At 45.0% G+C, this 72089-nt stretch overlaps 1 long non-coding RNA gene across 1 annotated transcript; it reads left to right on the forward strand.

Moving 5' to 3' along the window:
* The first annotated feature begins 8237 nt into the window (after positions 1 to 8237).
* Positions 8238 to 31366, forward strand: LOC116869485. Its single transcript, XR_004383045.1, has 3 exons — positions 8238 to 8351; positions 12094 to 12206; positions 31334 to 31366. It is a non-coding gene; the product is annotated as an uncharacterized LOC116869485 (long non-coding RNA).
* The last annotated feature ends 40723 nt before the right edge of the window (positions 31367 to 72089 follow it).

Raw genomic sequence — 72089 nt, forward strand, 5'->3', positions numbered from 1 at the left:
TTCATGTGCTTATTGGCTACTTCAGAGAAATGTCTATTCAGGTCACTTGCTCATTTTTAAATTGGGCTGTCATTTTATTATTGAGTTGTAAGAGTTCTTCATATATTCTGGATACAAGTCCCTTGTCAGATCCATGAATTGTAAATATGTTCTCCTTAGCTGTGGGGTACTTTTTCACTTTCTTCATAGTGTTCTTTGAAGTACAAAAGTTTTAAATTTTGAGCAAGTCCAATTTATCTGTATTTTCTTCTGTTACTTGTGCTTTTGGCATCATAGATAAGACTCTGTGTAACCCATGATAATTCAAATTTATTATCATAATTTCTTCCAAGAGTTATACAGTTATAGCTTTTATGTTTAAGTGTATGCAAATACGGAGCTTTTTTTTTGTATATGGTATTATTAACTTTATCTTTAGACTGTTTACATCATTTGATTTATAAAATGATTTTCTTCTATTAATATTTTAATTTCTTTTTTCCTTTTAATATTTCAGTGACCTACAGCAGTTATTTAGAGAAGTTGTTGATTTTTATATATTTATTTGCAACCAGTAAGCATTCTAAACTCTATTAAGTGTTTATTTTTTTCTTTTGGGGTTAAGAACAGAAAATTAGAACTCATTTTCAAATATCTTTGTTAATATCTATCTCTCTAACTTTATTTCACAGACCTGAACTTCCGAACAGTGTTAAATAATAACATATGATAGTGATGTCTGTGCTTTGTTCTTGAATTTAATGATAATGCACCTGGTGTTTAACTACTAATTTCTAAATTGACTTCTCACATTCTACTTTTTTAAAAAAATTTTTTTAAGTAGCCTTCTCACCCAGCATGTGGGGCTTGAACTCATGACACTGAGATCAAGACCCAAGCTGACATCAAGAGTCCAATGCTTAACCAACTGAGCCCCAATTTCTCACATTCTTTACTATTCCTTCTGTACTATTTCTAGTTTAATCAGGACAGTTTGGTAAATTTCATCAACATGATCATCTTTTTTTTCTCCTTTAATCTGATGTAATGATGTAATGCAGTTACCAACATTTTTAATATTAAACCATCCTTGCATTTCTGGATTGAATCCTCCTTGGCCACATGTCTTATTCTTCGAAGATACTGCTGGTTTGGATCTGCTCACATTTTAGTTATTTCATTTGCACAGATGATATTGCCCAACATTAATCCATACCAAATTCCCTTTCCTGAGCCAAGCCAAACAACATGAAGAAAGTAAGGGGGAGGTTAGCAAGAGAAGGCCTAGATGGGATTTCAAGATTTCATTTCTGTTCATTTTGGATGACCCGGTCACTGCCCATTTGACAAAGTATTTGTTCTATATCACAGTTTTCTCACTCCAAGATCCTGCTCCTATTTTCACAAAGCAGGGAAAGAAAGTGCTGAAGCATCCAGGACAGTTTCAGTAACGTAAAGCTGTAATAGCCCAAGAGTTATACCACCATTTATTGTTCTCAACATGTCATACTGTACTTGACACAGCATTTACCATTTCTTCCTCTCCTCTTCCTCTTCCTTTGCCTCTGCTTCTTCTTCTCCTTCCCTCTCTCCTCCTTTTCCTCCTTCTCCACTTCCTCTGCCTCTTCCTATTCTTATTCTTAGCAGGAAAACAGACTGTCATATTAACTTGCATTTTCTATTTGGCAGGAGACTGGACGATTGTCTAGAGCACATGTTCCCTCACCTCGGTGAGTTTATCAAAAGCTTTTGTGCTGCAGCCCTACAGAGAGAAAGCATCTAAAAGACACCCTCACAGGTACCTGGGTGGCTCAGTCAGTTAAGTCTCTGCCTTCAGCTCGGGTCATGGTCCCAGTGCCCTGGAATCAAGCCCCACATCAGCCTCCTTGCTCGGCGAGGAGCCTGCTTCTCCCTCCCTCTCTGCCTGCCTGCCTGCCGCTGCCCCTGCTTATGCTCTCTCTCTCTGTGTCAAGTAAATAAATAAAATCTTTAAAAATACATAAATAAATAAATGAAACATAAATAAATGACACCCTCATACCTATTCCCACCCTCAGGCCTTTGTCTGAGATACTTATTGAGGGAAGTCAGTGTTTGGGGTGGAGAAGAAGGCAGAACTGGCCCTACAAGGTAAACAGAGGTTATCATCCCGGAGCATGCTGCAGCAGGTCCCGTAAATGACAGGGACTTGTGCAGCATCCCAAGGAGTGCCAGGATCTATGACAGAGTGGTGCATGGACTGCACAGAATTGACCACAGAGATTCAGCAGTTTGAGACCCTCGTGGAAGAGCCGAGCGCTCACGTTCAGTGTGATGGCAGAGAGTTTCCTGTCTGAGAATGGGAACACTTTCATGTCACCATCTCAGTGAATAGCCATAGAGTTGAGAACAGAGTACATTCTTGCCTTTTTCAAGAACAAAAGAATTTTTCCTCGATCTTTGTACATAGCCCAGAAAGAAGATGAGAGTTTCCCCCCAACTCCACCTTAACAAAGTAGTGGTTTGCTTGCTGCATGTCAGCGTTGGGGAGCAAACTCCTTTCTTCTACTTGTATAGCTCTCACATGAAATCTAAGAAGTTTGGGGGGTTAAAAAAAAGTCACTATTCCCATTTCCAAATAAAGAACCTAATACCCAGAGAGGTTAAGTAACTTGTCAAAGGTCATAGTATTATTATTATTATTATTTAATATTTTATTTATTTATTTAGCAGAGAGAGAGAGAGAGATCACAAGTAGGCAGAGAGAAGGAAGAGAGAGAAGGGTAAGCAGGCTCCCTGCTGAGCAGAGAGCCCTATGCAGGGCTCGATCCAGGACCCTGAGACCATGACCTGAGCTGAAGGCAGAAGCTTAACCCACTGAGCCACCCAGGTGCCCCTCATAGTATTATTTTTTAAAAGAGAAAGAGAGAGAGAGAGTGTGTGCACGCATATGCGCGGGATGGGGGAGAGGCAGAAGGAGAAGGAGAGAGAAACAGGGGGCTCCGTCCCACATCCCTGAGATCATGACCTGAACTGAAACCAAGAGTTCAATGCTCAACCAGTCGTACTCCCCAAGGTGCCCCAGTCATGATATCATTTTAAGTTGTCCTGAGTTCAGAAACCATGGCTCAGTAATTACACTATGTTGCCTTACATAAAGAGAGAGAGAGAGAGAGCAAGAGAGCTATTTCTTACTGGAGGGACTACTTTGTACCAGGCAAAAGGCTAAATGCCACGTATATACATGTACCTACATATATAGATATAAATGGATATATAAGCATATGCATTTTTTTTAGATTTTTATTTATTTATTTGACAGACAGAGATCACAAGTAGGCAGAGAGGCAGGCAGAGAGAGAGAGGAAGGGAAGCAGGCTCCCTGGTGAGCAGAGATCCCGATGTGGGACTCGATCCCAGGACCCTGGGATCATGACTTGAGCCGAAGACAGAGGCTTTAACCCACTGAGCCACCCAGGCGCCCCAGCATATGCATTTATTAATTAGCTTATATAACCTCCATTCCCTATAAGAAACTTCCAAGGAAGGTCTTCTGAATATACTAATCATCTCATCTTATCACAAAGCAAAAGACGGAGAAACAGGCTGGTAGGGTCCAGCCCCAGCTCTGCCGCTAACTCTGCACTTCATTTCCCTTCATTTGTGACATGAGAATAGCAGAACGTGCCTTTCCATATTAATTGTGGGTATCGAGTGAGGTATTGGAAATAGCAGATCTTGTTAACTGTAAAAAGATGTGCACACGTGGACCCCGCCTTCTGTTGAGATGTGCAGGCTGTGCTGGTCATCTCGACTGAGGGCCTCTCTCTCGGCAGTTACCAGGATACTGAGACATACATTACAATGCAGAGGGGACCGAGACACCAGGAGTTGGACGCCGGCCTTGGAAACGGATTGTTTACATTTGTTTGTAGTCTCCTTGAAGCAGAGGTTAGGTCATAGTTCCTCGGACCTGGCAAAGGCAGCTGGAAACTGCTCGTGGCCACGCACCCCATCTGATTGCTTCTTTCCAGTCCTTCCCAGTGTCAGGGAAGACAGATAAGATGCTCTCTCATCCCCACATCAAGGACTCTCCCTCTGGCGGCTCTTCCAGGCAGCAGAAATGTTGAAGGTTTATTTGTGTGTGTGCGGTCCATCCACGGTGCCCAGAAGGTTCTCTTCTGGGAGAAATGAAGCCATCACGAGGAAGGTCCAAAGAGACTTGCTGGGCAGGTGTCTGCACTCAGGATGCCTTTAAGGCACATGTCCGGGGTCTGAGGCTTGCTGCTTGGTGTTGGCGATGGAGAGTCGCTCAGGACAAACTCTTAATCCGGGCTAGGGAGGAAGAGGGTCTAAAATATTTGTGGAGGAGTTACTTCAGTCCTCCTCATTGGGGTCACAGCTCTGAGGCACCCCAAAAAGGCAGCCATACAATGCCGCAGGCAATGGGAGGTCCCAGGGGAAAAGCAGTAAGAAACCGCTAAGATTTACAGATGGACTTCTTTTTCATCAATACCGGGAAACTGGGCCTGGGAAAGAAGGTGTTCTTTCTTCCTTCTTCATGGTGATAGAATCACCATGAGGATAGAGACCGGGCTTTCACTCTCCTCCCGCTGCTCTCCCAGGCACCTGACAGTGCCCGGGGCATACTTGATATGCTGCAAATATCTGTTGGTACCTGAGTGAACGAGTCCTTTGGCAGTGAGTGGAGGTGGGCCTACCTGCTGTCAGTCTTTGTATAACTTAGCAATTTCTTCTTGTGGAGGAATAAAGACTGCGCTAACCCAGGGTTTTTTCTCATCAAGAACTATGATGTGAGGTACGAAAGGAGAAACAGTGCGAGGCACAGAATCTGAAGTCCTGGGTCTGAATCTCGACTCCTTCCTCTGACCAGTGAGGCAGCCGCGGAGAAGGCACAGAAAGAATCTGAACTTCGATTTCCTCATCTAAGAACTGAGAGTCGTCATTCCTAGCTCAGGTGGCTTTGTGTTTTTGTTTTGTTTTGTTTTGAGAATTCAGTGAAAAACAATGTGTGTGATCTGCCAGTAGAGTTTCTGGGAGGCGGCGGTTCAGGGTAAGAGCTACGCTCTGACACCAGCATTGTATCTGTGTTCTGGTTCCCCCGCTTACCAGCCGGGCTTCCTTGGGCTGCCTGCTCCACTCTTCTGTCTCCTCTTCTTCATCTTGGTGGGGGGGAAGGATAGTAACATCTGTTGCATGGGGGGGGGATCACTGATGTAAAGTAGTTAACCTGTTGCCTCGAATAGCACAAGCGCTTTATTATGATTATTATTACTAATAGAGAAGCATTTTCCATTTGCATATCAGCTTTTGATAAGATAAAGATTCTTCCTGTATCTTCAGGATTTTTTTTTTAACTATCCTTTGAAGAAACATAGCCACCCCATGCCATCAGTATTCATTACAGAATTTCAATGCAGCATGGCATTTTTCTTTTTTTCTTTTCTCTTTCCTTCTTTCTTCCCCCCCCCCCCACTTTTCCTCTTTTGGAATAGAACCATGAAAACACGGAAGGACTTTATAAAGTGGACAACATCCTTTCCTCTTCCCCAGGTCTTCAGGATACAATCCAAATTCATGATGTATTTAAGAAAGAAGTGTAAACCAGAGGACACCTATCACACGGAGATACCACGGGCCATCTTTCCAGTGCGAGCTCACAGAGAATTCCTGGGTCATACAAGGTTGCTGTGTTTGAGTGTCCAATCTCTCAAAAGGGGATTCCTGATTCTTAGTGTTAGGGGGAGGCTCAAGATACATTGTCTGGGGGCACCTGGGTGGCTCAGTGGGTTAAAGCCTCTGCCTTCAGCTCAGGTCATGATCTTAGGGTCCTGGGATCAAGCCCCCCATCGGGCTCTCTGCTCAGCAGGGAGCCTGCTTCTTCCTCTCTCTCTCTGCCTGCCTCTCTGCCTACTTGTGATCTCTATCAAATAAATAAATAAAATCTTAAAAAAAAAAGATACATGGTCTGTATGGAAAACTTTTTTTTTTAAGTTCAATGCCATACTGCTTTTATTATTATTTTTTAAAGATTTTATTTATGTATTTGACAGAGAGAGAGAGCACAAGCAGAGAGAGTGGCAAGCAGAGGGAGCGGGAGAAGCAGACTTCCTGCTGAGCAGGGAGCCTGATGTGGGGCTCGATCCCAAGACCCTGGGATCAAGATCTGAGCCGAAGGTAGATGTTTATTGGACTAAGCCACCCACATGCCCTGGAAAAGCTTTTAAACTGGAAGAAGACTGGTATCAATACAGTGATGTGGTTTTCAGGGCAGATCCCTCATGCTCCCTCCTTCTGGGTCCCTGGTGGTTGAAAATACCCTCTTTCCTGCTCCCCGAATCTTCCACAGCCCTCAGAAAACAGGATTTCTCTCTCTACCTTGGTCTTTGCCCATAGGAAACTGCAGCATTTTCATGATCTGTTGCCTGTTAGCAGACATCTCCCTTCTTATTCTAACGCAAAGAGGCTGCTCACAGAAATTCTGAAGGTTAGAATTCTCAATCACATACTGTTGCTGTTTTGCAACCTTAAGGACTTACAAACGGCATTCCCCATTCCCATAGGAAAGACTGTTCACCAGAGCTGGCTCAAATCCCAGGGCCACCTCCCTTCCCTACCTTTCTCTCCTTTTCCTCTTGCTTCCTGTGAGGCCCTGGGTGTTTGAATCAATCCCCCAGATTAGGGGGTTGGGGAGAGGAGCACAACCTAGAGGACCCAGAACTGGAGCAAGTTCCTGTCTCGGCCCCACAGGGCTCAAGACCCAGAGACTTAGACCCAAGCTTGGAGCCAAATACCTGACTGTCTGCATTATAACCTATTGTTTTACCCGAATGCTATTCTCTGGCTCACTTTATTCTCACAACACTGTAAGGCAGGAATAATTCGCCAGTTTTCCAGATTAGAGAATGGGGAGACAGAGAGGTTAAGCGACCTATCTGAAATCACACAGCTGGTAAGTGACAGAGCTGGAATTCAAATGCGAATCTGCCAGACACTCAAGCTTGAGTTCTTCGCTCCATCACAAACGACCTCCGGAAAGTAAGATGAGATAAGTTTGTGAGCCGAATCCCAGAAATACTTTGCCTTGGTAGTGAAGACGTTTTCCGAACGAGAGTAGAATATTGATGATTAATTTCCCAAGGAGATTTGAATGCTGGGAATGCCAGTGAGAGCACTAAATGGAAATTAGCAGCTGCATCAGCTGGGCAAGTCTTCCTCCTGAATCTTCTCGTCTCCAAGACCCAGAGGTTATTTCTGATTACATCAGCAGCTGCATAGATCCAGCTCAGGAATCCTGAAACCACATACGTGACTCACATGTCATTGTTATAACAGTAGGAAACACATTAACTTGGCTTTAAAGGGCGTTCATTGAAAAGCTGGGCTTCCAGAAACCAGTTTCTTGGTCTGTGAAGCACACAATCTAAGCCTTTCTCCTGATGACAGTGTCATAGTGGGAGGCTGTACATTATGGGACCTGACAGTTTAACAAGACTCTCTTTGCATTTGCAGACTCTGTGTTCTAGCACATTCCACTGAACTTATAGCAGGTGACTAATGAGTATTTCACCACTGTGACATTTTGAGTTGCAAGCCATAGGGATGGTCATTTGATTGAATAACACACTAAAAATGTCTTTTAAAGACTTGTATTACAAAATCATCCTGTGGAAATCATAAACAAAAGTTCTTTCAGTCCGGTTGGGGACCAACGATACTGTTGGTCTGTTACAGACATTTCTGAATGAAGGAAGGTGTCACTTCTCTTTTCCAAGTACATGCTGTTGATTCTTTTTATAGATTTTATGTGCTTTAAATCAGGGTTTTTCCACAGTTGCCTCACTGAGGTGGGTGGGGTCTCAGAAATATTCTGCGGTGTTCACATGGGAGTTGAAGACCCAGAGCATATTGGAGGGGACAGGAACTAGGGCAGGGCAGAAATGATTAGATACAATGAAACATGAGTTCATTTTCAAGTCCTACTCCTGTCCTGGCTGTATGTTCTTTGAAGAGTCACTGAGCTTCCTGGTACCTCAGTTTCCTTGTATCTAAAAGGGGGAAAACAATTTTTCTCACAGGGAGCACTGTGAGGATTAAAATAAGATGATGGATGGAAGGTGCCTGGTACATGGTAAGTGCTCAGATACGTGGATGTATTCACTTCTTTGTCTCTGTGGGAGTAGAGGACAACAGGATAAATAATGAAACAAGTTCTCCAGTCAAGACTCCAGGGGACTGCCCCGGAGCCTGGAGGAAGAAATCTGGTGGGGCCAGAGTTCCTGGAGGGGAGGGAGGGAGGAACCAGCAGCACTCCCTTGCTGAATGCTTGCCACCATGTGCCAGGGATTAGAGTGGGTGTCAGACGAAACAGGGTAAGTTCTGTTAAAAGACATGACAGTCTAACTTGCGTGGACTGGTTTGACTTAAGAGCTTTGCTCTCTGGGGCTTTTGTTCTCCTGCTTTTTTAGGTGATATTGGGAGAAGGAGAAAGAACACATGCTTTTATTCACTTGAGAAAGCGAGAGAAAACAGAAACTAACGTCGGACCCTTAAAACTCTGGTAAAAACTGAAATGGCGGCGCCTTGAGATTTTCTTGTCATGTTACTAGGTTCTTGGGTATGAAATGAGGAAGCATCAGAGGTCTAGTAGTTATTACTGGAAAATTAACTAAGAATATACCCACAAAGATAAAGACCTGATTCGATAGTTCTCTAGATTTGGGTTTGTTTACTGTAAGGAAAGTAAAAGCAGCTTGATCTCGGTATGTATTTGGTTTTGTGAGGAGCTTTATGTGAGTGATTTTGCATAAACACACACACACCGCCTTCCGAGAAGTATCAGCATCTGCACACCTGGGAGACACACTCTGCTTTGTTCATGAAAGTTCTTTATTGTCTTATAGAAAGCGATTCGACTGGTCTTGATGGACAGCTGGATAGAGAACTCTAGTGAAAGAGGGGACATGACCAAGTTCATATGCACACAGAGGGTCAGCAAACATGGCTTCGCAACAGCCTCTATAAAGCAGCTTCAAAAGATTCACTTGAACAGTGTCCATCGCAGTGTGGATGCGTGCCAAAGAGCCTGTGTGGACCTACACAGCGTTCTCTCCACTCAGAGGCCCACCCGACCCTGAGAAATCCATGAAAAGCGTGTTGACCATTTCTCACTGTGGAGACAGTACCTTAGAGGTCCAGAAAGCCTAGGGGCCAATCAGACTCCCTGGGAGGGGCAGGGGTGAATGAGTGGACATATTGATGCTCTGGCGAGACTCCCTCAGATCCCTTCTACATTTCTAGGCACTCCTTCTCTGGCTTCCGTTGCCTTCGTTTCTAACCGTTGGCTCCCTTGGGATACCGGAGCCATTATGCCCAATAGCTCAGATACAGGGTTTTTTTTAAATGTTCTGGGTGGCCCTTGGCCCATGACGAACTGTAGCGAAGAACCTGAGCCCTCAGCTCCCTTGTCTTGAACCTGGATGAACTCAGGTGTTATTTCTACTTCAGAGCCTCCTGTGCGATCAAGCCGAGGCTGGACTTTCCCTGGAACTGTACCCTTGTGTGCCTTCCTTCCCTTCCTCCTCTCCTTTCTCTTTAGCTTCTTCTGGGGACATTTGCCTAATAAATCACTTGCATTTGAATTATCATCTTAAGGTCTGCTTCTGGGGAAACTGCCTTAAGGCAATGCATTAATCCGAATGCTTCATATTGGAATGGTGTATGTATATGTGTCTGTGTGTATAATTTAAACTATTCTAAAACTCTTCTCCTGGCATAAAAGGGGCCTGTTTGGTAGGGAGATCTTAAGACTCTCCTAGGAAGGAAAAAGTTGATTCTTGCCACCCCTGTGTTGGGAGTGAGGCAGGGATCCCTGAACGGGACGACAGACTGTGGGTGGTAAGAGCGATGGCTACGAGGAGATAGGAAGAAGGTGGTGCTTTGACTCCTAGTGAATCAGGAGTGAGAAGGAGAGAGAGAGGGAAGAGAGAGAGAGACAGAGGTAGAGAAAACAAGAACACCGGCAGCCTGGACTAGTACGGGTGACGTAAAGTGTCCTGAGACCCCCTGAGCAGCTACCGTGTCAAGCATTGGCAGATGGAAGATGTCACAAGTGTCTACCTTTACAGAAGGGTGCAGCCTACAAATTTCCTTCGGAATTCCTAGGAAGTAATGGGGACCATGAGATCCTGATATTTTTCAAGAGATAGCTACTAATTTAGGAGGCATTCAGACCATATCGTGACAGGTTTCTAATAATACCAACAGTCCAAAGCAATAGTATGTTTACAGATGGAGCCGCCTCTGGGAGTCAGGGGCTCACCATCCACGGAAACACCCAGAGAGAGGAGGAGCAGCTGCCTGGCACCCGGTAGCTGAGATTCCAGCGTCAACCGGGTGGCAGAGGGAATCAGCGACGTGGTCCAGTGGCCTCCGCCTCTTTAACTTCCAGATTTATGACCGAGCCTTTGAAAGAATAAAGTTGATTTGGGCCCAGATCTTATTCATGAGAATTAAACTTCAAATATAGGACACATTTTCTTTTCAATGTGAATGCTCCCTCTGGGCTCTGAGCTGAGGTATCCAGGGCCTCGTTATGGCACGGTGACTTGAGCCCATTCTTCCTCTTGGAAAGTGTCAAAGGAGCTAAAAACTCTGGGAGATGTGGGAGGTAGGGAAGAGATCTCTCTTCACTTGGCTAGTATTATCGAAGTCGAGAAAAGGATAACTGTTGATGGAGGTTGCCAAATAGTCCAGAAGAGAAGAAGCACATAGTTTCATGGAAAATGCCTAGCTCTAAGCTCCTCTGTAGCTTTTCACAAAGCAGGGTGGCTGTGGGTCGATATCCTTGACCTTCCCTCGTAGACACGGCGGTCTGGATAAGAGAGGGTTACACGGTGTGCCAAGGACTCAATCCTTTCCCTCTCCTTTCACCCAAAATCCCACCGGGATATTCTAATCTCCTTGGAACATGCTGCATTATCTGTACTTCTAGCACAGCTCACGTTTCAAATGGCAGGGAGCGGGGCCGTCGCATTGTTTTATAGGCACAGCCAGGAGAGGAGCTCCGATTCCTTTCTCTTGGCCAGGTGCCCTCTTTGAGGGAGAAGACCTGTGGTGTATCGAGACCAGCCAAGTGCTTAAAGATTTCAGAAACTTCAAAGACAGGGGAGGGGCCAGAAACAATAAAATGGAAAATGATAAACATTCAGCTTAAAGACAAGCCGAGTTAAAATCCCTGAGAAATTACTCCGAGCAGAGTGAGGGGCTGATTCTCAGAGGCCTGTGGCAGCATTCCATGGCATTACACAACATTCCAAGAAGCAATTATTAGCTTTGTTTTAGTTGTGATTAGCACAGTTAATGACTCGTAGAGGCGGAAAGACAATGCAAGTGGGAAGGTGAGCCCACAGAAAGGGGTTGCTGCTCCAGCCCCAAACTCACCAAGGTAGGGGAACTCACCTCACCTTTCAGGGGCCTCCACCCATTTAGAAATTTCAGTTTTGAAACTATGGTATAAGGAGAGACCCGATTATTTTTAAAAGGTAAAAGCCATTCCTATGGAATGATGAGATCTGTATTATCAGAGAACTCATCACTTCCCATGGGTAAAGCTATGCCATGGGACTCTATGTCATTAGGGTGACATTTGCACAAAGACCAGGGGAGAATCAAAGTCATCAGCTGGAATGTTTAAGTGCAAAATACTGAAAGAGCTCAGCCTGACTGTCCTGAGGGACTTACATAGCTCAAGAAGCAGGAAAAAAAAGAAAAGAAATAGACAGATTTAATTCAATTCAACAACTGTACGTGAGCAGTTACTCTGTGCCTCACACTTTCCGAGGGATGTGAGGTATACCAGTGACCAGAACATAGAGCCCTTCCCTCATGCGGCTTCTGTTCTAGAGAAGGAGACAGACAAGAAATGAAAATCACAGCCATAGACAGAATGCTCTAAGTTGATAGCACTGTGGGACAGAAGAGACAGTGAGCACAGGAAGGAGTGTCAGGGGGCTTTGGAAGTGGGCTGGAGAATTAAGCAGGCGGTCCGTCTGGAGTCATTAAGATGGTGAGATCGCGCAAAGACATGAAGGAAGTGATGATGTTGGCCTACAGGTTTCGGCAGGAGTGGCAGTGCAGAAAGTGAGAAGAGTTCCTCAAAGGGCAAGGAAGCCCATGGGGGCTATGGTGGAATGAGTGATGTGGAGAGAGGATGGAGACTCAGAGAGGTAAGGGGTAGGGGACGTCCCGTCGGGTCTCTGAGGCCATTGTGAAGATACTGTTAGGGTATAATGTCGCAAACACTAAATCTCAATGCCTATGGGTCTTGAATAGCTCAGACAGGAAAAAAAAAAAAATATATATATATATATATACACACACTCACCCTGAGAGAGAGAAAAAATATCATATAGTCCCTACTACCTTCAAGAGGTCAAGTAGGAGAGATAGATAAGTGAGCATATAATAATAATAATAATAATAATAATAATAATAATATAAGAGGTAAGTAGGTAGTATAGTCATCAAAGTCTATGATATAGGGATAGAGAGCAAGGACCATGGTCCTTTCTGGAAGAGGCAGGGCAGATTTCTTAGAAGAAAAGACAGACTCACTGACTGATTAAAGTCAAGGGTAAGTCTGTCAGGCCTTACTTGACAGAGGTGTCTGTGGGGGTCACTGAGACCCTGAGGGCATAGGTAGCTTGCCCTGAGTGCTCAGCTAAACTTGGCCTCCGGTCCAGGAAACCTTCTACTAAAGCAGGTGCTTCGCCCATGCATGGAGCCAGTGGGAGTTCTGTTGAAGTGACCCTCCCCCAGCTTCCTGCTGAGGTCGTGGGACGGAGAGCTTCTGCTCAGTTTGCTGTGGGTGACATTTCCAGCTGCGCTCTGGAAGAGTGTCTCTCTCTTCCCCTTCAGTAAAATCTAGACTGGGGACATTGTTAAGATGACCCTGTGCAAATGGATTTTCCCTGCTGGTAAATCCTCAAGCAGAACAGGGAAGAGCTCATCAAACAGAATATATGTGGGTAATTTAATTAAAGATTCACTGGAAACTTAAAGTCTTCAAGGTTGGCAAACAGATTACTTAAATGTATTCTTCTTGGGGGAGTAGAAAGTTAGAAAAAGTAGAGATTAAGAAGACCTGGGGTCACATGCAGGTTCACTCACTTACTAGCTATGTGGCCATGGGACCATTTTCCTTCTCTGTTACATGAAATCGTAATCCTGGCTTTCCCGACCTCCCCGGCCTCCCAGGACTCTTCTGAGGGTCGGGGATGAGAAAGATCCAGTAAACTCAGAAGTGCTGTGCTTATGTTGCATGTGTTCCTTTCTAGAGAGGATACTTTAAAAATTTTTATGGACTTATTTGCACAATATGACACACTTCTGCAATCTTTTGAAACCACGGTATTTTGTATTAGAAATTTAAAACCTTACAAAGATTCTCTTCCAAAGCCTACATGTCACAGATGAGCAAACAGGGGGCCCATTTAAACTGTATAGCAAACTAAAGGCAAAGGTAGGCCTGGGTCCCCTGACTCATCTTTCAGATAGGTTACAGAATGTAGCTAGTAGAGCACGAGAATGAACATTCTTCCTGCTTCTGGCTGAGTCAGAGAGACAGGAAGTACCATTTCTGCCTGGGGCTCTTCCACTGGAAGCACCTTGCATTTCCTTCCATAACAAGCACTTTCACTGGTTTTCAAAGCATTTTTAAAAAAAAAATACAAGACTATTTATCAACCATCTACCGAGTATTAAACCGATGTAGATGCTTGTATGAAAATGGTTCTCTTTAAGCCTTCCAGGAACCCAGGGAATTATTTGGAACCAACCCCATTTTGCAGATGAGAAAACTGAGTCTCTGAGCTGGAGTGACTTCCCCAAGGCCACATGGTTGATTGATAACAAAGCTGGGGTTGGAGACCACCTCTGAAGGCACCATGTCCCATATCTTTCCACTTTATCAAAACTGCAGAGCTTCTGGCAGAAGCTAGAAATCTGGATTAGAAAGAACTTACTTAAAGGAAGCAATTGAAAAAATGGAATCAGACTTCATGAACAGACCTGATGAATAGAATTAATCTCACAAATTAGACTTCGGGGATGACCTGAATTTTTTTTTTTTTATGAGATTACAAAAAACAGAGCTAACAATATTTTCCACATACACAGTGAGTTTTATCCAAAGCAGTTTCACAAATATGATGTCGATGAATCATAGGTAGGATTTACGAGTGAGTCTAACATGTAGCAATGTGGGAGGGCCTATTAGAGACAGTGTCTATGTAATAACAGAAGCACAGAAATCACGACTGCTTAAATCACAAGACACTTGGCTGAGAGGATAGATTCACTGCTATTGTAAATATATCAGAGGATAAAGGAAAGAGTGAAAATTACCCAAATTTAGTTAACTAGAAGCAATCACTTGTGACACTGTAGTGTATTTTTTCCTTTCTGTCCCTGAGCGTTGCTTTTTGCAAACATTAGCTGGAATTAGACTGTACATGAATTTCTGTATTTTGATTTTTTCACTTGGTGTTATTAGTATTATTTACTATGATATAAAACATGCTTCAAAGAAGAATATTTAGTGGATAAATCATATTGCATTACTGGAATGAAAGAAAAAAATATTGAAGAAACACCCTAGAGGGGTGAATGAGAATAAAAACCAAATGTGGAAAAAGGAAAGGTGAGATGAGTTCCAGGTTTTTGAAGCAAAAGATAAGGTCTCTGTGAGAGAAGACAGAATGGGCTCTCTCATTTCAGTGATAGCCTGGGCTCCCTAATTCTAGTTAATATTCTTTTGGCCCCATTTTGGCTGGCTGCGTTAAACTGGCTGGGTATCCTAGTGCAGGGGCTGGCAAACATTTTCTGTAAAGGGCCAGAAAGTGAGTAGTTTAGGATCTGAGAGTCATATATTCTGTCTTGCAACTACTCAGCTCTGCCTGTGTAGGAGGAAAGCAGCCATAGATAATACATAAAAAAAATGAGCATGGCTGCATATCAATAAAACTTTACTTACAGAAACAGTGGACAGGATTTGGCCCTCCATAAGGACTTTTTTTTTTAAGATCAGTCTTTGGGCTGGACTTTGTGCTAGACTCTGTATAGATACAGAGAAGAATAAACATTTTGTCTTTGCCTTCAAGGAATGGGGAGAGATAAGAAAAGGAATCGTTACAATGCGGTATACTAAGGGAAGAAAACAAGGTGCATAGGAAATGCTATGAGATCAAAGAGGGGAAGCAAAGTGGCCTTCTCCGAGCAGTAAGGAGGGCTCACAAACAGCGTAATAGGTAGCCTGGATTCCAAAAACAGACTGGGTGCTCACCTATGTGTGCCCGTTCAGTTGGTTGTGTTTTAGGTTTCTTCTCCTATAGGGTTTGGGGGTGTCTCTGTGAAAACACCCAAATCCTGGCGCTGGCCCAGATCAGTAAAGTTTCCCAAGAAACTGGTGGGCCCTTTCCAGAGAAAACTTTTTTAAAACCAAGGCCCTGGCTTATTTTCCACCCTTGTTTGATCAACCTACAAAAAAGCAAACACCAGCGCTTCTTTGAAATCCTTCTGTGTTGTGTTTATTTGGTGTGTATACATGTTGTACAAGGTACTAAAGATTAAATCATGGGGAGTTGTTTTAAGATACAAATTCCACCCCCAGGTATGGGGCAACTACGGCCTCCATTCAATTCCATAATGAGTGCCTACTACGTGCAAAAGGTGGTTTTCCTGGGCTCCTGTCCAAGATAATTATCAGCCCTCAGTTTCCAGCACACCATCCATGAGCAGCTGCAGGACAATTGCCAAGGAGACGAAGGGTCCTGCCATGTTTGAAGAGGGAGCACAAGGAATGAGGAACTGGAAAGGACGGGTAGTGGTGTTGTGGGGGCAGTGACTGTTTCTCTTTTAGCAGAAATCCAGCTGAGGTGAGTGCTAATGATTCCATTTCTAGTCTTGTTAAAAGTAGTCAGTCCCTTCAGAGATTCTTGAAACAACAGTGCTGTCTAAATACCCAGTGTTTTTCACACACTTGCACATTAATTTCCCCCAGCTCTGCCTAAACCAGCTGCTAAAAAAAAAAAAAGTAGAACGATCCTAACGGATTTCTGTGAGAGCACTGATGACAGGAAGATATGAAGTTGGAGAACTGTGTTGGAGTGCTGGAAACCTTTCTCCCCAGGGGTCAGGAAGATTTGGAAATTTTACATATAATTAAAATGTGAGTAAAATACAAAAAAGATTTGGTGTTCACGTCTTCTGCTTTGAAAATTATGAATAGGGAGCATAATGTTAAAAAAAAAAAAGAGTGAATACTAACTATGTAATGAGAAGTTAAGAGACGGATGCAGAGAGGGAGAGAAGAAGTCAATGATACCGAACAGAGGTGAAGGAAAGGGGGGAAGGGAACCCGTAATCAAAATGGTAAATTTCCTGAAGATGGTGAGAGGAAGAGAGTAAAGGTTGAATGACAGAATCAACTCTTAGTAAAAAAAGAAAAAGGAGGCAGAAGGAAGAGGAAGCGATAGAAAAAGAATTACGGTCATAAAACTTCACAGGAAATGACCATCGAGAATCTCCACAGGTAAAATGAAGGTCGACCATTTTCAGCTCTTCACGCTCTCATCCTTGATACTCCAGAGGCTCTAATCTTGATGGAACTGCCCCAGCAGCCCAACCGGGGTGCGGGTTTATGCTGGGTTGCTGTGGCATTTCTCAGAACGACATTACTTCAGATGTTGACACGGAGGCAGCTCTCCCAAGTGGACTGGTGATGGGCCCATACCCCTAGGTTATTGGCTATCGCTTAACATTCTTCATATGCCTTGTATAAAAAAGGAGTGAGACGCTAAAACCCAGAAGTTAGGTTGAGCTGAAGAGTGGGCATTTTAAAGCATTTTTCAACAAAGATAAAAGTCTCCCTTTGTATGGAGAAAAACTACATTGGAGCGAGGAAGATAACTGCCTCTGAGTCAGCACATCCTTATTGAGCAGCTGTAGCGTGCCAAGCACTGCATTTGTCTCTTTGCACACACGTCATCTCATCTAATCTCTAAAACAATGCTGTGAAGTAGTTAGTATTACCTTCATTTTCTTGGCAAGGAGACTGAAACTCAGGGAGCTTGTATGTGATTTGTCCAAGGATCTACAGCTACTAAGCAGCAGGGTTGGGGTGGTGCCCGACACGGAAGTCCAAGTGTTGTCAACCATCTCAGCATCACTAACCTCTTGGGTCTGCTACCAGTTCACCCGGAGAGAACTTGGCTCAAGGGCCCACTGGATGAGGGATTCTCAGGGGACATTTAGTAATACCTGAAGATATTTTTGGTGTCACAACTGGCTGGGGGGGGAGGCGCTACTGGCATCTAGGGGATAGAAGACAGGGATGCTACTGAACATCAGTGCCCAGGACAGCCTCCACAGCAAAGAATTATCTGTTGCCCAGTGTCAGTAGTGCCAAGTCAGAACCCTGAACAAGATAGAGGGTGTGGCCAGAAACGAGGTCCTAAAAGATGGTCTGTTACAAGAACACTCAGACTGCATGAAATGCAGTAACCTTGAAGTAACCTGGAGGCCTTTCAGAGGAGAAAAAAGTGGGAAAGTCACCTCTGTTCTTTGTTTGTTGCATAAATATAAGACTTTTGGTCCTGCAATCCCCAATAAGTTCCCTGTAATAGAGTGTATTAGGAACAAAATAGAAAATGCTGACCAAAATAATGCTGAAATGTTTCTTTGGCTACCACCGTTTTAGGCCTGTTGATCTGCAGAAAATCTCAAATCTCCACAACAGTGACTGGATTATTCTCCCCGTCTCCCTGCCTGGCTTCCTGGAATTAATTCTCCACCCATTATCTTTCTAAAACCCAGGCAAGGTCATGCCAACGCTAACCCCTTTCGGGGCTCGTTCCTGGGCCCAAAATCAAGATGGGGCATCCTGTCTAGCCTTGGAGCTTCTCTGATGATGCCCCAAACCGACTCTCTTGGCTTTATTTCCAACATCTCTCCTTTCCAAACATTCCCTACATTCTGACCAAACTACAATACTTACTCTTATGGCTTGGTGATGGATGGGTCATAACCTATAATTTCTTGCCTATGTCATTGGCTAAAGCAATTCCTTTTTCTTGGAATGCACTTTGATTTGTCAGTCATGATCAGTCCTACTTAGAGTACAGCTCAAAGGCTACCTCCCCATCAAATTGTTCTCTGAATTCTCAAATTACAAATAAATTATTTTACCTCTGAAATCCCATAGACATATTTCTACCTCCAAATTTAACTCTATGTGCCTATATGCAAAATTACATGTGAAATAAATAATATGTAATATATGGGTATTATACAATATGTCATATGTGTTAGAGTAATCAAAATAGTTTTGGTATTGATGCAAAAACATCAATTTAACTCAGTGGAAGAGAACAGAGAACCTAGAAATTAACTCAAGGATATAATTTACTCTGAATTTAGTATATCATAAAAGGGACATGTTAAGTCAGCAACTGACTATTCATTAAATGCATACAGCACTTTATACCACTTCAAAAATAAACTCAGATGGATTAAAAACCTAAATATTTCAAAAACATTATAATACTATTTAAGAAAATATATTCTTGGGATAGGCAAGTCTTAAGCATAAAAAAGGGGGGGAAAGGACAAAAAAACAATAAATATGACAATTTAAATTAGAATTTTTTTCATTGGAAAAAGAATCTGAACAAGATTAAAAGATAGAAAACATACTGGGAAAAAATATTTGTTACATAGGACACAAAGGGTTAGTATAAGTAATATGCAAAGAGCTTCAGCTGTTCAATAAATTACAAATGATCCAAAAAAAAATAGGTAAATGACAAAAGAAGGTAGTTCACAGACTAGAAAATACAAATGGCTATTGAACACAGGAAAAGATGGTGATCTTCACTAGTAATCAGCAAAACAGAAAGCCATCTATCATATCCCTCTTTAAGCCCATATAGTTTGTAAAACATGAAAAATACTAAAAACATCAAGTTATGGTAAGGGTGGGAAGAAGCAACAACTCTTATTATGAATATAATTGATAATGCTTGTTTTCAATAGATAGTAATTTATTAAGATTTACTAAAATGCAAAAGGCGTAGTCTCTTTGGCCTAGCAATATCATTCTAGGAGAGAATCTTTCAGAAGTTTATATACATATATTTAACTGGATAAATTATAACTTTTACAATTTTGTAAATGATAAAATCCATATTTAAAAAGACCATTGTAACAGCTACCATCTGCTAATCATCTACTTTCAAAGTATCATGACAATTTTCCTAAATATTATTCTGTAATATGGATAATATTCATAAACGACCTGCTAACCATAGGCATTGTGTCATATTACAGATCAAGAAACTGAGTTTCAGAAAGCTGAAGCATTTGCTCTCTGGGAATATGAAGAGGAAGACTTGGACCCAGATTGGAACATGATTTACCTCATGGCAAAGCCAACACCTTTGATGCAAGAGAGAATGAGAATATTTGGTGTGAGGAGGGTGCTCTGGCACCAGGTGGGCAGAAGTCCACGAACCAGTCAAGGGTGGCAGAGCTAGGGAGAGGTACAGGTATGATCCTTAGAAAGCACCAAGGCCAAAAGTGGAGTAGTGTGCCATATGAGCCCTCCCTAGTGAGAGACATTGTACCTGTAGTGGCCATGTGGTGGGGAGATATGGGTCATAGAGTTTTAAAGGCACCAAGTCAAGGTTAAGAGATCGCTCTCTGGAAGAAGTAGCTAATTTGTCCTGGGGTGGGGAGAGGGGTTGAAATGGACAGAAGTTTTGGGGAGGCAAAATTCAACTTAATTAAAAAAAAAAAAGATGGATGTATGGATGGACAGTCAGATAGAGCACTAGACAGCTGGATAGGCATTTTTTTCTTAACATCCATACGATTCTGGAAGAAAAATTGAAAGTCTGGACTGACTGGCTAAGAAGGGCAATCCCTGTTACTGGAGAAGTCCTATCTTGTTCGGAGATGCTGTATGAAAAACTGAAAAACTGAAGCATGACCTTGCAGGTAACCCTGTGTCCACAGTCTTAATGAATAGAAGAGTGGGATATTCTTGCTCGTGAAAATAAGCTGGTACAAAATGCTGCTTTGTTTTTTCCTGCCTTGTATTCTTCTCCCCATCTCCCTTCTTCATTTGGGGAACTCCTTTTCCTCCACTGGATACAGTCCTGGTAAACCCATCAAGATGCCCCCATCTCTCCTAAACCTCATGAAGCCAATCCTGGAATTTGAATCTTAAGCAGAGTCACATGAGGACTGAATAAAATGGTTAAGAGTCACCCAAAAGATAGTGACTTGAAAAGTCTGTTTAGTTATCTAGCCTGTTGCCTGGAGTGTTTCAAGAGCATGTCTGATTGTATATCTGAGCAATTCTCTCATTCCAGTAAATTCCATGTTTGACTTACATTGGCCTCAGTTGGTTTCTGTAGCATCTTACCAAAGAACTTAACCAATACAAGAGGATTTACAAGTTAGTAGTGCCCAGAATTGGTCATTCATTCATTCAGAACCTGAGAGATGTTAGGTTCTGTTCTTGTCCCTGGGGATATAGTGCCTAATGATCCTAGGCTTATGAAGAAAAGAAAAGAGAAAAAAAAAACAAAAAAACAAGCCCAAGAAGCTGAAGGAGTCAATCAATGAGGTCCATAACCTACCTTGGAGGGGGGGGTATGAGGAAATACTTCCTAGAGGAATTGACACTTAAATTGTGTCAAGGAATAAGCCTGCTCCATCCCTGCTTCTTTCTCCATCTTACTACTATTTCTACATTCCCAAGTACATTTCCATCAGCTACTCAGTGACACTGAACTTGTATTCATAAAAGCACTGGTGAGGATAAAGGAGTTAAACAGATTTTCATGGGAAAGCTCGGGGAGGTACACGTTCAAAAAGTTTCTTTGGGAAAATGGTTCGAGTTTCAAAAAAGTAACCAAAAAATTAACTCCTGGCATCCAGCCCAATTCTGATTTAGTGAGGCAGGAGTCACTGTGTAATTGCAAACTCTTTTATAACAAAGATAACTGAATCATAAAGTAGAAAGCACACTGGTAAAAAATTACAGCTATGACACAAATATGGCCACGAGGAGTAGCTTTGTCTCAATAATGTGGAGAAGGGTGTGGTTCCTCCTTGACTCCAAGGTTGCCCATCCTGCACGTTTCATACATTGTATATCTGTGTCTCATTAATTATGACTTTCCAGTTTCTGAAATTCCATGACACAGTGGGAGATTTATGCGCGTACTTGTATTTATACACACAGTTATTAAAAGGAAGTGGGGTTCCGGGCAGGCCTTTTGAATGATGATGTTAAACTGTAATACAACTTATTTGAGTGAATATTTATTAAGCACATTCTTTATGTCATGCCCTATTGCTACCATCAGTGGCTACAAAAATGAAAAGGGCATTCAGCCTTTGAGAAACTTGGTCTAGTGGGGAAGAGGAGTTACCGATGGATTGAAATGAACTCAGGACTATGAGAACATGAGAGAGAATACAATTCATTTTGATGAGGATACCAAGAAAGCTTCATGGGGGAAGTGACATTTGAGAAAGATCTTCAAGGGTATGGAGAAGGATAACGAAGGCAAAAGGCAAAGATCCATGGAAGTGAATGAGCTCAGGGGACTAGTCTGAGCCCTGTGTGTGATGCCAAGAGAGAGGGAGTCAGGGGGCTTTCTCTGTACGTGTGACTGGTTCTCTTGCTCTACTCTGTTATGAGATGGTCACCGTCATGCTCAGCATGGTCTGAGAAACGGGCTAATGCTTCACTCCTTTCTTACATAAGAGCACATCTTCACTCGCCAATGGCGATCCATTTGATAAGTTGAAAATGTTTATAGTCTTTCAATAAACATCCTCCAGATACACTGCAACATGAGCTTTCAGAATATTCTTCTCCAGGCCCAGTGACAATTTTACGTTAAGCTCACTTAGGTGATGGCTAGACTTCTACCTGTTTGGGAAAGATAGCTGTCAGACCATGAAGGCAACAGTGTTTGTGACGCCTCCTTCATTTGAGGGCCACTGATTTGGAATTTCAGATTATAGAGAGTGGCTGAAGATTCTATTTTGCTTTATCTATGAGAAAAAAATATTAATAAGCAAATAAATGATAGCGAGCACAATGATTAGGTTGATCTTTTACCTGATTGGGGAAGAAGCTTTTCCAACAGCCGAAGGAACTATTTCCAAACAATTACATAAGAGTCAATGTACTTGTTTTCAATTCTTATCCATCCATTAAGCTGGTGCATGGAGGACTCTTTATAGCATGAACTCTAGTGCCTGTAGCTAACATGTATACTCATCTCGGTCCCCACAGACTTACCTAGGGACTCTCCATGGCATGTCACGCTACCTTGTGCTGGGAACACACAAGAGCATTTCTCTATTCTCTTACGATTTCTATTAGAGTAGAACTTAGGTCTGGTTTGCCTGTGCTAGAACTCTAAGTTATTCTGTAATTTGTTTATGTAGCATTGTGAAATAACTATTTTGATGCATAGAGCTCTCTGAAATAGACCCATTTCGTAATCATTGTAAGTTTGTACTCCTTCAGTTAACTTTTTAAATGAAGATTTTATTTATTTATTTAGAGGGAGCACAAGTGGGAGGGGGGCAAGCAGAGGGAGACAGAGAGAAAGAATCTCCAGCACATTCGGAGCTGAGCACAGAGCCCCAGGGGGGGCTCAATCTCAAGACCCTGAGATCACGACCTGAGCAGAAACCAAGAGTTGGATGCTTAATTGACTGAGTCATCCAAGCACCCCTTTTAATTTTTTTTTCCTACCCCACCATCCAATTGCTCCAAATTAATGGCCCCCCTTCAGCCGTTAAGAGGTTCCGAGTTGAAAGTGTTTCCCAGGATGAATCCCTCATCATCATAATACTGCTTTTCTGGCTAAAAACATTTTTTTGAAAAAAATTGATGTGGTTTATAATTGAGATTTGAAGATTCTCCACTTTGCCAACAAGGAGCTGCATGAATGACTTTGGACAAGGTATTTATCCTCTTTGAGTTTCATTCTTCTCAGTTGCTAAGTGGCAACCGGTTTGCCTTCACTGTAGGATTGTAATAAAGATGAAGACGACAGAGATGACTGTGAAACGTCAGATACAGGAAAGTTATTAGTTACTATCATTAGACATTAAACCAGATCTTGGGCCTTGAGTCTCAGGTAGTGTTCCATTGGAAGAAAAGCACTGGGTCTTAAGATGTTAGTTTCATTTATTTAGCAAGCATAACCGAGGCTCATATCAGGCCCTGGGAACAGAAAAAAATGTGAACAAACCCAGTCTCTTAAAACTCTGTGGGATCAGCAATTATCTAAGCCAATTACTGCAAAATATTGTGGTAAAGCATGCAAAAGCGGTGTATTTTCAAAGTACTGGGAGCACAAACAAACCCCTTGTTCTGGCAAAGGAACTGGAAAATGCTAGAGGAATGATGTCTGAGATGAGTCTTGAAAATGCAAGAATTTCCTAGGTGTAGGAGGCAGAATAATGTTCTCCTCCCCCAGAAGATGTCTATGTCCTGATCCCTAGCCTCACAGAGAAGAAAAGGGACTTTGTGCATGTGACTAAGATTAAGGACCTCAGGTGGGGAGATTGGTCTGGATTTTGCACATGAGCCCCGTCTTGTCACAGGAGTCCTTAAAAATGGAGAATCTTCCTTTCCTTACTATGGTCCAAGGGAGAAGTGGAGACAAAGATATGGTCAGAGAAATATGGTGGGAGGACCCAAAGTTACTGTTGCTGTCTTTGAAGATGTAGGAAGGGGCCGTGAGCCAAGGGATGCTGACGGCTTCGGAAAGGTGAGGAAAGGGATCCTACCCTAGATGCCCCCCATGGAGGCATGCAGCCTTGTGCTGGACTTCTGACCTCCAAAACAGTAAGGTAATAAATGTGTGTTTTTTTTTTTCCACTTGCTAAGCTTGTGGTAATTTGTTGCAACAATAGCAAACTTGCAACATGGGAAAGGTTTACCAAAATGGAAGCCTGAGCAAAGGCCCCAAGGCATAGGAGAGTCTGGAGTTCCTGGTAACTTCCAGTAACGGCAAGTGGGTCCACATGGCTCGAATGCAAATTGTATTCCAGATGGGAGAAGGGCTGGAGAGAAGCGGGCGCTGGGTGAGAGCACCCATGGTGACAGAAGGCAGCAACCTCGTAATTACAGTCAGGTTGGCTGGGCACCCAGTGTGCGCCCGTTCACAGCTCAGTGTTTTACGTGTATTAACTCTAAAACTTGAAACCATCCTACAAGAGAGTGACCATCATGATCTCAGAAACCAGGTCCTCTAGAATTCTAATAACTCACCAATGCCAATGCGAAAGCTTAGGGGCAAGGTAGCATTCAAACCCACGCCCCCACCGCTGTCCCGAACACCACATCCTAAAGGGCAGGTCCGAGGCCCGCTAGAGTGTAGATCGCAGAAGAGCATCAGAGCCAGGGCTGGGGGAACACGGGGGCCAGAAACAGGACTTCACTTCCCTATTATGTGTCCGCACTCTCTCTGCCCACTTACGGTTTATTGTGGAGATTCAGCAACATGGGAGCAGAGCAGAAACTGGAAAAGGCCACAGGGAAAGAAGGGAGTGGAGGAAAAGGAAAGCGGGCCAGAGAGAGATTTCTCAAGGATGGGCAAATCTGCACATGTTTCCAGTGAAATTTGCTGTCCTTATTTCACAACTCCTGGCACCTCTGTCCTTTCTGCATTTTGACAAGAATCAGGAACTCCTGCTTTTGTCCACACTTCCTGTCGGTCAGTCAGTTGGCCTGTGCCTGTGTGTGTGTGTGTGTGTGTGTGGGCCTGTGCACTTAATTCTTAAAGACCAAAATGTTTGCAGATATATACTGCAACAGGGTTAGATCATTTTGAAAGAAGCAGTGTCATTTTGTCTTCCCCTGGACCCCATGAGAGGTCCCATTCGGACGCCCACCACACCACACGCGCAGACGAATTCCCACAGGGCAACGGTCTTCTCCATGCTCCTCGCACCTGTCTGCTCAGTGCTCTCCTCAGTGAGCAAGCGGATACATGAATGAATAAACGAATCCTTCTAGAAGCCCACTTCTGGAGCTGCCGATGAACCTGGAGCTCTATAGTAACACTGAAACCGCCTCTCCAAGCCCGGGAGCGCTCTTTCACCTTCACAAAGAAAAATCGTGCTTCTGGAGTCAGAGAGTCGGGTCAGACTGCTCTCTGTCCTTCAGCAATTTGTGGAAGTTGTTCAGCCTTTCTGAGCTTCAGTCCTCCATCTCCAGCCTGTACCCAGGGACGCTCCCTGGCATTTGCCAGAACCTTTTACTAAATACCATCTCTCCAAGAGCTTGCCAGAGAGCACTGTTTGAATATCTCTGCTACAAGGACGAGTTGGAAAGCTCTCCCTATTCCAGGCTCCCGTGGGCATCAAGCCTCTGGTATTCTGCCACATACCCTAGATGCAGAAACTGCTTGAGATGCTCTCCTCCTCCTCCCAGTCCCAGTGTGTGGGTTGCTTTCCATGCTAAGCGATTCTCCAACACCAGTTTGCAGTCTTGTAATTCAACTCAGTTCTCACACCGTTTACCTGGAAATGGCACCAGACCCCACAGGCAAAGGGCTTGGTCCTACAAGAGTGCTCCTCGCCATTCAAACACCAATCGCAAGTCCAGATTGTCACCAGTCCTTCCTACTGACTGGCTACGGATCAGAGGTTGCAAGAACCCCCTCCTTGCATTCGATTAATTAGCTAGAGTGCTGGAAGAACTCAGAGAAAGATGACCACTTTGTTACAGAATGAAACAGCTCAGGAGCATCCAGATGAAGAAATGGGTAGGACAAGGTGTGCGGGAAGGGACACAAGGCTGCCATGTCCTCTTAGAGCATGACCTTCTCAACACCTTCATGTGGCCACCAACCAGGAGGCTCTCCGAACCCCCACCGCTGGAGTTTTGCACAGGCGCGCTCATTGCCTAGGCACGCTTGATTAAATCACCGGCCACAGGTGATTGGACCCAGTCTCCAGCCCTTCACTCCGCAGAGGTCCAGGGAGGGTGGGAGTGAAAGTTCCAACCCTCTAATCGCATAGTGGGCTCCTCTGGTGATCAGTTCCCATCCTTACCCGACAGGGGCGGTCCAAAAGTCGCTTCATTAACATAATGAAAGGCACCTCTACTGCTTTCAACAATTAGGAAATTGCAAGGGTTTTAGGAGTTCCAAGCCAGGAAAGGGAATGGAGACCAAATAGGTATTTATTTTAAACCACAGTATTACAGATGCACTCAGGAGTTTGTCCTTTGCAGTGTCACTATCCCTGGACACTACTCATCTCATTTTGAGATTCTCCTTTTGACACTACTCATCTCATTACTTATTTTGGAGAAGGAAAGGCAAAAGTACCCTTTCTTTTCCACTGTCTCACAAATGACACAGTGGTCCTGAGCGATTCCCAGGCTTGGTGCCCCTTATGTGTACAACACTTTACAGTTTACAGATGCGTTCACAGTCTTAACTTCCTTTGATCTTCCCCCAGATGCTGTCCGGATAACAGGAAAAACATCGTTATCACATTCCCCATTTCACCAGAGAAAACCGAGGCTCGGCATTGGACTTTGAGTTGTCTCCTCTCACCAAATCAAGCACAAAATCAGACAAAGATACTCTACCTGCTTCGGGCTCTGTGCTGTGCATTTCATTTACAGACAGGCCTGTTGGTGGACTTTTACTCCCAAATAATGCAGTTGGGATGGGAACCGTAGCTCAGGGGATGTGAAAAATGAAAAAATGAAAAGCGCCCAAGTCTAGACTGACGCAACCAGAAGGCAAGTGAAGCAAGACGGTCCATTTTGACTCTCCCCAAATCCGCAGTCTTCACCCAAGCTGTTCTAGATCTATTTGTTGACAGAAGTTCCAGAAAACAGAGAGACATGGCCGCTCTTTGTTTGCACGACAGAAAGAATTTATCCTGTGTAATAATTCCTGCCATGGCTGGAATCTGGGGTTAAAATCTCCTCCCATTTGGAGCTGCCCAGTGGCTTTTCTGGGATATATGTGTTCGGTGTGGGAGGGCAGATGGGGACTCCTTCCCTAAGCCCCAGTTTTTCATGCCTGAAACCACAGACTTCTTTGCAGGAATTCCTGGGACCCTGGAAAGGACTTCTTTTTCCAGTTCGAACTACTGGAGGATTTGGGCTGCTTTTCTAGGTCATGCCTAAGCCCAAAGACAGAGAGACAGAGACAGAGAAAATCCATCCCTTTGGGGAGTTCTGAACAGCTGCCTGATTCGTTGTTTGCTGATAGTCAGTAGTCCTTCAGAAGCACCACTCAGGTCTGAGAGACGCTCAGCTTTCCTATGTCCCGTGGCCACAGCCCACCTAGAAAGCCGGGTCTGGGGGATGCAGGAATCTACAACACTCCGGCTGCCCCTGATGTGATCCTCGAGGAGAGATTTGCCAGGTGGATGCCAATACAGACCGCCTGAGCGCCTGACCCCACAGTGGCCAATAACAGAGACAGCTAGTGCAGAAGAACCAGGGAGAAAGATCAGCTGCTGGGGCGGGGGGGGCAGTCTGGGGCTCCCTGGGCAGGTGCAGGTCGGCTGCCCACACGTTCCCTGGGCGTCAGTGACGTCACCGCGCCACTTCTCAAACATCAAGAGGGAGGTCAAGACTGAGCACAACAAAACTCACCTCTTATTTTCAGTTCCAAAAGCCCCTGAAGGCTGGAACACTGCAATGCCCCCAGTTTTTACCCCTTGGCGAAAACCATACTAGCAGGTTTAGAAAATCTCTTATTGTCTGTAGAAACTGTGAAAGAACGTCCAGTTGGTGGCTATTTCTAAATGGGCTCCTACGCTACGGAGGCAGCCTCCAGAGACCTCGAAGCTGCCACATGCCAATTAGGAACTGACCAGAAGCACATTTCTTAATCGTCTGAAGAAGTAAGAACTGATACAAAGGTTCCAATCAAACCCTCAACAGTTAAGCATCAGTCGGTAAAGCCTCCACAATGCAAGGCGCTCCTGTAGCTCTTCTCCCACTTGAGGTTGCTGGCCCCTCCCCCTGCCCCCACCCCCCCGCCTGTGGGGACCAGGACAGGGAGGGAGGAAGAAAGTGTGAGTCCTCGTTGATCCTCCCCCCCCCCCCGGGCTGCTGTGTGCCTCCAACAAGAGCTGGAGTCCATCAGCTCCACACCGCTCTGCAAAGGCTCGTTATCAGCAGTGCATGCTTCTGTCCACTTCCACGCCCAGACTGGAATGTCTTCTCTCATCTCCCCAGCCTGGGTGAACCACCTCTATAACGTCGTGTTCCTCTCCAGCACAGCGCTGTTCTCATTGCATCATCACTGTTCCCCCACCCGAGGGAAGACAGCATCACGTACTGATCCTCTGAGCCACAGCGCCCGGGAAGGGTGGGAGCACGAGGTGTTTGACAAAGACAAAGGTGAAGGAAAGAGCAAAGGAAACATGGAAACGTGAAGGGACCCTCCTGTTTCCTAGTCCAGGGGGGTCGAGTGGGTCAGTCTGAGCTTCCCAAGCCCGGGAGCCTTGTTCTCATCAGCCTTGGTCCCTGGAGATCCAGCCACCCTTCACTGGGGAAGGCCCTCGGGCATCAACATCACCGTGGAAAAGGGGCTTGTTCCTGCAAACTCCCTCACGTTCACAACATGGAGACAGATTACTCTCCAGGGGTATCCCTTTCTGTTTTAGTCAATCTGGGGGCTCTGCTGGAAATCCAGCAGGTGAACAGGACTAGGTAAGGTTGTTGGGATGGAAGACAACCTTGGCATTGACTTAAGATAGTGGTGTGCTGGAGTCAGCTCAGAGTGGGGGTAGAGAGAGACGGGGACAGAGAGAGAGAGAGAGAGAGAGAGATTTGGCAGATTCCCAGGAATTTTGCTAGGCAGTTGATGTCATGGTGATATCTTGACATTGACTGCGGTAGGCAGTATTGACCCCACAAAAACTGGTCACTGCTCTGAGACCTTTTCTTTCCTTCCAGAGAGCTGGTTGTTCAATATTTGCCAACACACCCTTGACTTGAGGTTGCATTCAAGGGTCGGACTCACAATATCACTGGTGCTTTCTAAACTGTACTCTTTTCTCCTCCTCCCAAGGTGCTTTTGAATTCTGCCCCATCTGCTCTTTGTGTGTACTTCTGGAGAAATTCTAGTCTTACGTTCACAGAGGTCAAAGCAATCGATTGTTGATTTATACAAAGCCTTTGCATTGTTTGAAGTGATTTCACACACAGTTCCTCATTTTGATCTGTCCCACAAACCCTGAGAAAGGCAGAGTTCATACTCTTATTTCCAATCTGCGGATGGGAAACCTATGGTTCTGAGCGGATGCATGGGAACGGTGGGGCAAGGTGAGGGAGAGGACCCGGCCGGGGATTTTCCCACCACTTTGGTGGCTCCTGAAGTCGCTAGACAAAGCAGCCACTATTCCTAGGACAGACTGTGGCCAGGGAGAGCCAAACTGCAGTGCGAGCAGAAACAGCTTTTATGTGGTTTGGGGCTGCATTCTGTGATTCTTTATGTAGAAGCAAATTGTCCTTTTAATTATTGTGTGGGATGCACTAAAGTAGAGGCACATTCCTTGAGCCACGGGCAGCAGCCAGAATGGCCCAGGTGTTCTGCCTGAAGATCGGCCAAGTTTCAAACTTGATGCTTATAATTGGGAGTGGTATGGGTTTCTACGCAGAAAGTTTTGTTTTTTCTACTAAGCCTTTGGAATATTGTAAGTGGGGAGCAAAATGGACTCCCCACGCCATTCACAGCAGATGCGATCCTGAGAAAGAGTTGGGGATAAGGTGGTGGGCAACAGGGAGCAGCGACTGAGACATTAAGGGACCCAATCCTGCCCCCCCTGGATCCATCTCAGCTCTGGAAACATTGTCACTGTTGCCAAAGGGTAAGCTCACTTGGTTGAATGGCTGGGACTTATTTTTTTGAAAACACCCTCCCATATTCTCATGTAAGTTTGATGCAGGGAAGCGTGATAGTCTACATAGCATGGGGGTTTCCAGACAAGCAAAGCAAAGAAAAAGTCAGCCCCCTATCATGTATTCCTCTTTGTCCTTCCACCTTAGGGCCCCAGTGATCCTTGTGCACTTGCTGCTGCACACGAATGACCTCCCAGCGAGGTGTGATCTCACTCTCCTGGAGGACAGGTGAGCCCCACAAGTCCTAGAGCAGGTGCAGCTGTCTTCTCAGGGTCCCTTCCCTTCTTTTTTTTCAATGTCACTCAACTTGTTCATTAGGAAACTTCTGTTCCTTCTTGTCATGCTGTATTTGTGGGACTGAGAGCCAGTCTTGGTGGAACTTTTAAGTGACATCTTCTCTCGTCTCTTGGCCAAAAGGAGAGATGGGTCAAGAGACCCCTGACCCATTTCCATCACTCAGACTCTTGCAGAAATTCTGAATGCCATTCCACAGGGGGGATCGATGGGCATTCGCTTTTCCCGGGGGCTGAGACAGGAGGTGCCCACCCACAGGTTCCTGAAACCTTGGTCTGCCAGGCTGCCATGGATCCTGGCTTATTTGTGGACTGACTATCCTTCCTGTGAACTCACTTGTACTTTTCCAATAAATTCTTTTTTAGTTTGTTTTTTCTTGAGTTGGCCAGTTGATCTGTTGTTCTAGTTTAATTGGTAGAGTCCCAAATAAATGAAAATCTTATCTGCTGAGGCAGGGGGCTCTAGGCACAGACCGCTGGCATCTCCAGGCAGGTCTGAGCAATGGCACCTCCCCACTGAGCTACAATAAAGCAAAGGCAGTGTTATGGGGAGCTGACCAAAAACCTGAAAACAGTGTAAACCTGTGGGTTATAAAGGACCAAGACTTTTTCTGAGATTGAATGAGCACAAACTGGGAATTGTATCTCTCACCCCAATTTGCTTCTAAGCTCATTCAGCTCTGATACAGTGGAACTGGGGCTGACCTACAGATCCTGAAACTAATCTATGATGTCATCACGCTGCTCTTTTCACTTATTTATTAACTATAAACTGAGCACCTTCTCTGTGCCGGGAACTGGGTAGGATACACTCTTGCCCTCAGGTGACACGGTTAGAATTGTGTCTGAGGAAAAACAGCCCAGGCTGGGGGCACGGAGACTCTTGGGGTGTGTTGTCCTGTCACCGAACAATCAGGGCTCCAGCAGAAGGGGGAGAAGCTCACGTGACCCAGTTTCCTGACTTAGGTGACTGTGGTCCCTAAGATAATCATGGGCCACCATTCTCCCCCCACTGTGGTGGTTGGTTTGACAGGAATTGGGCTCTGAAGGTTCAGAAGTCAATGCCTCTTTATTTTTTCAGGAGAGCTGCATTTCTCCTGGACCCCCAGGAAGAATGCCTCCCCCCGCAACCCGAGCACTCAGAGACCACACAGCAGACCTCCCTAACACCTGCTTTTCTCATAGTCCTGTACTTCTCGAGACCACAAGAAGTGCACACAGCAGGAAACTGCTTAGCAACTGCACGTAGGAAATGAGGATTCCAAAATATTACTGTGAGTTTCTTCCTCCCTACTTTGTTCTCCTGTGCTGTTTTCAGTTCTTCACAACTCAGGCACTGGTCCATCCCACAACACACTAACCACTTCTGCAGGCCCCGGGACGTGAACTGCGCTGAGGCCTGGCATGCCTTCCTGGGGGGCTACAGGTGGAGGTCCTAGGGGACTGCCCCACAGAGCCAGCTGGCCCCCAAGGGGAGCTCCGGGGGGTTGTGGCTCTCAGGCCCCTGGGGTTCTCTGGGGCTGAGCTGACCTGGCCTGAGTTCCCTTTACTCTCATCCCCTCACCTGTGCACTCTGGCTGCCTCCCAATGCTTCTATGTTTCCTCTCTTGGCGGGATGAGACCCTTATCCCTCACCCTTGGTCTCCGACCCTGTGAATATGCGTCACCATCTCCACATCCCTCTTGTTCCGCTGTCCTCTGTGTCTCTCCCTATGTCTCCCTCAGCTTCTTTTTATTTTGGACTCTCTCTCTCTCTGTGTCTCTGACTTTGTCTCTTTCTGTCTCTAAGTGTCTCCATCTCTCACTATCTCTGTATCTCTTGGCGTTTCATTTCCCTCTCTTTCTCCTTTTCTCGTTCTTTCTGAATCCCTCTCTGCCTCTGTCCTCTTTCTCTCTCTACCCATCCCCTTCCCACTGCTGATCCCCCCTCTCTCTCTCTGGAGCTCAGCGACTTGGCTCCCGCTCCCCAAGCATGAAGTGGGCTCAGTTTCCAGGATAGCTAATAATGCACATTGAGGGTTCATTTCTCTTCCTCCCCATCAACTCTCCTTCCACGTCAGAATCCCCGAGTCTGGCCAAAAGTTCTTCCTAGGAAAGCATCCACGTGCCGTAGCAGAAGCCACCCAGCCACGCTGTACCCTGGGGAGCCCCAGAGAAGGGGGGTTCGTGGACTGCGGAATGCAACGTGCCGGGATTTCTCTGGCGGGGCTCCAGCCAGTCAGGGCCAATTAATATGAAATCAATAGGCCGCATCGACGTTTTCAGAAGTTAGCTCAGAAAAAAATCCCTGAAGATGAACCAGCCGGTGGCCTTTGCTATGAAATTGTTACCACACCACTTTCTTTTCTTTTGAAAGTCCAGATGGGCAGATGAATCCGAAGTGGATCACCCACATCTGTCATTCCCCCCGACAAATTACACCCCCGCCCACCACTTCCCTCTTTCCTCTCCAACATTCAACAACACTTGGAGTCTGGGTTGGATTGATATTTTAGGCCGCACTGTATGTTTTGAATTCCCCATTGTATTAAGAGGAACCGCATCGTCACCCCTCCGAGGCAAAGAGCTGGCACATTCTGGAAAGCTGCCTTTTCCCGAGGCGAGGGCTGCAGGGGTGCAGGGGACCTCTTCCTCCCAGGTTCGGAATGGGCCAACAGGAAAACCCAGCCCCATCAGCTCCTTGCTCTACTGTTCAGCACCAGCATACTCAAACCCAGAAAGCTTAGGTGGCTCGTCTCCATTTACAAAGCCCCCCCTTTTCTACATTTGCTAGGCAATGTAGTACCCTGCCCAAGCAACATGAGCTTACTCCTAAAGCCCTTCCCAGAGAGGGGAGGATGGAGGAGGAAAGTGGAGACGCCAGAGGGGTTCCTTGGATGAGTAGCTCTAATGTAGAATGTTCTGTGCTACTGGAATTGGGGGGGCTGGAGAGGGTGGGGGTTGAGTCAAGCTTGAAAAGTTCAGACTGGCATCCCAGAATGCCTGTCCAAATGGGTTCTTGGGACAAGGAGGACTTGCAGCAGGTGTCAGAAAAGCTTGGGAAGCCCCAAATCGAGCCAGTGTTGGGAGCACAGTGTTGGGAAATGCTCTGGAGACTGATGTCCACACTGGCTTTTGAGTGTTTCACGGGTGGGAGACACAGGGGTGTGAAAAGGTTGGGGACAGATAGAATCTTGAGCAAAGTCAGGAGACTTCTCAAGCCTCAGCCCTTGGATTCCAGAACATGTGTTCCTCAGGTAAAACAGTGTTTGCCTGTTTTCTTATGAACAAAGCAGCCAAGTGAATGTCCATTTATTTCAGGTCAGGGTCACCTACTAAGAGCTGAATTTCCCATTTGAATTATTAAGAAAACTATAGGAAAATGTTCTATTTTGTGTGAGCTGGGACTCTTGGCATGAAAAATAAAAATCATAGAGTCAATCCCCATGCTGGAAGATATTTAGCGGCTGACTGGTCCATCCTCCTGGTTCAAGAGACGAAGACACAGAAACCAGGAGATGAAATCACCCCCATTCTTCAACTCTAACATTTCAAGTTTGGCCGTGTGGTTGTGACTCTTCTTTGCACCGTGCTCCAAGGACCCAGGGAATGAAAAACCCAGGTGTTCCCTGCCTAAACTGGTGCTCTTGGGGTTTGAGGCTACAGTGATGGTTGCTTGAAAGGTTGAGAGAGCCTAGACCTACAGAAAAGTGTTAGGTTTGTAGGGCTGTGTCAGCAGCAGCCCTGGTATGTTCCGAGCTTCTGATGCTGGTGTCCTTCCTGGATTTCCCTGACCCCCGCTTTGCTCCTGACAAGACGCTCGGGTAGCGTCCCCACTCCCTGTTCTCTTGCGTCCTCCACAAGGGACCCTGAGAAGCCCTGGGTGTGTCAGGAGCTTGCTTGACTCTGCAGACTGAACAGATCTGTCCCCTTCCTTGCCTGGCCTGATTCTAGAGCCTGCTGCTTCATCCCTGTCTTACTGTTGGTTTGAACTGGACAGTCTGGGCAGTCGTCCCTGATACATATTCAAGGCACGCTGGCATCAGGCATCATCTGCAGCGCGGTCCAACCTCAGTCCCCACCCCCTCCTGTCACCCACCAATTCATGCACACACACACACCTAGGTGCACCTTTTACAGATAAGCAAGCAGAGTCTCACAAAGAGAAGAGACTTGCCCAAGAGGACACAGCCTGTTGTGTCAGAGTTTTGGCTCAAGGTAAAGACTTCGCTATACCAAGCTACCTGTCCAGTTTCCATCGAACTTTCATGAAGACAACCTCATTGGGTTATTATTTCCAACCTACAATTTATGGAATCACAATTATAGTGCCAGTCTAAATGTTAAGTGACATCCGCAGAAGAACAGCAACGTCAAGCCTGGGTCATTTCCTGTAACTGCCAAGTAACAGGAATCCCAAAAAATAGTTTTGAGAAATGTGAAATGCTAAAAAGCCAATCTTCACAAAAGGGTCCCTAGTACCAGGTCCTGTGACGAGCACTTCTTGCGCAACTCTCTCACTCCTCCCGATAGCCCTGTGAGGTAGGTACAGAGGGTTCCTGACTTACGATGGTTTGACGTACGTTTTTTTGACGGAACAATGGTGCAGAAGTGATACACATTCAGTGGAAACCATACTGTGAGTTTTTCATTTCCCCCAGGCTAATGATATGTGGTGTGCTTGTCCGCTCTGAGGCTGGGCGGCGGCAGCCACAGCTCCCAGCTGGGCAATCACAGGGGCAAAAGCCCGGGAAACTCACAACCATTCTGCACCACACGGCCATTCCGTTTATCGCTTTCAAGACAGTATTCAACACATTACATGAGACAGTCCACACCTGATTACAGAATAGGCTGGGTGTGAGATGACTGCCCACGTGCAGGCTACCACGTTTTTCGCACATTTAAAGTAGGCTAGGATAAGCTCTGATGTTTCGGACATTAGATGTATTCAAGGCAGTTTTGACTTACACTCTTTTCAACTCACAATGGGTCTATCAGGACGTAACCCCATCGTAAGCCAGGAAAGATCCGTACTAGCATTTTTCAGCTTTATGGATGAGGAAACTAAGGAATGCGGAGATGAGGATCCTTGCCCGAGACCACACTGCTGGTAAATAGCAGGGCTGGAATTCAACCCAGGAGGTCTGGTTCCAGAGCCACACTTTTTGAAGTGCTAGGCTGGGCTGTCAAAAATGTTCTGGCAGCTGAAGAAATAGTGCAAATCAAATACACACAATTCGATTTGTTGAGAATGGCCACTAACCTCTGCATGGCTCCCTGCGTGTGACTTTCATCTGCTCTGTCCACAGTCTCTCGCTGGTGCTCGGACCCCCTGCAGGATGTGGGAGACTCAGAGATGGAACGTGACTTCGGTGGTCAGTGGCAGAAGCAATATTTGAGCCCCATCCAAATTAAGGACTGTTATTTCATGCCCATTTCGTACAAGGGGAAATCGAGGATGGGAGAGGCTGAGGTGGAGCCCTCGCTCTGCAGAAAGCCTGGCACGCCTATTTATTTGCATGCGGCTGAAGTGTGAAGTCCTAAGTCAAAGCCTGTCTCTGGGCTGAATGACACCGCCAGGTTATTGGACCCCTCAGACTCTTGTAGGGGTCTCCACTGCCCTCATGCTGGGAAGAGGAGGTTTGCAAACACCCAGGCAAACACTATAGGAGAAGAGAGTTTGAGAAAGGAGCAAGGTACAGCAAGAGCAGGACTGAGGACCTCTGAGAATTCAGGGTTCAGGCTTCCATGCACCCTTGATTTGCACACCCTTGGAGAAGTGTCCAAAGAAAAACAGCTCAGTCCTGCAGAACACAGTGTTTGCTATTGGTCAACACAGCTCTAATCCCAGCTTATCCACTCTGGAGTCTTGCTCAATTCATTTATAAAACAGGGTTGAAACGCTACCGGTCATGCTAGATGGTTCAGTGATTAAGTACGATGATACAGTATTTTCTTTTTTCTTTCTTTCTTTTTTTTTTTTTTTTTAAGATTTCACTTATTTATTTGAGGGAGAATGAGTGAGAGAGAGCATGAGAGAGGAGAAGGTCAGAGGGAGAAACAGACTCCCCAAGTTGCTGGGAGCCCGATGCGGGACTCGATCCTGGAAGTCCAGGATCATGACCTGAGCTGAAGGCAGCTGCTCAACCAACTGAGCCACCCAGGCGCCCCTACAGTATTTTCTTACTGGTGGCACACAGTGGACCGTCCACACGTATTTTCTCCATCTTCTCTGTTAAACGCTATCCTCCTTGATAGTGATCTAGGAAGGGCACCGAGGGGATTTTATTTCCTTGCAAGAATGAAATGGAAGGAAAAGTAATTCTTCACAGTTTGCAGGGGTCAGGGGTTTCATCTGCCATGTGTGGCTGACAGCAATGGTGACTGAGATAGCGTGCCAGTTCTGTGGGGCTGCTGTGCAAAATCATCACAAACTAGGTGTCCTAAAACAATGGACGTTATTCTTGCACAGCTCAGGAGGCCAGGAATCCAAAATCAAGATGTTGTCAGGGTCTGGTTCTTTCTGGAGGCACAGAGAGAGAAGGCACCGTGTGCCTGTCCTCCTTTCTGGGGCCTACAGGCAGTGCTCTGTGCTCTTGGCTTGTCCACTCACCACTCCAGTCTCTGCTTCCACCTTAACTGCGTGGCTTTTTCTTTTCTGTCTCTGATAAGGACACCTGTCACTGGATTTAAGGCCCACCTTAATCCAGGATAATCTCAATTTGAGATCCTTATCTTAATCGCACCTGTAAGGACCCTTGTACCAAAGGGGGAGAAAAGGTACATTCTGAGATTCAGGGGGGAATGAACTTTCAGGAGGTGATCACTCTCTCCCCCAATACAGACCAGTTCAACAGAAGAGGCTATAAATACACAGACAGGACCGGCTGTGGGCCCTAGCCTTGCCGCTCACTGCTCATTTCCTGGGTAACTCTGGCCACATTGCTTCCCACATCACCTATAATGGGACCAGGTGCAAGAGAGCTTGGTAAAGTGTTGCCTGAGTCCGAGTGGGGTTTATGACCAGACAGAACAGGAACCCAAGGGAAAAAGGAACCCCTGACAAAGTGGGGTTTGGCTGGCACCCCATGAGGAGCAGCTGCAATTATTTTCCCCGTGTCCTACACAGTTGGACGGCCCTTTACTAAGTGGGCCATCTTGACCTCCTCTTGAGTCAGCAGCTCTAACTTTCTGGAACTCTCATCCCTGAGGCTCCTGCCAGGAGAAAGTGATGCACGAGCTCTCTGCCTTCTTGTCCATGCTCCCTCAGACGGGCAGGCAGCTATCCCATAACTGCATTGACAAACAGCCCTGTGACCTGAAACCCATTCTCTGTTACTGTTGGCAGCTCTCAGTGTAGACTCAAACTGCTGAAATGCATGTGCTCCAGATGCTTATCTCCTAATTACAAGTCTCTGATGTGCCACTTACAGTAATGGACTTGTCCATACTAATATTTTCTCTGCCCCCGGAGGATCTTTCAGAGCAGATTTGAGGGAGGGAGAGACAGAGTGTCTCTAGAACATTTTAATTAGGCAACTGCACCCCAGCTATGGCCAACGGCAGGTGCCAGACATATTGCAAAGCAGTTCAGATCAACAACCATCCACTGACATCTGAAATGAACAAGACAGTCTTCACTCTTGGGGGCATGCAGCCTCCAGGGAGGGGGTATGATGGGCACAGACCACTAATTCGCATGTAAGGTGGTTAGGGCTCCAGACCAGTCCTGGGGAGCAGGCTGTAGGCTGACTCCCCACAGGAGTGGGTGGGTGAGGATGGGACATTTTAGCCAGGCTTTTCAAATGGGACAAGAAGGAAATGATCGGGTGGGTGTGTAATGGGACTGCATTCCCAGCAGAGGATGCTGCTTGGACGAAGACATGGAGGTGTAAAAGGCTCAGATATTTGACCTATGGCTGGTGCTTGAGCTCTGTGGAGAGAGCTAGAAAGGGATGAGAACCGAGAGGTAGGCTGGGGACAGATCACACAGTGCCTTCAAAGTCAGACCAAAGAGTTATTGCTGTAAACGCCGAAGGAGGCATGGCCAGATTTAGTCGAGAAGAAACATGGTCAGGACAGTCTGTAAGTAAGTCACTTGCTGTGGCCCAGAAGACTGAGGAAGAGAGGCCAAGGGATGGACAGAGGGAGAGAAGCTGCTATAATACTCTAAATTCAAGATGATGGCAGCCTGAATAGAGCAGTGCCTGGGGAATGGGCAAGTAGAACCAAGAAGAGAGAACTGTCCATGGGAGGGTGAGCAGGTCAAAGTGAAGGATAAGCCTGATCTTTCTGGCTCAGATGACTTAGATGTGGTCCCTCAATTGAGATGAGGGCTCCAGGAGCAGGTGCAAGTCTGGGGAAGCAGTAGAAAGGGTGCAGTGGAGATGAGGAGGGTCAAGTTTGGAGCCACAGGGTCATAAGTGTTTAAGCTTATACAGGCTGGGTGGGCAGTTTCAGGTGCCTATGGAGAAACTCAGTTTGCATGTTCCAGAAAGCCAGGTCTGATCTTCCATTGCAAGGACTTCCGTAGGTGTTCCAGCCCCCAGCTCCAGCCTTGCCCTCCCAGCTGTCTCCACGGCTTCCTAACTGTCCAGGGAGAGTTGCTTTCCAGTCTTCACTCCTCCGCCATCAACCACAGGTCATTTGTCTAAACCCTTGAGAGCCCATGTCCCCCTCTGTCCCTTCAGCTTTCTCTCCTCACGCTGTTTCTCTCTCTCTCATGCTACTGCCTTGTCCAAGGATGCCCTGAGCTTCCCAATCTGTTGGGCCCAGGGTTGGGGTCTGGTGGACGGTGGGGAGGCAAGGGGCAGGAAGAGGGTGGCATCTCCATGGTCCCCCCTTTCACTGCCTCTCCCAACCTTGTTCACCCGTCCTTCTATCTTATTCCTTTTACACCTTTCTGAGGAAGACCCTGTGGTTAGTTGAGGCTACAGGTTGAGACATGTGGAGAGACAGTGAGGATGCTAAATGAGCCTGAGTGATGGAAGGTGCTGGCCTCACTGTAAGAGGCAAGGCCACAGGGAACCAACTGTCAAGAGACTCAGCACGTAGCAGATCTTCCCTCTCTGCAATCGCTCAATTTCCTTTCCTCTCCTTCTCCCCTCTCCTTCATTCTTTCTTTCCTTAGGTGGGAAGAAAGCACTTTCCCTGGTCCAGAATGGGGCCAGTCCCTGGAGACATGGAGGTGGGTATGGCATGGAGGGTCTCCACCAGGAGCACTTGATCTAGCAGCAGAAAAGAAAGCAGATGCCCATTGCTGCCCATCCTGAGGTCCCTGACAGAGAAAAGCCCAGAGGAAGGGAAAAGCACTTTCAGAAGACAGCGACTTCCCCCGTGGAAATGACCCTGGAGCTGGAACCTAGAGGATGAGCCTTCCCAGGGAGAAGGGAAGAAGGAGAGAAGAGTGTTCTGTTCCTTTTCTGCATTCCCTCCGTGCCTTCCTCAGCTTCCTCAAACTCCTCTCCCATAGTTTCTTCCCCATAAACTACCAGGTGTGCTAAACCCTGTACAGGCGTTATTTTTATCTAATGCTGCCTGTGATGGTGAAGATGACCCCACTCTCTTATTCCCACTCTAGGGAAGAGGACAACGTGGCTCAGGGCTAGGCGGTGGCTTGTGGGTAGTGGGTCCTGGAACTGGATATGGACGTCGTTCTCCCCTGACCATGTAATCCCCCTCCTTTTAGACACTTGGGAAAGGAACGTGTGTTCCATCTCATCTGTGTCAGTAAATGCCTTCTTGCCTTTAAATGAGGAAATACTATAAATGGGATAAGAAATGCACTAAAGAGAGAGCCAGGAGACCCGGTCCCATTAGCTTTCCATAGGCGGCATGAAGAAATGTCTTTCTCGGCAGCACCTGCCTGCAGGGCTTGGGGTTCCCTGAGCAGAACAGAAGGGACCCCGGCCATACAGGCCAGGGGTCTGGTGTGGCTCCCAGAGTTGCCCAGGGCCCGCACATGGCATAACGCTCTGCTGGCGCCATCTTTAAATTCTTAATAATTTTAACAAGCAGCTCACATTTTTCTTTAGCACCAGGCCCTGCAATTACGGAGCCAGTCGTTCTTGGGAAGCCCGCTCTCCTGCCCATTCCCTGTCACTCTCTGGCTGCCGTCCTTCAAGTGATTCCCCACCAGCTCCCCTGCGGCCCGCACTGCTCCTTTGATCTGAGACACGGGCTGGTTCCTGGGTCCACGCACAATAGCAGAATGATGGTGTCCAGCACCAGACGTGATTATCCAAATCATTTCCTCCTGTGACCAGGACCTGGTTTAATACTTCCCAGGTACCAGGTGTTCCCCAAATATCTGCATGTGAAAGGGTTTGGGTGGCTCCATTCCTTTCTCTTTCGATAAAACAATTAGGTCATTTAGAATATGGAAAGCTTTGAAATCATGAAAGTACTTTATTTGAAGTTTGGGGGGAGAAAAGGACTTTGATGGTGAAAGGAAAGACAGCTATTTCCATTTTAAACAAGGGAACAGCAGGAGAGATTTCTGGAAGAAGGTAATAGCTCGGACTCTATTGTCCAGGATACTAGTTAGGGATCCTATAGAACCATTCTTTTAGTAACTTGGGACTAGGCCTAATAGGTAGAAAGCACGGAAAGATATCTTTGGACTCAAGAGTGATGAAGACCTTCTTTAGCATTCAGGAATTTCTGGATTGGGATTTGACCAACACCTAAGGGAGTGAAGGGTTTATCTTTGGAGGCGTCAAGCACATTGCATGTTCACGGCCGTTTTATAGAGGGGTGGAGGAGCTCTAAGCTCCCAAACAGGAGAATACTAATTGCTTCAAATTCTGCCCAGATTCCCTGAAGCTGGGAACCTTCTCTGAAATGAATGAATGAAGTAATGAATGAATGAATAAATGAACAGAGGGAACGGGAGCCAATGCAGAGATAGGCAATGTGGATCCTTTGAAGATAAACAAAGTCAGAAAGAACACACTCCAGGCGGTGGTTCTCCAGAACATGGTGTCCCACAACTTCAGCCAATCCTCCTAACCCAGCTGCCGCAGAGCCAACCTGACTCTGGGGTATCTCGCTCCCCCTTGGGTGGGGCACAACAGCAGCACCACACCAGGCTGAGGGCCCAGGGGGAAGATGCTCCTGAAACCTTAATACAATGTCATTGTGTTCTTAGTATTTCCTCATGCACCAGCCACATCCTGGAAACAAGCCGTGTACTGGCTCATGAAGATGCAGCTAGAACATGCCTGTGTTTATTCCGTTGAAAAGATGGGAGAGATCCGTCTGTGAGTCAGTGGCCCTGGGTGCTCATCCTGGCTCTCCACCTTCAAAAACTTGGGTGGCTTTGGCCAAATTCCTTCCCTCCTTGGGGCCCTCCTACCCTCCACAATGGCTTATAAGGACTGAGTTATTAACATTTGCGAAATGGTCAGAAAAGTGTCTGCAGCATTGTAAACACCACATGCAGAATGAAACCAAAAGAATCATTCATCTTTACAGCAACCTGTCAAAATGGGCTTATTCCCATCACCACTTTACCTGAGGAATTTGTGGCTCAGGTAGCAAGTGATGGACCCAAGGTCATATACCTGGACCCACTTTTCCACTGACACTGGGGCTAGAACAGTCTATAAGATGACTTCCGATTCTGATATTCAGTGATCTCTCTGTATAAACTGACAACTTTGCCTGGATTTCATTTCTCTTTTGGTCCTGTTGGATACCAGCTAGATGCAGAAGAAGTTCCCCTTTAAGCTCATCTCAAACCCCATTGATGTAGAAAGCCATTTTCAGCATCAATATTTTGCTCAGTGTTAAATTTGCCCTGGAGGTGGGAGGGTTGCGGGGGCGGTGGGGGGCTCTGATAGGCCCTTGGCTCTGAAGCCCTGAACTGCTGAGCCCGGTTCTTCCAGCTCAGCAGCAAATCTGAGTATCTTCCAGGGTTGCCAAAATAAATGTCAAGTCTCGTTTCTCCCCTTGTAGTGTCTGTGTAGGTCAGTGGCACTGACACCCCACAGCCTACCAAGATACTAGACTGTCCCTGCCATCCTCTTCCCTCAGCTGTTGGGGTAATGGGTCACCAATCCAGTCTGAAAGGGAAGTCCCAGCATGCTTCTTGAAATCCCTGGATGAATATCCATTATCACAAGATATGGCCCAAACGCATCATTCTAGGCCCTTCAAGTGCAAGCATTCCTCCCCACCCCACCGTTCCCTACTCTCCCATTCTCCTCCCTCAGTTTTCTCCCGTTAGCTTCCAGGCCAGCCCATCCACCTGCCATGAGGACCTATTGTTATAACCTGAGCATACCCAGTCTCAGACAGCCTTCCTGTTCTACAGCAGACACTTCTTGGAGAAATGCCTGCCCTCTCCTCCTCTGCTGTTGCTATGGCAGAAGCACTCCTCCTTCTCTCTGACATTGAATCCCATCCCCCACTGGCTCTTCTTGTCTCTGGTTTCTTCCTTTTTCACTTCTTCCTTTCTGTACGTCTAAAAATGCTTATTCTCTGTCCTTTAATGAAACCTCCCAATACCCATGCTCCCCTCCAGTTGTCACTCTTCTCAGCCAATACTTTCTGCCTATAATTCTCTACCTCCTAGCTATGCCTCCATCCATTATAATCTGCTTCTGGCCCTTCCATTCTACTGAAGTGACTCCTCCCCATGGTTTCCCCAAACCACCTTTCCCCTAAACCTAAAAACATAATTGCTACCACAATTTGACCTCTCAAAGGTATTTTTCACTACTGATTACTCTCTGTGTCTTGGAAGACTCTCTTCCTTAATCCTGGTTTGTTAGTTTTCCTTCTGTCTTCCTGACTACTTAGTTTCCATTGCAGGCTTCTCTGTCTTCCCTTTAAATTCCTTTCCCCTATCTGATAACTTTACGAGTCAGGTAGGGCTAGGTTACACTGCATCAAAAAGCAACCAACCTTTAAAATCCAGTGACATACATTCATTTTTTGTCTGGGTTACATGCAGTATATGAGAGACAGCAGGGCAGATCCAAGAGCCACAGAGAGTCAAGAACTATTCCTTGGCAGGAGTAAGACTGAGTACTAATAAAGGAAATTCAAACTCTTAACTGGCTAGATTTCAGAATTGCTCTGGTGACGTTTATGAACAGAATGTGTATAGCAGTTACCCTATGCCTGTCCCACCACTGTGTGGGGTGGGAGCAGATAATTTGTCTCTTTAGTTCAAAGGGGTTCAGATCAAGAGGACCTATACTCATGGAGCTATCTTTTAAGGAAATACACCCCAAATTTTTATCTGCACCTAAACCAGATTTGGATGATTAGATTCTGGACTTCAATCTGATGTTGTCATAGAAGGAGATTTGGGGGAGCCTTAGGGAGGGGTGAATATGTTTTTCATGTGTGAAAAACGTGAACTATTGGGAGCTGCGGCCAGACTGCCATTGCCAGCCTCCAAGATAGCCTTCAAGGATCCCAGCCTTCTGGTATTTACATTCTTGTATAGTCTAGCCTCCCCCTGCATTGGATAGGACTACATGCATGACCAATAGGATAGTTCAGAAATGATGGAATGTGACTTTTGAGGCTAGATTATAAAATATATAGTATCTTGTATCCTATTCTCTCTCCCTCTCTCGGATCACTCACTCTGGAGGAAAGCCAGACGCCATATCAGAACCGCATCAACAGCCTATGGAGAGGTCCACATGGCAGGAAACTGAGACCTCCTGCCAAGAGCCCTGTGAGGGAGCCATGTTGGAAGACGAACATCTGGCCCCAGTCAAAGATGACAGCAGTCCTTGTCAACTTTCTGTGAAAGCCTCATGAGAAACCCTGAGCCAGAACCTTCAGATAAGCTGTTCCTGAATTCCTGACCCACAAGAACTATGTGAGATGTGCATGTTCATTATTAAGGCTTCATTCTCTCTACTTTTGCCCTGTCCATGTCAACTCTTGTCTAAACTAGAGTAGCTGCTTCTCTAATGTGCCTCTTTGCTTTCAACTACCTTTCTTTCCCCAAATTCACTTTCCTTACAGGGACCTGAGTGAAATCTCAAACATGAATCTTGTGAAAATCCTTTAAGGATTTCCCATTGCTCTCAGGAAAAAGCCCAAACTCCTTAGTATGTCCAAAGACTTGACATAGTCTGACCCTTTCAGACTTACCTCTCAATACTCTTTCCTTTCAACTCAAAATTCAGACAACCAGATTCCTTCCTCCCTTCATCCCTCCCTCTTCCTTCCTTCCTTTTTTCTTTAAAAAAAAAAAAAAGCCTTCCTTTATTTGACCCTTGGTTGTACCTCTCACACAGACTCCTCTTTGTCTGGATTACTCAACCTTTTTTTTCCCCCCAAAAAACTTTATTCATCTCCCATCAGCCCCTACATTTCTGATAATCTGTCCTAACTTTATTATCCAAATGTGTTCCAAGACAAGTGATACCATATCCTTATCACAGTATTAATCATTAATCATTAATGTAATATTAATTCATTATTAATAGTAATAATAGCTACTTATAACAGCTGTCTTGGCCTACCTCTGAGTCATTTGCAGACACTTCTCTTATTCAAGAGCTCCTTTTGCCTCTATTTGAAAATATTCTTTGGTCACAGAACATGTTTGGCCCATGACCGGGGCTGCTAGAAGCTCTGCAAGGCTGACATCAGTCAATGGGGCATAAGAGTTGGTAGATCAATCCTTATAGCTCTGTTAGGAAAATCCTGAGGTGTGCCCTATACTGTGTCTCAGTCCCTGGTGTGAACGAGCACCAGTATCATACAGAGAGGAATCTGCTCATTTATGAACTTTATTAGCTTCCATTTTCACTGTCACTTCACTCCACTACTGTCTCATAGCTTCTTGCATCCTTTCCCAAATAAACTACTTGCACTTGTAATCTTGTCTCAGGGCCTAGTTTTGGAGGAACCCAGACTAAGTCACAACCATTTAGTCACTACTTACCATGAGCTGGACACTGGGTCAAGCTCTTATGTGGATTATACATTTTAATTCTTTTCGCAACCTAATGAGTTAGGTGCTAATCCATAAAATTGGGGTAATTCTACTTACTCAAAGGATTGTTCTGAGGATTAAATGGGATGATGCATGTAAAGAGCTTAGCACTGAAAGAGAAGATGAATTTGAAGGGTTTAGCACAGTCCTTTGCCTGAGATCGTGTGCCTGGTATGCAGTAGATCTGTACCAAATTCAGCCAGATTCCAGAGTCCTCAATTTTTATTCTAGACTTCCTTGTTAGTTGTAATCTCTCTCTTTTTCAAATATTTTATTTATTTACTTATTTATGAGAGAGAGAGTGCACTAAAGGGAGAGAACAAACACGAGAGCCAGGGCAGAGAGAGGGAGAAGCAGACTCCTCACTGAGCAGAGAGCCCAATTTGGGACTCAATCAGAACCCTGGGATCATGACCTGAGTCAAAGGCAGATGCTTACCTGACAGAGCCACACAGGCACCCCTAGTTGTAATCTCTTATTGAACTACCTTCCACAGAAGATTGCAAGCACAATGGGAACAGGAACTAGTTTTATCCATGGAAACTGGCGCTCAGTAGATTGGAAGTCATTTGTGAACTGATTCTTCCCTTCCTCCCAACTAAGCCTGTTTTGTACACAGTTTACAGTACTCATTACTTGAAATAGTTCTTTTCATTACTTGAAATAGTTCTTTGAGCCATCAGAGTAATCCTACAAATCGTATATGAAAAAAAGTGGGTCTTTCTTGAAAAGTCTATTTATTTATTTATTTATTTATTTATTTGACACACACAGAGAGAGAGAGAGAGAGAGCGAGAGCAGCAGGCAGAGGGAGAGGGAGAAGCAGGATCCCCACTGAGCAGGGAGCCCAATGCAGGACTCCATCCTGGGAACCTGTGGTCATGACCCAGGCTGAAGGCAGCTGCTTAATCGATTGAGTCACTCAGGCATCCCGAAAAGTCTAATTTTTATGTTTATCTTTTCCTCTTCAAGAAAATAGTTCATTCCCATCATGGGAAGGTGGTATATTTAGTGTGAGATCATGCTAGTTTTGAAGTCAAAAAGACCAAGTTCGAATCCATTATTTTCAACTGTGTGACCTTAGGCACCAGGGGCTGGGGTGGGGTCAGGGATGTAGCTTCTTGAATTTGTAGTTTCCTCCTATACTTGTTATCTACTATTGCATAACACATTATTTCAAAACTTAGTAGCTAAAGACAACCAATATGTGTTATCTCACCGAGTTTCTGAGGGTCAGGACTCTAGGAGTGACTCTGCTAAGTGGTTCTAGTTCAAGGTCTCTTGAACTCAAGTTCCAGGTCATCTCCCGGGGTTGTAGTCATCTAAAGGCTTGACTGGGGCTGGGAGATTCACTTCCAAGTTCACTTACAGGGTTGTTGGAAGGCATGTCACTTCCTCTATGTAAGCCTCTCATAGCATGGCTGCTAGCTCCTCCCAAAGCACAAGCTCTGAGGTGGAGAAAGAGAGACCACAAAATATGGAAACCACAGGGTCTTTTATAATCTAATCTGGAAGCAACATACCTTCACTTCCTTCATATTCTGTTAGTTTCACAGACCAATGCTGGCACAGTGTGGGAGGGGGCAATGAAAGGATGGGAATAGTAGGAGACAGGATCCCTGGGGGCCATCTTGGAGGCTGAGTAGAACAGTTCCCATATACAGTCATAGTGGAGGGTTTCATGTGACTGGTATGTAATTGTCTCTCAGAAAGCATTAGTTCTGGGGCACCTGGGTGGCTCAGTGTGTTAAGCCTCTGCCTTCAGCTCAGGTTATAATATCAGGGTCCTGGGATTGAGCCCCACATCGGGCTCTTTGCTCAACAGGGAGCCTGTTTCCCCCCTGCCTGCCTCTCTGCCTGCTTGTGATCTCTCTCTCTCTCTCTGTCAAATAAATAAATAAAATCTTTTTAAAAAAGGGTATTAGTTCTATTTTGTGTATTCAAGAAAAGATATATAAGTTCTGGAACCTGAAGCATACAGTCAACAACCCAGAGTTTAGCAGTCACCCCAGAACAATGAGCACCAAACAAACCTAGTTACTAAAGCTCACATCCTGCTGAGGACTAAGCCCATGATATTGGTGACAGCCAACATTGATCTGCAAAGCTCCTTATAGTTTCTAATACTTATTTACCTTTATCATCCAGTTTTCACTTTATGCCATATATTTCATTTATCTCAATAACTCTCTGGCATATTCATTATTGTTGTCACACTTTCCAAGTAAAGACATGGTTTTTCTAAGGACACACAGCTACTCAGTAATAAAGTCTGGATTCAAACTCAGGACTTCTGAACACAAAGTCTATTTTCTATGAGCAAGTAACTCATACTGCTGATGACGAAGAAGAAGTAGAAGAGGAAGAAGAAGAAGAAGAAGAAGAAGAAGAAGAAGAAGAAGAAGGAGGAGGAGGAGGAGAAGTAGTGGTGGAGGAGGAGGGGGAAGGGGAAGAAGGAGAAGGAGAAGGGGAAGGGGAAGGAGAAGAAGAAGGGGAAGGAGGAGGAGGGTAGGAGGAGGAGGTAGAGGAGGAGGAGGAGAAGAAGAAGGGACAATATTGTTATTTTTACCCTTTAGAGTAACTTCTATAGAAGCACACATAAATTTCCTTAGGGGTCTCTTGCATGTGTCTGTCAGTTGTTAAGTGGCCCAGCATCTCCCAGAGCACAGCCAGGTTAGCACAGAGATCCCTGAAGTCCTGATGTGATTGCCTCAGGGGGGTGTTTTCAACCTACAGGACCACAGCTGGTGGCTGGTGCATTTTGCTTGAACCTTCTCCCCACTTCTTCCCTCACTCTCTATCACACACACAAACCCCAGGAGGAGAGGGCACGTGGATCAAATCTCTGGGTCTGCAGATTCCCCGTAATTAATAATAGGCAAATGCTTTCTGTCAAGGGCCTGCTGAGACGTTGTGTGGTGAATGAGGGCTGTGTGTGTAAGCAGCATGGGCCTCCAGCCAGCAAACAACCCAGACAGAGCCTCGGAGTCCTTAGAGCAGGTAAGGACAAGATACAGACCTGTGGGTGTGGCCCCTATTCCAGGGACTTGGACTTGCTGCATTCATAGGTCATGATGACAGCTTTGGTGGTGCTATAGGGGTGGACTCACCCTTCAGCCTGCCAAGTGGTGCATGAGAGAAGGAAGGGCAGGAAGATATGGGAGCAGACGGGGCCAAAGGACTGGAAGTCCTGCCTGTACTGTGCTGGCTGCTTCCCAAACACCTTCCTGCCCAGGTTCACTGTAGCCTCACCTGTAAACCCATGTGGTGGCCTGGGAGGGGCTGTTCTTGGCCCCATCCGACAGATGAGGAGACTGTGATTCAGAGACACAAATGACTTGACCAAAGTCTAACAACCAAGAATAACCACAGAGTAATGAGTTCTAAGCTATTAATTAACTTTCTAGCCATTTACACAAAAGAAGCTGGCCTCTTGGTTGGAACTCATTCCTGAGTCTCTGTACTCCATTTATCAAGGATTATTATGCAAAGCACCCTGGGTTAGATGCTCTGAGGCTTTCCCTCCTCTCATCAGTTAGAGTATCATCTGAGGGTCACAACTCACCCACAGCATCTGGAAGAGGCCTGCCACTTCTTAAAGGAACATGCCAGAGCCACAGTGAAGACATGGAGGAGCAGTATTGGTGGGGGGAGGGGGAGAGTGGGTTGAAATAGACCCTTGTTAAGCAGCTGTCTTTGGGGATCACTCATCCCCTATCTTCTCTATCTGTAGGGTCTATGTACAACAACTTAAAGAATTGGTCTCCTCCCACTGCTCCTTTTTTCAAAGAAGAGTCCTTAATCGAAGGAGGTGCTTTGAGCAGATAGCGGCAACCTGCTCTAGAGATCAACCATTCTCTTCTTAAACTCACCAGGAGGGACGCCCATTTGGATGTAGGTTTCAACCATCCCCTCAAACCACCATGTCAGACTAGGTAGTGATTATCTAGAGCAACATGAACTCACAGCCAAAATAACTAGATGGGTATAAGCAGTATGAAAGAAAGACAAGATTCATTGTACATTAAGCAGAATTGCCAAAAGGACAAGAATTTAAAATATGTGTTAAAATATCCTAAAAGAAAAAAGAATACCGATGACACAAAATATGAGTAAGTTACAAAATTCCAAGTAATAATTTTAGGAATAAAAAGTAAATAGTTAAAATCAAGGAAATGAGATACAGGACAAATCTACTGGGGGAAAATATCAGAACAAATACAGGAGAAGAATGATTTTGAAGTTGCAAGGATTAGATTCTTTCTAAAATAAGTCATTGAATATATACAATGGAATATTACTCAGCATCAAAAAGAATGAAATCTTGCCATTTGCAGCAACATGGATGGAGCTACAGTGTATTATGCTAAGCAAAATAAGCCAGTCATAGAAAGACAAATGCCATAAGATTTCACTCATATGTGGAATTTAGGAAACGAAACAGATGAGCATGTGGTAAGGAGGAAAAATGAGATGGAGGGGGAAGCAAACCATAAGATACTTTCAATGACAGAAAACAAACTGAGGGTTGATGGAGGGAGGTGGGTGGGGGGATGGGCTAGATGGGGGACAGGCATTAAAGAGGGCCCTTATTATGATGAGCGCTGGGTGTTATATGTAAGTGATGAATCACTAAATTCTATTCTTTTTAAAAATTAATTATTTTTATTAACATATAATGTATTATTTGCCCCAGGGGTACAGGTCTGTGATTTGTCAGGTTTACACACTTCACAGCACTCATCATATCACATAGCCTCCCCAATGTCACTAAATTCTATTCTTGAAGCCGATATTACACTATATATTGACTAAGTCAACTTTAAATAAAAATTTGGAAAAAATAATAATAAATAAAATAAGTCACCAAGGGGTGATGGAGAACCATAAACGATAAGCTAAGGGGTATGGAAATTGGAAATGGACTTGTCAGTATTTGAATAATAGCAGTTTGAGAAATAGGGAAGTAGAAAAAAACATGAAGGGGAAAAAAATACTTTCTGAAAATCAGCAGACCACGGCCAAGAAGGCCCCACTTCTGAAGTTTTGTTCTGTCTGAAACAGTAACAACAAAGAATAAAGATCTATAGCTCATCTTTGAGACAATGTATCTAAAGTTTCTCTGCTGAGTATGACCTTTGCAGTAGATTTCTGGTACAAACACCCAGTCCCTGGTTTTCTAAGAGCTGGGTTTTGTTTTTTTTTCTCCTGTTTTGTTATCATAAGTAGACACTGAACTTCACTGAATGATTTTTGAAGACATAATTGTAATTCTTCATTCATTAGGTAATCATATCAAAATTTTCTTTGGGCTACTATCGGGATAAATTACATAGATCAGTCATGTGATAGTGAAACAGGCTTCCATACCCCCCAAAACCTGTCTTAATTGCAAGATACATATGTTAACCCCACTATTCGATTTGTATCATTCAGATCATTTATTATCTGTATCCTTTTGGCTATGCAATCTGTTGTGCTTTGAGAAGATGTGTTAAAAAGTCTATAACCATACTTGCTGATTTATCTATTTTTCACTACAGTTTTATAAGTTGCCATGGTAAATATTTGGAGGCTATATTGTTAGGGGCATATGTGCTTATGATGACTATTTCCTCTTGCTCTGTTTTCTAGAATATGACATTCCTCTATTTTCTTTTGAGAAGCTGTTTGCTGCAGTCTTAAAATTTTTATTTGATTTTTATTATGGTAAAATATTCCATAACATGATACTTATCATGTTAACTATTTTCAAGTATACAATTCAGTGCATTAAGCCCATTCATAATGTTGAACAACTGTCACCACCATCCATCTTCAGAACTTTGTCATCATCTCAAAAAGAATTCATTAGTTTTTAAGACTGCTTTTTCAGATTTCATTTGGTTTATATCTTTTTCCATCGTGAGGTTCTGAAACTTTCTTGTGTCTTTTTATATTGACAACACAATTTGTATTTTTTTTTTAATCTAAACTGAGACTCTTCTACTTGGTGAGTTTAACCACTTATGCCTATTATACTTTTATGCTTGTACTTTCTTGACCTTTTATTGTGTTTTCTATTATGAAAATTGCTTTTAGAGTAATATGTAACTAAAACTCATTAATCAGTCTACAAAGTTTGATTTATCCAATAGAAAAATAACTTGGTTCCTTTTTTTCTTTTCTGTTTTCCAGTTCACACTAAGTTACTATCAGTGCTTTATTACACTGTTAGTATCTTCAGTGAATTAGTATTTATGTCTTCAATGAATGAGATTGTCCAGCATATTCTTATGTTAATTTAGTCTCTGCCCCCTACTCTCATCCTCATCTCAGTTGTAATTGTCTAAAACTGTCATTCTAAATTCTTTCTTTCTTTTTCAATGACAACTTTATTGGGTAACTTGATTACTCTTCCATTCCATATCTCTTGAATTTTCCTCCTGAATTTATTTTCTCTTTATGTGAGAATTTATACCAGAAGTGCTTCAAAGATGAGGTTTTGTGTCACAGAACTCCTGAGGCTGCTGCAGAAATTCTGTTCCTTTATTTTTGTTCTCTACCCTAGTTTTAAGACGTGCTGGTGGGATGATCATCTTCTGCCCAGGCATGAAAAGCCCAGCAGGTCCTCACTGTTCACTTCCTTGTAGGTTAGAGAGCAGTGGGCACTTATTTTGAAACCCCACTCTCAATTTCAAAATCCTCATGTGTCCACTTTCAGAAATGGCTCTCAATGCTGAATTTTAGGTCACATCTTCTCCCTGCCCTATTTTGAGCTGTTTGGGTCTAAAGCCTGCAGTGGAATGAAGGACACATTGGCTTCCTCATTTCTCTGCCTTATGCTTCTCCAACTGTCCCCCACTGCCACTCTTGCCATCCATCGGTCCCCTTACTGGTTTCTCTTTGGTTTCTACCAAGATCTCAGGTTGAGGAGGAAGATGAAGAAGAGGTAAAGGGACGGGTAAGTTGTTACTTACAGATTTCATTCTAAGCTGTCTCTGGGCTCTCTGGACCAGGTAAATGTCTAAATTTTTATACTCCTTCTGGAGGGTCCTTTTTGGGCCCCTCTCTTTTGCTGTTTCTAGACAGGAATAAACACAGCACTCTTCTAGCTGGTCCCTTTCAATTCTTCCCACAGTCCTAGGATTCTAGTGATCCCAGTCTCCCAACCACCATCACCAGTTTCCTCCACCCACTCAAAATGACACCAAGGAATAGATGGAAAGATGCATGCCACTGCTATCCCCCCACCATACCTATATACACTCACAGACTTTTCTCTCCTATGTGGCTCACAACAATCCATGGAAAATACCCACAGATCCCTTGCTCCAACAACCAGGGAAAGCAAACGGATGTCAAAGCAAAGATGCTCTCCTGACTTTGGTCTGAAAGTTCTTTGTTGCTCTTCTCCCTAGATTTCCAAGGCAGAAGGGACACTGATTTCTGCATCAACCTATCACAGGTTACACACTTCAAGGTTCTCCAAGTGGTCCTACTGAAGTCCTGTCACTTGTCTTGAGTGAAAAGTCCCTTCTTTTGTCTAGCCCTAGGGTATCTGATGTCTGCCTGGCTACATGGTCCCCTTGGATGAAAGCCTTTGTCTTGTCTTAGCATTACACAGTTCTCGCCAAGAATTCTCTTAACAAAATCCATCCACTCATATTCAGAGGTGGTTGAGGGGATTAAACCAAGACAAACAACAGCTTGGGCTCTTAGTGTCAACTTGCTTTATTTCAAATGCTTGTGCCAGATGATCTTGGGTGAGTTATGTATTTTCTCTATATACCTCAGTTTCATGATCTGTAAAATATGGGTAATAGTGGGACTTAGCTTGAGATTTTATATGAGGATTAACTAAGATGATGCAAAGGGAACACTTACCAAATACATTGGAAGTGCCAGCTTTCTCATATTCTCCTAACAAACTAAATCTCTGTATAAATAGTAGATGCTGTCATTATAATAGAATGACCCAATAGGTTCCTCATTATGATTTTGGAATCAGAGTTTATAAATTTCCCTGAATCTGTGAGCTTAAGTATGCATGAGTATGAATAAGCTTGAAGAAAAGCCCTAGATAATGTTATCATTATTTCCATACAATTTCCTGACAAATTGCAAAAGACTATCAAAATTGCAAATTGCAGTGATAACATTTCTACAGAAAATGAAGGAGGTTGTTATTCCTTCACTCTCTGGTGTGATCATTTATCTCCCTGCCTGCTGGACAATGATGACAAGGGCTTGGGGATACCCTGCTTTCCTTTGAAGACCAACAAGTACACATTCATCAAAATTCAGTTCAGTGAAAGCTGACCTTGACCAACCCCCACAAATAGAATCGTTTCCTTCCCACCTAGATTCCCATCTGGTTCCAGGGCATCTGAAGTTTCTGCCTGTCTCTGTGGCCTCCTTGGATTGAACCTCTTACCCTTACCTTAAATAGGACTTTGAGTCTGGGTACTGTCCTTTACATCTCCGTTTCATCCATATTCAGAGGCCAGTGTGACCACACATTTTGGTGTATTTCCTCTGCCTATCCTGGTAACTTAATTTTGGCTTTCAGATCCCCTACTTGTATCTGATACTCCAGGGTCTCCTTGTCATGAGTGGAAATTTAGAAACTAAAGAGAGGTGGAATCAGAAGCTAAGAGAACACTGAAAAGGAATTCTTACATCTGGAAGTGCAGAGGGTGGGGAAGAGAGGAAGGCAGAAGAAAATACTTCGGGTGGAGGTGTATGAGTATAAGTTTACCCAGGCTTGGTAGAACAGCACTGGTAAAGTGTAGAGAGGTGTAGAAAAGCTTGCTATCACAGGGACCATGAAGACAACTGATGTGTGGGAGTACAGGATGGGAGGTGGGTCAGAGAGAATAGCAGAAGGGGACACTGGGAAGGGAGGATGAAGGTGAGTGAAGGTTGGCTTCAAGAGTTTAGGTTTTGTTCTGCATACATTGTGGTGACTTCTAAAGTTGTTAAAAGGGAAGGGGTGGGGGACAAAGTAGGAGCTGTATTTCAGAAGGATCACTCTGAGTATCACGAGGTTGGTTGGGAGGAAACATTCTATAGCACGGGCCCAGAAGGGTCAATCCTTCAATCTGTTATGGCACTGCAGATGTCTCTCAACCTTTGAACATCCATCTGTTTTGGCTGAGGAATGTCTTTTTTTTTTTTTTTTTTTTAAGATTTTATTTACTTATTTGACAGAGAGAGAGCACAAGCAGGGGGAGTGGTAGGCAGAAGGAGAAGCAGACTCCATGCTGATCAGGGAGCCCCAAATGGGGCTTGATACTGGGACTCTGGGATCATGACCTAAGACAAAAACAGATGCTTAGCTAACTGAACCACCCAGGTGCCCTGAGGAATGTCTTTAGAAATCAAATATAGTAAGGAGGATTCTTTGCCTGGAGTGTGCATGTGGGGGTTGGGGGAGGCAACAGGTGTGCAGTGAAGAATGTGCAGGATGTTTGATGCTCGCGAATATTGGAGAATGTATACAGCCAAGTCTGTGGGCTCTCATCAGGAAGAAAACCAGATATCCAGGAGGATACTGCTGTAAGGCAACAGATAGGAGGGGACCAGGGGCAGCAGGTGGTCAGGAGAGATACAGAAGATGCTCCCCTGGGCTTCTGTGGCATGAAGAGGGGCTGTGCTTCACTGGTCTGCTTATCTGCTCTGCACTGGGCATTTCCCTGGGCCCTCTTCCTGCTGCTTTGCAGACAGGAGGGGAGTCACTGAGTAATGGGCCCTCCTTCTGACCAGAATCTTCTGTTCTTGTTGAAGGCCACAGCTCCAGTCCAGCTTCTTCTGCTCCTTGCAGAACGGGATGGTCAATAATAAAAGTTTGCTCATCAGCCTGAGTGAGAACTGGACCCTGGCTTCCTAAATTTTTCACTTCTTCCTCTGGCCCAGGACCTTCAGGTACAGAGAGGTGGATCCTGCGTACAGAGATTACAGGCTACTCATTTTTTGGCTGATACTGCATTTTGCTTTCAAGTTTGGAAATATGTATGACCAAGACCTGGTCTTAATAACTGTAAATTCATTCTCTGGTCTCCAGAGAAAAGGAGTTACCAGAAACCATTTCATCAGTATGGAATCCTAATTGTGGCCCCAGGTCATTAGATTTTAATAAATCAGTGTGGCTGAATGATGGCTTAAGAGACTTACTATTTTCAGGAGAACCAACAGGATTATGAGAAAAGCTACTAATGACTAATATCTCATGGAAGAATCTTAATTACCACAAAATTCATAGGAAGCACCTGACAGCTCCACAGATGATTGGATTAGAAACCACACTTTTAAATCTCTCCTGGATGAGTCAGTGATAGCATCCTTTGGGAGCCAAGTCTGTGTGTAAGATCTCATGCACGCAATAAATCTCAACATGGAAGAAAAACAAAATTCCCCCAAAACCTCCATTTTCAATTTCTAGCCTGCCTAAAATAAATAAATAAATATATATATATATATATATATATGTATACATACATATATACGCACACACACACAACACACATATACATATATATATGTATGTGTGTGTGTGTATATATGTATGTGTATATATATATATATATATATATATATATATATACACATAGCTACTTTTTTTCTTGACCAGACCTTTCTAGGCTAAGGATAGGTTGGAGTTAAAATGCTAGCGTACTGAGTATTTCTTGTCATTCATCCGTCGCTGTAGGTAGAGATCAGGTAAATCCCACGGCATGATATATGAGTTACCACAGCATAAGCCAGCCCACTCGTTCATGCATCTATTTAGCAAGTGACAGCCACGAAGTCCCTGGCACAGCTACGTGCTGGATGCAGGAGCAGCAACGATGCAAAGCCAAGCACAGATTCTTGCTTTCTTGAGCTTACAATTTATGGGAGCAGTTACACCTAATCAAAAAGGCATCCCCCCCAAAGCTACCCAGATGAATGTAAAGGAGCAGATACTGGTGCGATGAAACCAATAATGCGTGGAATTGACCCACAGAAATCAGAGGGGCCTGGCTTTCTGAGAAAATGATCATTAAGCTGAAATCTGGAAAAACGGTAGGGGGTGATTTGGTGAAGGGAGATCAGGGGAATGGGTAAGTGGTGGGGGTGGGGGGTGAAGTTAGGAATTGCATCCTGAAAACATGGAAAAGAAGACACCAAGGCCCTGGGGCAGTATGCAACGTGGAAGGTGGTTGGCATCGCACACTCCCATATTCTCCCGTCGCTATAATCAAAGTGGGTCGCCTGTCATCTCACTTCCATGTGTGGCTTTCTCCACCTGGGGTGTTTCATTCTAGGTCTTCCCAGTCCCTAGTTATCCCGATCCTTCCAAGTATCATCTGAAATGTTACTCCCGGATCCCCACTGGGAAGGATGCCCTTTCCCTCTGTACTCACAGGATACTTGCACTGCGTTTTGCCTCGCATGCATGAGACAGTGTCTGAGTCATAGACTCCAATGCAGGCTGAATAGGCGAAGCACATTTTCAGATGAACGGACAACATTGTAACACCAGTGCTCGTCTTTTCTCTGTGCTTGGAACAGGATCTCAGGAGGTGCCTTACTCCTGTCTATAGGCTTTAGAGCACGTGGCGATTAAAGGTGCACAGTAGGATTCAGGTGCTTTGTTTTTGTGAGGTTTACATGAATGAATCAATCATCGAGACTCTGTTAAAAGCGCATTGGGGATATCCAACGGTTCTCAACTGGGGATGGCACTGTTCCCCTGGGGGTGGGTGTTTTGGAAAGATTCCGGCATTCCTGGTCCTCTCAGTGACTGGTGAGGGGAGATGAAGAAGGGCAGATACCCTGTAAATCAAGGGAGAGCCATTCTGACAAGAAACCGCTTCCACCCCCGTGCCACCTGCCCCATTTCGGAAGAACCGCCTGCTCTACATGTTGAGAGACTAGAAAATGTTTTGAAGAAAGTTGTAGATCTTTTGCCTCTGAGGTAATTAAAAGGAAACAAGAGAATGTTGTCCCGATGGTCTTCCTCAACCCTGCCCAGTCCTGTGATACTCATCTCCCGGGGAATGTAACATCCAGGCCAGATGGCCCAGACACAGAAGACCCACCCCTCTGGGTCGTGCAGGGACAGCCTCAGACAGTCCTGCTCCCGTAAGAGAGGCAGCGGGGCTGGGCTGCACTTCCTCTAGCTCCTGGAGAAGCAACTCAGGGGAAATGCATACATTTACGTTTGCCACACGGATAATATCACGACACGGGCTACCAGTTCATCGTAGGGCTTTGTCTTTTTCCTTTCTCCTAACTCAGCAAAGAGCAGAAGTTAGCTATGAGGAGCAAGGCATTTGGAATGTCAGGAGGAACTTGAGGTGGTGGCAGGGTTAAGCTGGCAGAATGTCTGAAAGGAGAAATGACAGACCTTGCGGGATTCCGTGAAGCCCCCTATCCCTTTCATCATGATGGAACTGACCCCTTCCTCCCTTGCATTTTATATATTTACATATACATATATAGTTTTATATGAATATATTTATGTAGAGATAAAAATATTACACTTACTTACATAATAAATGTCAGTATGAATAATAGATAATACATTCTCAATCATCAATAATAAAATTTTATTCCAATGTTATTGTAGTTTATATATTATCATTATGAATATAATTATATAACTATTATAATACTAATTTTATTATGATGAATAATAATTTTATGTTCCTTTCTAGTCTTAGAGCTCCCTGAGAACAGTGATGTTTTATTCATTCCTGCGTTTCCAGTACGTAGAAGAACACGTGACCACTTCCTTCCTTAGACTACATATGCATTTTTGTCTTACTGCAGAGCACACGAGATCTTAAAAAATTACATCCTCGCCATGATCTATGGCACAAAATCTTGAGAGCCTTGACTCTACTGTACTCTCTTCTGTGTCCCCAGAAGCCAGCTGAGCTCCATACTCAGGAGGTGCTCAGCAAATTTTGGTTGAAACAAATCAAACTGAATCAGAACGAACTTCATATTGAAAGGCCTAGTCGGAATGATCTGAATGATACATGAGAGTCCTAGAGAAGAAAAGCGTATGGGAGAAAAGGGACTGATTGGGCTGAAGGAATAAAGGGGCTCTAACAAGTACGTCAGGAAATAAACTTAACTACCTTGGAAGGGAATGAGTTTTTCTGACAAAGCTAGTGCTCAGGCACAGGAGTGGGAACATTGGCTAAAAGGAGTCTGAGAGACTCAAGCACAGTCAGATCAGGCGGCCTCATTGTTTAGAGACGTGTGACTGAAAACATCCCAGGACCTGACGGAAACATAAAGGGGTTGTTCTACAAGGACAGATTAATTCACAGTTTCAAGAATATCCTGCTCTATGAACCCAGTTCAGCTCAACACACTATGGAAGACACTAGGGAGAAATAGGAAAATGAAGTCTATTCCACGCTTTGAAGTCATTCCTAAGCCATCTCTTCCTCAAGATTATATAGGTCAAGACACCCTTTCACTTAACCCCTTTTGAGTTAGATTTTGTGACTTCAGTTCAAGAGAACGCAGGCTAATAAGAGCACCCACCACTGCCTTCCCTGACGTATCATTTTTTGGGAGCTTTTGATTTCTTGAATGACATATAAAGATATTTTGAAGAGAGGGATCCGTTAAATATGGTTTCCCTTCCCCTTCGCTTTAGATTTATTTATTTATCTGAGAGAAAGAAAGACAGACAGAGAGCGCACTAGTAGGGAGAGGTGCCGAGGGGGAGGGGGAGAAACTCCAGCAGGCTCCCCACAGAGCATGGAGCCTGACGTGGGACTCAGTCCCAGGACCCTGAGATCGTGATCTGAGCTGAAATCAAGAGTCTGACAATCAACCGACTGAGCCACCCAGGTGCCCCCTCCTTCTATTTGAGTTGCTAGTCAGAGGACTAGCAATTCCTAAGTGTGTTTGAGAAAGATTGATTGCTCTAGGTCAATGGTTTAGAAATCGGACTTTGTCAACAGAGACATTATTGATCATCCTGGATGTTCATTCTCAATCAACAAGGAGCAAGAAAAGGGCCGCAGGCAGGAGGCCAATGAGGAATTTTCCCTGTCCACTGCCACCAGTGGGCGGGCCCTGCCTCTTTGAGACGTGTATCAACACTTGACTGGCCTCTCCTGGGCTTCCGCTCTCAGTGAAGGAGCAGTCAGTGGGCATATAAACAACCAGACCTTTCTTCACTCCACAGCAGAGAAGATAACGGTATCGCTTAACTGGTTAGTATCTCTGCACTTTATTGTCTGTTTCTCTGAAAATACAGGTTCATGGTGCCAGCAGCATCTCTTCCCTGTTTTGACCAATGTTCTAAACATCAGTGGGGCACCTGGGTGGCTCAGTGGGTTAAAGCCTCTGCCTTCGGCTCAGGTCATGATCCCAGGGTCCTGGGATCGAGCCCTGCATCAGGCTCTCTGCTCATCTGGGAGCCTGCTTCCTCCTCTCTCTCTGCCTGCCTCTCTGCCTACTTGTGATCTCTGTCTGTCAAATAAATAAATAAAAATCTTTAAAAAAAATAAAAAAATAAACATCAGTGACCACCGTCTTCAGTCAGGATGATACTAACTCCCTATCGGCTTTATGACGACACCAGTCATCATAACCATGACTTAGGGAGACACGTGTTTTCCACGCAGAGTGTCAACATGCTATTCTTCCAAACATTTCTATGGCCCCTTCAGAACTGTGTGTCTCAGTGAACATGTCTACAATGAAACCTTGTGAAAAATAACACCAATTCCAGGCCCAAATGGTTACAGTTCTCTCAAGACTCAAGTATTATTGTCTTACAGGAAAGGGAAAGACAGACTCGTCTTGTTTGATCTTCTGGAAGCCAAATCTAGGAGACTGTGCATTATAAAAGCCTCAGTCAAAGGCTGCATCATCGAAAACATATTATCAGAGACATCTGTGCACCTGCTGTGTCTGAGTCCCTTCAACAGTCACATTCACCTCTGACCAAGGTGAGTCATCCCGATCATTCAGGCTGACGAATACAAAAGCCTGAAAAATACCATCCATTGAGCACTTACTCTGGTCCAGCTACAGCCCCAACACTTTTGTAAATATTACCACATGCCACCCTGAGCAACCCCCCCCCCATTTTTAGGGATGAGGACATTGAGGCTCCGAGAGACAAATTACCCAGGGCCCACCAGCTAGTAATTATGGAGCCCAGGTAAGAACTCCAGAGTCTGCGCTCCTTGGGTAACAGAGCAAGTGTTCTTCCTGATGTTCTTTTTTTTTTTTTTTTAATATTCTACTCTTTTTTTAAATTAAGATTTTATTTATTTATTTGACAGAGATCACAAGTAGGCAGAGAGGCAGGCAGAGAGAGAGGGAAGCAGGCTCCCTGCTGAGCAGAGAGCCCAATGTGGGGCTCGATCCCAGAATCCTGGGATCATGACCTGAGCCAAGGCAGAGGCTTTAACCCACTGAGCCACCCAGGCACCCCCTCCCTGATGTCTTTGACCTGCACTTGGCACAGCCTTCCAGCAGGGTGGTTCCCACGAGGGACTGTCATTATTTCCTGAAAATCCTGACTGCCCCACCAGTTTCTAAACTTTTGATTTTGCTAATCTCTCTGTCGTCAGCATTGCTTGGCCATTGGTAGGGACTCCATAAATGCTTGTGCGGTGATGGAATGAAGGCATGAGTGAATGCAAACCTAAAGCAATGAAGAAACAAAAACGCCTAAAATAAATGGATCCTTTCTTCCTCAGATTCTTATTTGAAGTCTCTCTGACACCTTGTAAGATCTGCTTTACCCCAGATACACTGGAGACTATGAATCATAATTCGTACAATTTGTGAACCTTTACAGAATGGAATTCTGGGCAGGTCCTCTAGGTGAAAACCTGGACTGGGGCCGAATCCTGGTCAGAAATGCTCATTATGGAGGGAAGCAGGCAGGAACATAGTCATCCAGCTATCGTTGGTGGGTGCCAAACAGGTTTGTATGAAGAATCAGCTTGAGCAAAATTAGGCATCTGAAGGTTTCACATAGTGGTTAGTGCTGGAGGTGGGCCCTGAAGAATACAGAGGAACGGAAAATGAGCCTTTTGCTGTCAGAGAACTTCTTTACTCTAGGAACTGCAATTTTCCTAATTGCTCTTCAACATTTCTCATCGGAAAGGGAAAGGATTGACAGATGTGGTCATAGCAAGAACTGTTTATAACCGAAGGAGCCACGCCGGGGTGACATGGCTGGGAAGAGTCCATCCTGAAGCCCTGAATTCTGGGCTGTGAGCAAACTTCCCATAGCCCTGTGACTATCATGGAGAGCATCTTTGCATTCTTAATAAACAGTCAACATTCCTCACCACAGTGTACTTAGCAACACCCCCTGCAGAGTCGGGCTCATCCTCCTGTCTCCTGTGAATGGAAGTAATTTGTTTCTGGTTAGCAGAGATCCTATCTGGCAGGGAGGAGACCAGGAACCACATCTTATCGTCCAATCTGCCACCGCCTTTCTGCGGTATCTATAACCGTGTTATAACCATAGAACCCAGACATTGGGAGCAAAACAGATGTGTGGGTGGGCCATATAATCCTCCTGTTCCATACTCAGGTCACCATGCATGGGGAAGGGGCCAAAAGAGATACACATCTGATTAAGACCTAATGGCACAACAAAACAGAGGCAAGTGGGGGCAGGGAAACTGCAGAGAGCTCACATGCACTTGGGGGTTTGCCCACACCCTCAGAGCCTGGAGAGAAGCTTCAGGATTGAGGGTTAAAGCCAAACGGTACTCATAACTGGAGGTGAGATTGATTTCTCCCCCAACTCCCATCAGATCCTCACTGACAAACTGCACCGATGACCATGATCTTTGGTCTTTTGCTACTCCATGAACTGTAAGTATGTCTTGGTTCCCTCCTGCAGAGTAACAGTCCATGTTCCAATTCTGATCCTCATCATCTTTTTCTAGAATATCATAATAACCTCCTCACAGTTTTCCCTGCCTCTGCATTACCCATGTCAAATCTATTCTATACTACAGACAAATCTACTCATGACCATCCCCTTGAAATCCATCACTCGCTCTATCCTGTATACAACAGCACTATCCACTGAACTTGGGATAACGGAAATGTTTGTATCTGTGCTGTCCAACTGGCAGCCACCAGCCACATGAGCCTATTAAACATGGAAATAGAGTTAGTAGGATGGAATATTACATAGTCATAAAAAAGATGAGATCGAGCCATTTGAGACAACACGGATGGTCCTTATGCTAAGTGAAGTAAGTTAGACTGAAAAAAACAACTGCCATATGGTTTCACTCATAAGTGGAATCAAAAAAGAAAGAAAGAAAGAAAGAATAAACAAAAAGCAGAATCAAACCTATGGATACAGAGAACAAACTGATGGTTGCCAGAGGGGAGGGGAATGGGGTGTTGGACAAAATGGATGAAGGGGAGGGGAATGGGGGATTGGACAAAATGGATGAAGGGGAGGGGGAGATAACAGGTTTCTAGTTATGGAATGAATTAGTCATGGAAATAAAAGAGCAGAAGGAATAGAGTCAAGGATACCGTAACAGTGAGGTAATGGGACAGATGGCAGCTCCACTGTGTTGAATGTAGCATAATGTATAAACTTGTTGAATCACTACCTTGTACACCTGAAACTAATGTAACATTGTGTGTTCACTACATTCAAATTAAAAAAAAAAAAAGAAATATAGGGTGCCTGGGTGGTTCAGTCATTAAGCATCTGCCTTTGGCTCAGGTGATGATCCCAAGGTCCTGGAATCGGGCCCCACATTGGTTCCCCTGGTTGGTGGGAAGCCTGCTTCTCCCTCTCCCACTTGCCCCTGCTTGTGCTCCCTCTCTCCCTGTGTCTCTGTCTGTTTTTGATGCCGTGTTCCAAGATTCACTGTTTATGCACAGTGCACTCATTCCCATTTAAAGAGATACATGTGTCTAGTGGCTGCTACGAAACTTTGTAAATCTGCAGGCTGGTGTGCAAGCTTCCTCGCCTCTCATGGAAAGGCTTTGGTGATCTTGCCCCAATCAACGTTACCTGTGCCATTTCCCACCCCAGTTCCTGTCTGATCTCCCTCCCAGATAAGTTAGACTCTTTATTTTAAGCCTAGCTGTTCCTCCTATAGAAGTATCCTTTTCTTCAACACCTACTTAACACATTTCTACTCAGATTTCAGCATCTAAATTAAATGCCGCAACCCTGGGAAGCCTGTCTCCACCTCTCTTCCCGACATAATGAGGCTCTCCCTCCCCGGTGCTCCCAAAGCTCACCTCACCTGCTTCTGTTACAGCACGCCCCACACTCTAGTGTAATGATTTGTTTACTTCGGCATCTCAGCCACTAGTCTGGGAACTCCAAAGGGCAGGGACTAACTCTTCTTCATCTTTGTAACCCTATCACCCAGGGAAGTCCACAGTGGTAAATGTGTGGGAAACAGACACAAACCTGCAGAATGAATTCATCATTTAATCAATCAGCGTTTAAGAACTCCCTGAACTGACAGGGACATTAGTAAACTGTTGGAACATCAAAGCCGCTGAGGCCAACCCGTGATGTCAGGGACAGATTTGTATCCATGAAGTGGTGCCTCTGGTTATACGGAGGGTCAGCATGAACTCTCCAATCCACTTTAAATCTGAAAACACTTGGGCTTGGGGGGATGGTGCTCAGGGCTGGGAGGCTAAGCTGGAAAATGCTGGAAGCTGCAGATGCCTAGGATGAGAAACCAGAATCCTGAGGCCTCTGGGTATTCAGGACATTTGAATGGTTACTTAGAATTGCCTTTGATAAGCCAGACACAGAAAGACAAATATTGCGTGATCTTACTTATATGCGGAATATACAAATAAACAAAAAGAACTCATTATTCTTTCCTAAAGAATGGGACAGGGATCTGCTGTACAGTACAATACCCAGAGTTAACAGGATGGTATGGTGCACTTTAAAATATGTTAAAAGGATAGATCTTGTTAAATTCTCTTGCTACACATACACATACAGAAAGAACACAGGAAAATTTGATGAGATGATGAATGGATATATTTAGTACCTAGACGGTGGTGATGATGTCCTGGGCATATCTATGTTCAAACTCATCAAGCTGTATACATGGAATGTGTGCAAGTTTTTGGTATTTCAATTATATCTCAATAAACTATAGATATATGCATATATAGATGTATATGTACATAACACTAAAAAAAAGGTGAGAGGAAGGGAAACATTACATTTTCATCTATAAAGAGAATTACTGTTTATTGAGCTCCTACTTTGTGCCATGTTTTATATATGTTACCTCATTTGACCTTTTAAAAAATCCTATGACATCATTATCTACCTTCCACAGATGAGGACACCAGAGCTGAGAAAGGAGACATGATTTTGCATGACCTCCCATACAGTAAATGATAAAGAGAGGATTAAGACCCAAGCTGACCTTGAAGACACAACTTTCCATCTGCTTTTTATAGACCCCTGGAGACAGGAGGTGTAAGTGTATCTGATTTATGTTCTGAGCCACCTATTGCTTGAAGAGGTTCTATATTCTCCCAAAGTGCCAGAGAAAACTAGAGTTGAAAAAGTCTACATGATCCTCTGTTCTACCCCGACATTTCACACTTGAGAAACCTGAGACCCAGAGAGAGGCAAGCACTGACGCAGTGTCGCCCAGCACCAATGGCAGAGCAGGGAGCTGGTATCTAGTCTCAGGCCACGGTCTTTCTGCTTGTTTTTAGGTTCATTGGAAAGCTGAGCTTCTGTACTGTCCTTGCTGTGCATCAACTATATGGGCAAGACTTTGAGACACCAGCAGGCACAGGCCCTCATGTGTCAGGGTACAAGGATGCCAACCTTCTAGAAAGCCCTTTTGCCATCCACATCAGGGGCTTTAAAACTGCTTCAAAGAATTGACCGAGTAACTGGTTTGATTGCTGAGAAGTGGCCCTAAGGTCATTATCTGCAATGTGGGCAAAAACGATTATTTCAGCTTTACCTATAATGGCAAAAACAAAACAGAACACCAAAAATAAATAAATAAATAAATAAATAAATAAATAAATAAAAGGTAGCAAACCTAAATGTCCTCAAATTAGGATAAGAATACTTCCAACCATAGGGGAGTGTTAGGAAAAATACCAAATATAAAATACACTTAACCCAGTGCTTGGCCCACCATTAGTGCTGGTTAAATTAGATTCTGCAGGCCTTCCCATGTGTCCCTCCTTCCACGGAATAATGAAATCAAGGATAAAAGTATGTGAACTGAGCCAGCCTAAAAAGATAAATTCCAGGTCTGAAGAATGCCAGAAATGAAAATTCGGATTTGGCCAAGTCTACTTTCACTTTGGTTTGTGATACAAACAGGTAACAAGGAACGCTCAAATCACTCCTGCTTCAGAAAGCCTCTTACACTACCTTTGTAAAGGTATCCTCAAATTCTCAGTCTCCCCAGATGGGGCGGAGGGGAAAAATGGGTCAAGTCAGAGAAACCCAGACCAAGGCCTTACTGCTTGTTATTTCCATTTTCAAAGGCACAAGCCCTCGATGGTCCACGTTATTACCATAAAAAGGAATTTCTTGCTATGCCCCTGTTATTATAGGTGTTTTCTTCCAGGATTTCTTTCTTCCCCTATCTGTGTCTATCTGAGGTTTGCTGGTAGTGGGCCTGTCCACAGCGTAACTCTTCCTGATACATTAGAGTAGCTACTGGCTTTGAAGGGTTCAAAAAATTCCTTCTTCTCTAAGGGCCGCAATTAATCTCATTGAGCCTCTTTCTCTTTTCTGCAAAACAGGGATGATACTATCGGGTGGCTGTGTGGAGATCAAATTGTGCATGTGGGAATGTGTCTGCCCAGAGCCTGGCACCCGGCGAGGCTTCTACCAAAGAGAATTCCACCCATCTTGATCCTTGACGGCTTGTACAAACGAAAGGAAGCGTGAGGACTGCAGAGCTGGTGCCCGTGATGGGTAAGCGAGGACTGGGCACCAGTGGCGGCCAAGACACCAAGGACCCTGGGCATCCAGGTAAATGTGGGGGCAGAGTGAGATCAGTTAGTAGCTGAACCAAAGGCATGAGGGAAAAGGAAAGTTAGGGAACTTTAAGGGGTAACATAATTCATTTGGACATGGCAAAGCATCCCATGGGGCTCTGGGTCTCCCAACAGTGAGTGGGGCAATCCAGAAATAGAAAATTCTACAGTCTTTTCATCTGAGCAGCAAAAAGTGTAAAGGTTGCTTAAAGAACATTAAAGTTTGTTTTGAGGATTGTTGTAGTTCTGCTTTTTGGGGATTTTTCTTTTCCTTTTCCCCCTAGGGTTACATTTTTAAAGAAATACCTTATTTAGGACGTCAAGTGAGGAACACTGAAGAACAGTAAGAACAGCTTCTTGCCCTTGAGGTGTGAGCTTTTCGGGGACGGACCACATTAGCTCTCATCTTTAGATTCCTGGGGTCCAGGGGGTTGCTGGCTCTCAGGAGAAGCTCAGGAGATAATTGCTGGATCACAGACCCGTGACCGGAGTCTTACTGCAAATACAAAAGCAATTCTCATACCAATGATGCTGGTAATAATATTTGCAAAATCGCAGTATGAGATCTCAAAGAGCAAATTGAGGAAGGTAAGGGCTGTGACCCCAGTTTACAGACTTCCACTCATCTAATTTTGAATCAATAAAATATAGAATATACTAGAGGCGGTACCAGCATTCAGCCTGAACCCGCTGGAATGGCAGACCTTCTTGCTTTCAGCCAGAGTCCACTGGGAAGATTGACAGATGTTAGAAGTTCTGAATATCCCTGCAGAGGGGAAGGGGCATATCAGTCTTGGCTTGAATAATTCTTCTTGAATTCACTTCTTTCATTAAAAATATTAGGGGAAGGGACAGGGGTGAGGGGTTGGATGAGCCTGGTGGTGGGTATTACGGAGGGCACGTATTGCATGGGGCACTGGGTGTGGTGCATAAACAATGAATCTTGGAACACTGAAAAAAAAATGAACTTTTTTCAACAATTGCATAATAGAAACTTTGAATGCCACTATATGATGCCACTGTACTATTTTACAGTGTGAAATATATTTTCATGTGGGATGGATGCTTACGTTCGTTCAGGAGCCCAGTCTCTTTACAGATCATTCTCCTACCTGGGTAGTCAGAACACCAGAAATGGAATCAGAGTAGGTGAACTTTGCTGAGCTTTCTAAATCATTGGCAGTGGCCTTGGGTTTGACTGCTGATGTTCCTCTCCAATGCTAGAAAACTTCTGGCCACAAACGTGTGGCTGGCATGAGTGGGTCAAGATATCCTCTCCCTTGGAGGCTTACTTTTTTGGCCAAGGTTTTTGGACCAACGGATGGAGATTATTCCAGATCACTGAATCAGCAGATGGACTCTTGTGTAGGACTTTCAGATGAGTAAGAGAAAACCTATCTGCCCCAATCTTCCAGAGTCAGTAATGGCCATCGAGGATATTGGTGCCCCACTAAAGCTCCTAGACACTGTTATTTGCTTGTCTCTGAGTTTCCATCTAAACACTAACAAGGGGAACAGAAGGAGTTTAAGATCTGGCTAAAGAGCTCACCAATAAACTTTTTCACAGGAAAGAGGAGAAACCATAAAATCTTTAAAAAGCTTTTATAGACAAAGTGTTTCTAAGCACGACCACACTCCTGAAACACTTGATGGTCTTGAGATGCAGGGCGCTATTGGAGTGTATCCAAGACTTCAGATTCTCTGAAGATTGGCCATTATCCTTGCCAGACGGGCTTGTCCCTCTTCCCATCAGTGGCAAGACATTTAATAAAAACAGGCTGCATTAATTCATACTTGCTTTATGGACTGCTCCACAGGGCCTCAACTGGGTAAGCCTGCAAGACCCAGCCGTGCATGGCAAATGGCTAAGCAGATGGTTTCAGTTTAGATAGTGGCTGTCAATGGTTTGGTGTGAACAGCTCTTGCAAACCAGCATGAAGCGAACAGATTGCATGGTGGCTGGGAGAAGCATATGTAATTGGAAACAGTAGCCACTTACAATGAGGGCACATTTTCAATCTTGATCAGAGTGGCTCCAGCTTAGGGAAAAAAAAAGGGGGAGCATTGATTAACCAAATGTGTTTTTGGCTGTGATGAACCCAGCATTAAGATAAGTTTGGGTAGTGTCTCAGGAGTGCGCTGGGCATGGCCGGACTGCCACATGGATCAAGGGTGTCGGGGTTCCAGAACTAATCCTGTTCCCTGGAGACCAGGAGGCATTGAGAGAAATGGGAAAGCGACTCAGCTGAGCGCAAGAGGCAAGCTTAACATCGCAGTAGCTGAGCTGGTGATGGCAGAGAAGGTTCGCCAGCTCAGGCAACTGTCTGCATGGGCACGAAAAGACCAGAAGAGGCAGAAGTCCATGTGGGTTTGCGGGAGACAGAGAACAAGGCGGGGTGACTTTTGGAGACCCCGCAGGGAGAGGACATGTGGAAGTCTGCAGCAGATGGTCTGGCCACAGGCTCTAGGCCAGGGTTCGATCAAAGACTGTGGATCTTGAGGGGAAGGAGTATGGGCCAGACAGCGACACTTCCCCGAGTGACAGAGACATAAAAATATTTGCTGAAACAGTTGTGGGGTTAATGGACCAAGGAGGGGACTAGATCATGGCCTCTAAGCCAACTTTGCAGAAAGTGCAGCCTCAGTATTTATAAACATTTATTGCGTAACTCTCAGGAAAAGGAACAGCAAGACCTGGGTGACCCTCCTTGACCCTCCTTGACTTCTTTCTGGTACCTGCAGCTCCTTCTCAGCAATGCCAGCATCCCTCTTGGCGGCTTCCTCTGCCCTCCCTGGTGGCATCACATTCTCTTGCCATTCAGTGTGCAGAGTGGTTGTGAAGTTGTCGTCCCTACACTTGTCCAGTTCTAGTTTCTCATGTATCAGATGGTGCATTTCAGGCACCGGACCATATGTACTGTAACACTAGGGGCCATTTCTGGGGTTGTTTTCTTCAATAGTTTGCATCTCTCAGGAGAATCAGCACACAGAATATTTGTGTAATTGTTGCATGGATGAGTGAAAGGGGAAAAGGATAATTTCTTTGTTCAAGGTTCTCAGAACCCAGGAGATAAGCAGTGATAATGTCAAGGTCGAAGGAAGTACCAGGCTTGGTGACCAACCCAGACCATGGGAAGTTGGGGAAGGCTTCCTGGAGGAGGTGACCCTTGAGCTAAACTCTGAAGCTTAAGGTGAAACTGGCTCAGTAAAGGTCACAGGTGGACTTGGGGAAACTTGACATAACACCTGATGTTAACACCTGGGGTTAAAGATGCTTCCAGGCCTTTTGTCCAGTGCTCCCTGATTCTGGGAAATGGAAGGCAGAATGGAGTACATATTGGGGTCTAGGTAAGGGCTGCACAGGACAGAGACCCAGACACTGGAGGTAGAGAAGAGTTCTCCATGGGGGGAATACGTCCCTTCTCTAGCAGGGTAACTGAAGCAGTGGCAGAGCTGGGGGCCTGGGTCACTGGCTGTTGTGGTGTGGGCCCACACCCATCTGAGCTCTTGGAATCACCAGGGCCTGACTGGGGTCCGTGCTTACCCACACTGGCCTGTCCGGGCCTGGCACTGCCCCTGCCGTGTGTCAGGAAGGCCAGCTCAGCCTGTGGCACCCTTGGCAAGGGGAGCTGGGATTGCGGGGGCTGCCCACCCAGAGCTTGGCTTTCTCTGATAGGGACGTGCTATCTCCTTGAGTCAATTTCCTCCAGCGATAACGCTGGCCCCACACCAGTACCCGTGTGAAGGAGTCATTCTTCTCTTTGCCTTTTCCGGAGCCTGGCTCTTCCCTGTTGGCAAAGCTGGGCTTGTTGACGTGACAAGGTCACCCAGGCGTTGTGAGCCACATGTCCACCCTGGACTGAATCAAAGGAGGCTTGATGCCAACTGGCCCAACACCCTCAGTGACAGATGAGAAAACTGAGGCCCAGGGAGAGAGTAATCAGCAATGTGGCAAGGTCCTGGGCCTTTTGAAACTACCCTTCAAGTGCTGAGTCACCAAAGAAAACAGTGGGTGAAAAAAATAAAGCACCATCTGAAACCCCAGCGTCAGAAGAGCCAAGAGTTAGGCTGGGTCTTTAGACACTAACCATGCTGCTGGACCCTTTACCACACCTGGAGCACCCTTTACCCCAAGCTGTGCACCTTGGGGTAAATTGCTTTACCTCTCTGAATCTGTAAGAGTGGGATAAAAATGATCATGCTTCTCATATCTGCCCTCTCGAAGTACACAGTTCATTCAAAGGACAGACGCCCCAAACCAATCACAATAGAAGATGAGTACAATTCTAGAAATGTGTACAAAGGATGCAATTAGTTTAAGGGATGAGAGTTTCTAAGAATACCAGGGAGGGCTTCCCAGAGGAGGTGTCCCTTGAGCAGAGTTTTTCAGCAGCCCCTCATGTGTACATCATGGATGAGCACCAAAGACATCAGAAACAGTGTATACCCAAAGGTGTGCTGTGGGACCTCCCCACAGGGATTGTGATCAGAGTACCCAGTGCCAAGAAGTGGGCAGGTGCTAGGGCATGGGGCTGAAGTGGGAGTCAGAGTCCAGGTAAGGGGGATGGCAGTCACATCTGAGATGAAAGCAACCACTCTGGCTTTTCAAGATCAACATCAAAATAACCCAATGATGAGTGAAATTTGCTGGGAAAAGTCAACTTTATAATTCATTTTCAACACATTCCTTGTATCTCCCTACATCTAAGTTGTTGGTTTGAATTGTACCATTTCCCTAGTTTCAGTTTGGTAGTTTGAAACGAGCTACAAATGTAAGGAGTTTATAACTACTCTTATGTTTGCCTACATTTCAAGAGCCCTAAGTTAAGTTCTATAAAAGCTCATCCAGAGGTTGCTACGGAGGATGGAATATTTGGAACTGGACCAGAGTCAAGAAGGCCAGCCAGAAGGATGTCGAAATTGTCCTGGTGAGGAGTAGTCCCTGAGACAGAACATAGTACGTGGTCTTAAAATGCGGGGCCCTGTGTCACACTCCCTGGGGATGACTTTAGTTTCTAACTCACATAAGATCACTTCTGTAAGCCTCTGTTTCCTCTTGTGTGAAATGGAGATAATACAGTGAGAAGTGAGACACCCCCCCCCATGATCACGAAGGTCAATAATCATCCAGACAAAGTACTTAGCATAGAATCTGGCTAAACCACGTGTTCAATAGCATTTAAAAGAGAAGTTCCTAGCAGATAACAGCAACAGAAGACAGAGATTGTACCAAAGGCAATGTAAACTAGACCCTCTTACTACACGTTGACATTGTTTTGGTGCAGAGGGAGAGAACGAGAAACGGGGGAGGGAGATCTCTGGGACGGAAGGCTCTGGAAGGCTCTGAGAGCCCCGCCGTGCAGCCAGCCAAGCCCTGTAGTCATTTCCTTTCTGGGCATTTCTCTGGTGTTCTGCCTGCTTTGCAAGGAGGGACCTTAGCACACTTAAAACCACAATGAGGTGGAAAATGGTGTCTTCACAGCTGCGACCGCACCTCACCCCAGAGCACTGCTCGCTGTCTGCTGGAGGGTTTCCCCGAGAACACGGAGGCTGAAGTCTCCTTTGCCTTCCACTGGAGTATAAAGTTCATTTAGAAGTGTGCCCCCTACAAACCACTGCTTTTGTCGAAGTAGGATATTTCTGAATAACTCTTCTCACAAATCAGCAGCTCTCCTAGGCTGGGGCTTGATATTCTCCATCCAGTACCTGTCTTTAGTTCCCCTCCTTCTGCTCTGTACCACAAGGTCAAGACTATTAAAACTGTAAATGACAAATCTGGAAGTTCCTTTCACGGTTACACTTTAACACTCAGGGGAAAATATTCAAGGGTTGCCTTCACCCTTACCTAGATTTTATGGTTTTAAGCCCTCCATTTTTGTCA

Source organism: Lontra canadensis, unplaced genomic scaffold (assembly GCF_010015895.1).
Source record: "Lontra canadensis isolate GAN:19392208 unplaced genomic scaffold, GSC_riverotter_1.0 scaffold19, whole genome shotgun sequence".
Classification (NCBI taxonomy): domain Eukaryota; kingdom Metazoa; phylum Chordata; class Mammalia; order Carnivora; family Mustelidae; genus Lontra; species Lontra canadensis.